The 70,815-nt window shown below is 40.8% G+C and overlaps 4 protein-coding genes across 6 annotated transcripts in view; 3 read left to right on the top strand and 1 right to left on the bottom strand.

Annotated features, from left to right (window-relative positions):
• Positions 1 to 978, bottom strand: part of foxq2 (forkhead box Q2) — a 2,821-nt gene extending 1,843 nt beyond the window's left edge. The window contains exon 1 of the mRNA XM_008407129.3: positions 153 to 978. Coding sequence (XP_008405351.1) covers positions 153 to 641 — 489 coding nt within the window. The 5' untranslated portion in view covers positions 642 to 978. The remainder of the gene's footprint in view (positions 1 to 152) is intronic.
• Positions 979 to 4,746: 3,768 nt separating this feature from the next.
• Positions 4,747 to 15,770, top strand: pias4a (protein inhibitor of activated STAT, 4a). The gene is made up of 11 exons (XM_008407131.3): positions 4,747 to 4,841; positions 7,334 to 7,715; positions 7,795 to 7,879; positions 7,975 to 8,016; positions 8,155 to 8,245; positions 9,238 to 9,366; positions 10,251 to 10,356; positions 10,480 to 10,553; positions 10,643 to 10,803; positions 12,340 to 12,497; positions 12,904 to 15,770. The coding sequence occupies exons 1-11, from the start codon at positions 4,815 to 4,817 to the stop codon at positions 13,176 to 13,178; spliced, it is 1,530 nt and encodes a 509-aa protein (XP_008405353.1). The 5' UTR covers positions 4,747 to 4,814; the 3' UTR covers positions 13,179 to 15,770.
• A 2,732-nt stretch (positions 15,771 to 18,502) lies between these two features.
• Positions 18,503 to 30,400, top strand: map2k2a (mitogen-activated protein kinase kinase 2a). The gene is made up of 11 exons (XM_008407132.3): positions 18,503 to 19,159; positions 19,497 to 19,707; positions 20,984 to 21,130; positions 21,613 to 21,690; positions 22,186 to 22,237; positions 26,449 to 26,573; positions 27,157 to 27,370; positions 27,471 to 27,535; positions 27,644 to 27,705; positions 28,452 to 28,497; positions 28,584 to 30,400. Exons 1-11 carry the CDS (start codon positions 19,071 to 19,073, stop codon positions 28,692 to 28,694), a joined length of 1,200 nt encoding a protein of 399 aa, XP_008405354.1. The 5' UTR covers positions 18,503 to 19,070; the 3' UTR covers positions 28,695 to 30,400.
• Positions 30,401 to 30,516: 116 nt separating this feature from the next.
• Positions 30,517 to 60,728, top strand: zbtb7a (zinc finger and BTB domain containing 7a). 3 transcript variants are annotated; one of them, XM_081606465.1, is made up of 5 exons: positions 30,517 to 31,292; positions 35,597 to 35,867; positions 46,806 to 47,369; positions 49,222 to 50,099; positions 53,360 to 60,728. In XM_081606465.1, exons 3-5 carry the CDS (start codon positions 46,884 to 46,886, stop codon positions 53,793 to 53,795), a joined length of 1,800 nt encoding a protein of 599 aa, XP_081462591.1. In that variant the 5' UTR covers positions 30,517 to 31,292; positions 35,597 to 35,867; positions 46,806 to 46,883; the 3' UTR covers positions 53,796 to 60,728. The 3 variants fall into 3 exon arrangements, with proteins under 3 accessions (XP_081462591.1, XP_008405355.1, XP_081462592.1); XM_008407133.3 differs by lacking the exon at positions 35,597 to 35,867; XM_081606466.1 differs by lacking the exons at positions 30,517 to 31,292; positions 35,597 to 35,867 and adding an exon at positions 35,894 to 37,093.
• The last annotated feature ends 10,087 nt before the right edge of the window (positions 60,729 to 70,815 follow it).

The raw sequence follows: 70,815 nt of genomic DNA on the forward strand, positions 1-70,815 counted from the left end.
AGAGAGACATTTTCAGAGTGCTCAGTTTACTTCAAGTTAACACCCAAGTTTGACTTCTTGAATTCACAACTACACTACCTTATTGGAGTTTTCATAAACACACAGTTTTTTCTTTAACATTTAAGCATAAAAACAGATTAACATGAATGTACCTTACTCTTGAAGTAAGGATAGTGGTCCATGATCCACTGGTAGATGTCACACAACAGCAGTTTCTTTTCCTCAGACGCCAGAATTGCCTTTGAGATGAGCGCAATGTACGACTGGTTTGGTTTGTCTGAAGATTTGTCAGAACTACAGCTTGTGGTGGTCATTTCCTCCTCTCCCTCCTCGTGTTTTTCTTTGTTCCACTCCTCTTCGGTTTTACTTTTTCCTGTGTCTAGGTCCGGATCCTGTGGGAGCGTCCCCTGTACATTGCGATGAATCTCCACCTCTTTTAGTTCAGGATTCTGGTCATTTAGCATATTGTTCTCCGTCTGCTCCGTCGCGCTACTTGCCGTCACTTCTCCTTTCGAACCTTTGACTCCGCTATTGAACAGAAGGTAGTCAATAGTGAAGCTCAGTCCAAGCCTGTCGCTGCTTCCGTTGTGGCTGTTCCTGCTCTCCATCGTCAGTTCCAAGTTGGGTTCTTCTACACTCATCGTAAATGTTTTAATGGTTTCACGCTAAACGTACAGTAGATTTTTAAGTCATGAATGAAAAGGGAATCTTTTAAAAGATCTTCTCAGAGTTGTTATTTGAGATTCAAAGCCACTTTTAAAATAGAGCCCCTCATAAAGCGATTGCCTCTGTGCCAACGGATTCTTTCGCCAAAGTCTTACGGTTGACAAGATCACGGATAAAGATGAGCCTTTCAACTGTTGTGAACCTCGATGCGTTAATACCTGACACAATCGCCACCCGTGGAAATGACGTCAGCAGCTTTGTTAGCCAAAGAAAACTATTAACTTTTGGGTTTCACACAATAAACTGCAGCTACAAACTTCTCTCCAGCTTCAAATTTTCCGAGTCAAAAAGGAGTTCTCCCATTTGTGAAGTGAAGTTGTGTCTCTGTTTATATAACTGTGATTTTATCCCTCACAGAAAGGAGCAAAGAAGGCACAAGGGAGGTCCAGGTAGGGGGTCTCAAATGAGGCGGATTATTATTATTAATCTAAGCAAATCTTTGTAATTACGAGAGATTAAACTCTCAAGATTTAGCCGGACATGGAGTGATAAAAAAAATGGCTATAAAAAGCTTTTAGCTTGTTTTTAACGAGATGTTGTCCAAAAAATTGCTTCAACAACCACAGGGCAACAGTTAATAGGCAAAGCTCAGTGCTTTTGAGTTTAGGCATTTCATTTTACTAGAGAGAGCACATAGTGTTGTATTGCAACATACCAGAGTGGTACAAGATGATGGACTATTTTCTGTTATTGATGTGAACTATGTTCTAATTTTAAGCAGAAAGCATTTTCATAAGCAGAACACTTTTGTTTATATTATTTTTTTAATTTGAACATAATTATGATGACTAATACTGTTAAATATAATTAAAACTACAGTTCTCTGGAAAATAAATTATTATATCTATTTTTATATAATACTTTGTGGTCATAAAATCTTAGCAACTTTTTATAAGCTTTAAGAAAAGCACTTTTTCATTACTGTCTTCCAATAATGCATCAACTTTTTCAACTCCAATTAACCTTTAAAATAATGCTTTCTTTATTGCTATCCATTGTTATCAAAGAAATTAATGCATAAAGAATTCCAGGTTGACTGTATAGAGATAAATACTTTGTATTTGTAAATACAAAGATGCAATCCATGTGCATCCTTACATGGATTGCTTTTCCCAGTGACTAAAGGGGAAAAAGGGCGTACTTGTTTGTTTAAACCTGTGGTTAGAAAACTGCTTTTCCTGAACTTGTTGCAGTTCTATTTGACTTATTTTATTAATATTATCCTTGAAATCTATTCTTAGGGCCAAATATTTGTTATAATGTTGAGTTGTGAATTACAGTTCTCAGGTAAAAGCTTATTTCAGACTATTTAAACTCCGAGAAAAGTGGAGATCATGCATTTGTTTTGCAAATTAATTAACATTTGTTGTTATTCATATTTGATATTCTAATTTTATTGATTCTAAAGTAGACAGATTTATTTAAACATATCTTTGCATAAACAGATAGTATTGATCAAATTAAGTGAAGATGTCTGCTTTGTTCTATGTCTCCAACAAACACAATAATTCAAATCAGACTCACTTTAAATCATGCACCATGTTGCCCTCTTCTGTTTATATAATGGAACAAGATGTACATTATGGATCACTAATTTAAATGTTTTTGTACTATCGCAAGCCAGATAAATTTGTTTTGATGTGAATGTTCCACCAATCGGAGAAATACAGATGTGGTGAGATGTTAGCACACATCTCACCACATTATTGACATTAATTGACTAATTAATGTCAATAATTAGTGGCTTTTAAATGTTTACGTGGAACTACTCTTTTTGCAGGGTTGAATTATCTTGTTTTATTTTGTTGTTATTTTAAGTCATAAGTACGCATACAGGCTCAAATAAATATACCCCAATATTGCTCATATTCAATTACACATATATACTGTTATTGCTGCCAATAGTATGCTTCGGGCATAAATCTGGCTGTATACTCTTCCTGAGAGAATTAGAATGGGTCATTATAATTGGTTGGTTTTCTTGCATAAAACTTTTTTTGACCCTGTGATATTGATCTGTCATGTATTAGAGAAAATTGAAAGCCTGCATCTCAGTTGAATCATTGACAGATCGAAGTTAATGTGAAATTAATGGCTATGGTATTTTGAATTAGTTGCAATTCAAAATTCAGCACTGCAACAATTTATAAGGCCATTTACAGGACGGTCTGCTGAGGTTCACATTAAATTATGACAAATTCAGTATAAATTATTACATCTGGTTTACTTCACTCCAGCAAAGGTTAGAAAGTTGCAGTCAAATGAGAAAAAAAACTCCTTTTAGATTCTCAGTTTTCTGAAAGTTTTGCTTTTCTAAACCTCTGATAAGAACTGCAGCTGTCTAATGCTGCCACATGTAAGCACAGAAGTAGGAAGTACTGCAAGTCAATATGTAATGTTGACTCGGCTTTGTTACATATGCAGCTGACAATTTGGCATTACTCATTGAATAAGTACTGTTTGACAAAAAATTACATTTTATTTAGTCAAGTTTTTACATTATAAAAATTAAATAATTTATTACGTTGATTTAACTTAAGATTTTATGTTTTATTAAGTTGATTTAGCTTAAGATTAATTACATTGATTCAATTTAAGATTTTATGTTTTTATAATGGTAGTTAAAAAGTCACAAACTCATTTTAAAATGTTTTAACAAATGTTGAGCAAGTTTTGTCAAAACAAAATTCTCAATTTGGAATTCACTTCTAAAATAATAAAATCGATTCTTAAGTGTTTATTCATGTATTACTATATATATATGCATTGTTTTACAACTGTAAATTTTTTATTCTATTACAAATTAAGTTACAATGGTCTTGCGAAGCAACTAACTTTTATGAACAAAATTTTTTGTTCAAGCGAAAATTACAAAAAACATTCGTATTTTCCTTTTTTTGACAAATGTTTAGTAAGCGCTTATTAGATGTTCAGACATTGAAGAAAAAAAGGCACTGAACAAGCTAGCTACTTAAAAGTTCCACCTAAATATAGCAGTAAGTATGAAATCAAAAGACATCTGACAAACTTTCAAAGCAAGAATATGGGTATATCAAACACTGTGACTAAAAAAACCAGAATAAGTACTTACTATGGGAAGATGAGAATTCACGTGAAAGAAAAGACACATGCGTGTTCTGTTAATCACAGCTGCAACTTGTTTTCTTAATTAGAGAGAATTGACTATTTCCAGTTTGTCTTTCTCTCTTTAAGTTGAAGTTCTAACACATTTTAATAGGTTAAGTGAGATAATGTGTACAGTTAACTGGATTACATCAGTCCAGCTGACTAGAACCCTAATTGTTTTTTGGGGGTTTTTTTATAATAAAGATAAAATATATTACAATATGGTCACTCACTTCATAACATCCTATGGTGCAGTTTCACAGATTGATTTTCTATGAGGCTGTTTTTTGGAAATATGAAGAGCTACTGGAAAATCAGGACTGGATTATCAGGATCATGTTGACTGATTTTTTTTATATAAGTATACATTTCCAAACATACACTTGTAAGAAAATGCTTGAACTATTTGCTGCAATAGTAGTATTCATGCTTTAAATTGAATTTAACTGTTTTGTACAGTAATGCCTGTTCATTTTGTTTAATTTAGTCGTTTTTGTGTAATTGTAACCATGCCTCACACAAAGCTTCACCTTCACATCTCATGACTGGTTACAAAACCCGAAACGGAGTTTTTTGCTCGGACGGGATTTCAAAGGACCATGCTACCCCATCCACTTTGACAGCCTGTGCTCTACTTTCAGCTTGAACTTCAACAGTACCAGAGACATGGGTTCGAAATTTCTCAACATTATAAAACTGAAACATATTATGTTGGCACCTATTTTGAAGCCCATTGAAATTCATTGATACTGAGGCCTAATGTAGAAAAAGAGACCTGCCTCAGAGTATTTCTTAAAAGGTGTACCATATCTTTAAAAGACGGTAATCCCGCCTATTTTAAGTGTCACTCTTTTGTTTCGCATTCTGATTGGTCAAAACGTCAACTCTGTCGAAAAGGTTTGGCCTTTCATTGGTCGAGGACTTGTCGTCATTTGTGACTCTCGCGGTACTGCAACGCGAAGATGGCGGCCGAACTGGTGGAAGCGATGGTAGGTAAAGCTTGGTGGCTTTAGCTTGATGGGGAAACGGACGCGGGAATATGACCTGAAAGTCACACCGGCTCTGGAGTAACATGGGCTCGTTTATCGATATTTTAAATATATAAATTTCTACGAATTTGGCATATTTAAATCACGACGAAAAGAACTAGCCTGTGGGGCTAACAAAGCTAGCCTGCTAGGTTATGTTAACCAGGCAAGTGCTTGGTTTAGTTAGCATCATGCTGGGTCTAAGGGAAGACACCGATAATGAATGAGACCACATATCAAAGATGTACACATTTCACCTAACTTCATTTGTAATACAAATAGTTTAGGTATTTATTTATTAGTTAGCTTCTTTATTTTAAGAGCCGGCCATCTGTCAAAATGATTGAATACTGACAAGCTAGTCTCTAGAGAGGCAAGCATCCTGATTGCTACCTTATTGATGCTGAGCATTTTGCTTTCTAAACAAAAAGAACAGAATTGTGTGGGTTTTTTTCAATCTAGACATAAAGCATCCGTCCACTTGTATCCAAGTGAACACCGGCAGACAAAGTAGCAACATGTCAGGTCGAAAACAATGTTTCAATCGCTCTAGTTGCTCATTTGAACAGACGTCCTCTCTTAGGCTGCTTGTTTTTGTCTAATATACCCTGTTCTCTGCTGAAATGTTCCTCTTATTATGAGATCAGCAAACGAGTTCTTTACATATGAGTAAACATGACCTCAGATGTTTATCAAGTCATGGGAATATATTTTGTAGCATTGAATGTCAAAACAAAACACTTATAAATTGAAAATCATACACACACTTATGCTACTGATCTTGAACCACCAACAGGCTTAATTTGAAACGTTTAACAAGTTATATTTAAATGTTTTGGCTTTTTAATAGTCAAAAATGACAGTTAATCAATTTGTAATACACCTTTTTATTCATTTTCCTTTATGCAGAATGTTATATATTGATAAGTAAAACATGTAGAGGGAATACTCTGTCGTGAAACACAAGGATTAGGCTTGAATTATGTTTCATTAAAATCATATGATTTTAATGAAACATATAAAATGTAATACTTACAGAAAAAAATACATGTCCATAATTCTATATGAAAATTGTACATTTATTCAGGCTAATATTATTCAGAATGTGCTAAAATATATTTTGCTATGTAAATAGTTAATAACAAATTAATTGGTTGAGCAGAAAAAAACTGTCTCTTCAGGTAAATCTGGCCATGTTGGTCCAAACTTAACTGGTAAGCCTTGGCTGTTTTGCTAATTGGAATAATAAAAATAAAAAAGATAACAAATTATATTTTGGGTAGTTTCATATTGTTAATGTTAAGAAGACAGCACAGCCAAAAGCATAACTGCCAATCGATTAATTGGAGTGAAAAGTAGCTGCATACTTGTTTATAGAAAACACACATGTGAACATCCACTCATTGATTGTACCAGCTTGTTCTGGGAGGGTCGCGTGGGGGCTGGTGCCTGTCCCCAGCAGTCGTTGGGGGAGTGGCAGAGTATGCCCTGGTCAGTTGGACAATCCATCATAGAACAACACAGAGGCACACACTCATATCTACTGGCCATTAAAGTAAACAATAAGCCTAACAGTCATGTTTTTGGGAATGCTGGAGTACCCGGAGAGAACCCGTGCTTACATGGGGAGAACATTCAAACTCCATTGAGAAAGACCCCAAGTTGTGGGTTTGGACCCGGATCTCACTGCAACACGAGGAAACAGTGCTACCAACTGTACTACCATGAAAACCCTGAACGATATGCTTAAAAAAACACTTTTGCCAGAGCTGAACTATACATTTGATCCTTTTTTTAATGAGAAATGTCATTTCTCAATATAAGTGGCATTTATCAGTCAGTATATATACAGATATACTCGATAAATAAATGTTTTTCTTTTTACCCTTATTGTTAGTGCTATATGCACCTTCTGTGAAATTTCATTCTGCTAGTTAAACAACAAAAAACTTGCAAATGCCCCCAGCTGCAAATTGTACAAGAATAGCTTTTTTAGTCCATCTCATAAACCAGAAATTGTGTGAAGTATTTTGACATTTCAACAAAGTAATGCTGTAATCCTACCTGGGATCAGGAAAAACTACTGCCACTCAACAATGCTGCGTCAAGCTGTAAAATGTACAATGTAAGGTCTACACAGAAACACTACGTTTCAAGCATACATTATGTTAAACCACTTTGGCTGTTGTTACAAAAGTCAGTACGTAGGATGCATTGATATGATATAGTGATGTAGGCTATATATTCACTTTTTAAATGAACATTTATGATTGTAGTGCTCTCTACAACAACGTGGCTACACAGGTCTAGTTTTGAGATGTTCCATCTGCTTGGTTAGAAACTTGGTGTTCAAAGTGTGAGATGTTTTATTCTGTTTACCAAGTTTTCAGTTTACAGGCTTAAAATTTTCTCCCTGAAGTCTTTCTTACGGTTTTGCTTTGTCCTCCCTTCAGAACATGGTGAAAAGTTTCCGGGTCTCAGACCTACAGACGCTGCTGGCCTCAATGGGTCGCAGCAAAAGTGGTCTGAAGCAGGACCTGGTGGGTCGTGCACTGAGGCTAGTGCAGACCGAGTACAGTCCAGAACTCTTGAAGAACGTCCGGCAGCTTTACGAGTCGCGTTTCCCCAAATCGGCCGCGTGGCTCCCGGCGCGACGTCCAGAGGGCGTCCCGGTGGCGTATTCATCACTCAGCTCCTCCCCGTCGTTGACCTCACAGGGCACAGACTACCTCAACGGGATCTCCAAACCGCTCCATACACCTGCGACCGAGGTCAGGCTGGTCCCTCTGCCCTTCTACCAAACCTTAGAGACGCTTCTGCCGCCAACAGAGCTGGGTAAGCGCAAACCAAGTTCATTTACTAAGGTTTTACTTTTTTTGTTTTTGCTGACTTGTGCCTACTTTTGTCTCTGTAGTTGCTCACAACAGTGAAAAATTACAGGACAGTCACTGCGTCTTCGAATTAACACCAAGCCAAGCAGACCAGGTCCGGAATGCAAGGTAATAACTCAGGAGCTTTGTTAGTTGTGTTTTTTTTCTAAACTGCTTGTTTTTATAACGCTAAAGTCTATGTTTAATTTAAACTGTCTATCCAGTGAGCTTCGTGCTGGGATCCGATCAGTCCAAGTGGTTCTTAGGTGAGTTTCGAAACGCTTATCCAGGTTGTCTAGAATAAATTTTTTTATTTGATAGATGCGTCATTTTTGTTCAGTCTTTTTAAAACCCTGATTATCACACATGATCGTTCATGCTGCTGTGCTTCCTCTGTCATGCAGAATCTGTTACTCAGACCCTATTGGTGTTCAGGAGGACCAGTATCCCCCCAACATTGCTGTCAAAGTCAACCAGTCCTATTGTCATGTTCCGGTAGGTTGATTCACTCTGATGTTTGCTGATGTTTCAGGAAAGCAGGTTAACCTTTTACTGTTATTTGCTGGCTAATTATTAGACTTTAATACTGTATTACGAAAGGACAGGTTTGACTCCAGCCTGGGTTAGCATCGTTTTGTGTCAGCATATTTTCTATTTGTTCTGATCATTTTTCTCTAAACTAGAGAGATGGTTGTGTGAGAGAAAACCAGCCTATCAATTGCAGAGCTGCACAATATGTTGAATTGAAATATTCATTGCATTTATAAGTTTTGGATCATATTTGGGAAGGATGTAATTTTTCAAGTGTCATGGATTTAAACGCCATTCAGAGTCTAAATCCATGCAGATTTAGACTCTGCCTGTTAACTCTCAGCTGCTGTTGATGCCAACATCAGATTTATATTTGAAAAGGCGGAGACTTTAGAGTTCAGAAATTGTGTTTAAATCATATTTGATTATTGTCATATTCATTCATTTCATTTAGTACAAAAAAAACAATCTAACACATGTTTTGATATACTAAAAAAATACATCTCAATCCATATGTATTTCAAATTTTAAAACATATGATTAATAGTATCTCAGAGTCATGTGCCTTGCTCAATACTTATTGAAATCCTCTGACCAGCCCGTCTGGCACCAACAACCGTGTGACATTCAAAATGTTTTGAATCCCATTTCTTCCCCGTTCTGATGCCATCTGATTGGCTGATTCACTAAGCATGAAGCAATTGAATAAGTGTCCATAATAAAGTGACCAGTTGGAGATCAAAATGCTTTCTTAAGAGGGATTTAAACCTCATTAGCACTTAAGAAATCTTCATTTTGTTTATAATCTGTTTAAGATTTGCTGTGTTTAATTAAGATCAAGTTTCTATTAAGATTCTTTGTTTTGTTTGAACTGAATTTAAACATGTTACTTTCCTCTGTGTGTGTGTGTGTGTGTGTGTGTGTGTGTGCGTGCGTGCGTGTGTGTGTGGTTGCAGGGATATTACCCCTCCAATAAGCCTGGAGTTGAGCCTCGGCGTCCTTGTCGTCCCATAAACATCACCCCCTGGTTGCATCTCTCCAGCGTCCCCAACAGAGTCACCATCACCTGGGGGAATTTTGGCAAGGTCAGGCTCAGATGCTACAACACTTAGCTGCATGTCAGAGCAGCAGGAGAGCAAATCTAAGAGAATCCACCAAGGCATGCTGGGACTCGTAGGTTTTTAAGTGTTTTGTAGGTTAAACTGAGCCTGGTTTCATAAAACTCTTCAGATGTGTGGATGAGAACTACTACAGAGGCAGAAAGGGAATAATATGGAAAAAGAATTTGTGTTTGGGAAAAAAAAGAAATGTGTTGATAATTGGTTAAAAACTTAAATAGAATTTTAGAGAGGGAAAAAAAATCCAAATCAGTCTTTGGGTTTTGCCCAAAGATTATGAAATCTTTTTGGTTTACTTTGTATTACTTTCTTAAATTTATGCTGGTATCAAAGTATCTTTTGAAGAACCTGGAAAATGCTGACTAACTTTAATGCTTTAGTTAAACGAAATGGCAACAACCTCATCACCTAATCTATAACTTTCAAATCCATTTCCCCTCTTAAGTGGAATAAATAGTGAAACTGCTCCATTAACTTCAGACTGCCTTGTTTTGTTTAAAAGCCGCCGTCCATTTTGTTTTTGTCCTAAACCTTCGATTGCACAACCCACTCAGTAAGCCTGAGTACAGAGTTTTGTTTTCCCAGAAGAGGAGTTTCTGAGCAGTTTCTACAGATTATACTGCAGGCTTTTTTTGTGTGCGTTTGTTTTTTCTGCACTAGTGGAATGTGCTAGTTGGATTCTTTTTACTTTTTTTTTTTTTTACAATGTCCCTAATGTTATTATTTAGAATCATATGCACAAAAATATGGAGAAGTAAATTCATGCATCCAAAAATAAAACTCCTCTTGTCTCAATCTGTGTAGCAGTTGATTACATCTTGACAGCTCAGGTTGTAAATCTCTCTTTGCAGCGTTACTCTGTGGCGGTGTACTTAGTGAGGGTCTTCACAGCAGCAGACCTCTTCAACCGGCTGAAGCTCTGCTCAGTGGAGAGTGCAGAACGCTGTCGTGAACGCAGTAAGTCAAGATTTCAGAAAAAAATAACTGCGATCATCATCGTCATCTTGTTTTTGGTTTTTAAATACCCTCTCACCTCCCCCTTTGCTGCATTTCAAATATATTTCTACTATTTACCACCAGTCCAAGATAAGCTTCGCTTTGATCCAGAGAGTGAAATTGCAACCACTGGCCTCAGAGTTTCTTTAATCTGTCCAGTAAGTACAACAACAAAATACAATTTTGAGAGTTGTAGATTTTAAAAGGTTGTTTAATTTGCAACACCTCCATCATCCTCTCGTCCCAGCTGGTGAAGATGCGGCTCGGTGTGCCATGCCGAGTTTTAACCTGCGCCCATCTTCAGTGTTTCGACGCGGTTTTCTTCCTGCAGATGAATGAGAAGAAGCCCACATGGACTTGCCCCGTGTGCGACAAACCTGCTCCATTTGAACTGCTTACAATTGATGGGTAGGAGACTTTCCTCTCCGGCCTAATCTCCTTTTTCTCTGTCAATGTACAAACATTTAGACCTCTCTGTGTTAAATTCACTCTGTTGTTGTTATTTTTAAAAATCTTCCGTTTCACTTATTTTCTGTTTATAAAAAACTGTTCAGTTTTCCTGAGCCAAAAAATTACAGTAGATTTAAAGATTTATTGAAATCTTGTTAGGATCCCTATATGTGATTTCCTATAAGTTTAGATCTCCTAAACCATGTTTCTGCAACCGCAAAATCTTATACCACTTAATTTAGGCTGTTAATTTCAAACAGAAATTAAATGCTTTGATCAAGAATGCAGTTCCTTTATGGTTCTATGCAACAAAATGACTTACTACAAGGGTTCTCTTTTCACTTCTTTTCTGCAAACTGTGATTTGCTTTGTAAGGAGGTCATTTTTCCCCAATTGCCATAAACATAAAAGGACATTATTAGTCTCCTTAATCTCTTGTAAAACCTTTTTTTCTTTGTTCTTTAAAAATGGAACAAAAGAAATGTAATTCATTAATTGCATAGTTTAACAAAGTTCTATATCACATATATTTCGTAAAGTAAAGATGTCACCAGATGTTTGTACCAGTGCACAGACTCACAGGGGTCTCTCTTTTCGAGAAACTCTCAGATGCCAAGCGTTTCAAAGAGCATCTCCTACCTGCTATTCTCACTAGTAGCTGCGTTGTTAAAATCTACTTTCCATGTCTCTTTGGATAAAATCGTCTGCAGAATCCATGAACAAACATTTTAGCTTGTGAATGATTCCTTTTAGGATTCTTGTTTCGCTGCCAATCCTGCTGGTGGGCTGTGTTGTTTTGCTCTTTTTCCTAATTCTTAACGACTTTATTTTTGGAGAGAAAAACATTTGTAGGTATGGTGGAAAAAGTAACACCCTGGTTGCGAGAATTAGCTAATATTGTGAGAAGAAATTGTTTGGCGTGTTGGGATGAATGCAGAGGAGATCAGTTGGCACTACAGTCATGTCAATCCGGCAGTAGTGTTTCCAAATTCTTCCAAAATTTTAAATGTCAAGGTATCAATTTAATGTACGATGATAGAAAAGAATAAGCACAGTTCGAGCTCGTCTGCAGTTTTTGGGCGTGTAATGTCCTGCAGGGTCTCTGCTCCAAACTCTGCGGCATTCATTTAATTTCTCAAAGACTGAAAGCATTGTGCTACATGTTGGCTGTGAGGTGTATTTGCATTCTTTAGAAGAAAGCTAGTGTGGAAAGTCCCCAACTTTTAACTTCTCTGTAAAACTTTTTTTTCCCCCCCAACAGTTTTCACTGTTGAAATTTCTCATCAGTGGATAAATTGGTTGGATTTATTCTAGCTTGTTTTTATGGTAGGATGGTTAGATTTTTAAATGCTTGCTGAATATAGAGAGGCAGAAGATTTGAACCTTGGTGCTTTGATGTGAGTTGGAGTTTTTTTTTCTTCTGTTTTGTATGTTTGTGTGTTTTCTTTTCTTTTTTCTTTATGAGGTCCCTCAAACCTGCGCCGTCTGTTTTAGGTTATTATCCGAGATTCTCAAAGAGACGAGTGAAGACATTGAGGAGATCGAGTACCTAACAGACGGTTCCTGGCGACCAATCAGAGATGAGAAGGAAAAGGACAGGGACAGGGAAAGGGAACGAAGCAACACACCAGAGTACCCCGTTGTTGATATATGTACGTAACTAACCCTGTGCCCTCTCGCTCTAAATGTTTACATACAGTGCCTTGTAACACTATGAACAACCACTTCAGTGTATTTTATTGGGATGTTATATGATAACGGCACAAAGTAGCCAAATATTTTAAAGGAAATACAATTGGTTTGTAATTTGTAATCATTTTTAGCTCCTTTTAATTTGAAAATCATTTCATGTCTCTGAAAATTAAAAAAAAAAAATTTCATTATATGTAAGCCATAATCAGTAACGTTACAAGAAATTCATTTGTCAAAAAGAAAAAGAAAAAGAAATCACCCATCGTCCCCTCAACTTTACAGTGGTGAACTTTTTTGTATTGGTTTATAATATAAAATCTCGACAAAATGAATTTGTTTTGTATAACATGGGGATTTTTTCTTCAGGCATTCCTGAAGCAAACGGACATTCGCCGGCCCACAGCAGCACCAGTCTGTCAGGTCGGTCCGGAAGCGGTTCTGTGGGGACGTCCGCCGCCGCAGGTCCTCCTGCGGCGGCACCGGGCGGAGGAGTGGTGGTAGATCTGACTCTGGACTCCTCCTCTGAGGAGGAAGGGGGCGGGGCTGGGGGGGACAGCGACGACACAGATGACAGCACCGACAGCCCCGCCCCCAAAAGGGGGCGGTACAACTATGACAAGGACCTGGTCACCGCATACTGACCCTGCAGCTCTGTCCCTCCTCACAGACTGACACGCGGAGACAGAGAGGCGGGCAGGGCGGCGGGCGGGGCTTAAAATGTGAGGACAGGAACACAGTAACCGTCAAGATGCACCGACACTCTCATCTCCTGAGCATCAGAGCCTTTTTAGCAGCTCTGGTTCGATTTCAGACGAAACAAACACACACGCTCAAACTTGTTCTGTCAGTGACTCTTCAGCTTGCAGTGAGCAGGAGTCCTGTTTGTTCTGCACATTTGTGGAAGCAAGTCCATTTGCCCCGGCGCCACCCTGCAGTGAGTATCCGTACCGTCCAGCCTCTACTGCAGACACCGACTGGACCGAGCACCCCACCTCCGTCTGTTTTCCCTCTCTCTTTTCAGACTCCTCCCTTCTCACCATCTCTTTGTATAGACTCCAAATTACTGGCTCTTTTAGCCATGGGCGTTCAATGTTTGCATCTGGTTTTTGTCACATTGCTTAGGAACTGGCAATTTGAAAACAGAGGCTGCTCAGTAGCTTTTTGGATGAAAAACAAACAAAATAAGGCATGAAAATGTTTGAAGGACAAGGCAACAATCTTTTGAGAACCCTGGGAATCTTTTGACAGATTGATTTAAAGCTTGAGCTCTCACTCTCAGCAATTCATCCATTTTGGATACGTCTTCAGCTTTCAATTTTTATTGTCCTAAAGAGAACCTACCTCAGTCATTTAACACTTAGCAGATTGGCCCGGAAGTTGGTTTGAAAGAAGTGGGTGAATGAGAATTTCTGAATCCAATTTTACACTGGAGTTTTTTTTTTCTTTTCTTGCCTCTTTTTTTTTTTCTTCCCCTTGTTCCGTGCAGCTGTGTTCCCTCTGCAGCAACAAAGAAACCCAGTTGAAAAGTAGTAGGTGTGTGGATTACCATCTTCTGAATGAAGCAAAGACTTAACACCTCTGTGCAAAAACAAACGGCTACTATTAGGCATTTGTTGAAATGAAATAAGTTATTACGCGGGCAGACTTTACATCAAAATTACTGTACTGGTACTGGCCCAAAGCAGAAATGGTCGCTGGCAGGAGCTGGTTATGGAGTTTTGGTGCCTTTTTTTTAAGTGATTGAAATTTGATTTCAGTATTTGAAGGTTATCTGAGGATGTCACAAAGTGAGGTTTCAGTTTCGTGTGTTTATTTTTTTTGGTTGATTCATACTGAAGGTTTTGAATCAAACAAATTACCAGAACAGGCTGTTGAAGTGCTGATGCCATTTTGGGGTTGGAATTATTTATTTGGTATATGTTTTTATTATTTTTTTTATTTTGCAGTTGATCCTGGTCAGTTGGCTTCATCTAGCTTCAGATGTTACTTGCAATGGCATCTCCACTTGCATGGGATTTTGCTGTTTGCAACTAAGTAGCTTCAATGTTGGTGGCTCTACTTCTTTAGGTATAGAAGACGAGCTGGATCAAAGATTCAAGGCTTTCAGTGCATTTTCTGCTGCATAAAATCCTCACCTACCTGACCGGGTCACAAAGGGTCCTGTTTGAAACTGACAGCGGCTTTCTGCTGCACCAACACTCTCTCTCTCTCTCTCTCTCTCTGTGTCTCTCACTCTCAGGCTCTTAGCATTCTAGATGATGTTTTATCTATTAGCTGGAGTAAAATCAGATCTTATTTGCTGCATTCTCAAGACTCTAATATATCCTCTGCACCTGCATTAGTGTAAATATTTGATGTCTGCCTCCCAGATAAAGATGCTCAGTCTACAAATGCAGGCTTCAGATATATTTCATGTATTAAGATGTTTCTAGAGATCTGCGTTCATGTAACGCTTTCAGATGTTTTTCTTAGTTTGAAAGACACTTTGGTGTGGCAAATATTAAACAGAGACTCTTGAACCAGTTCTCGCATGCTATCATTCTAGGAATCCAGTAAAGGAGCCTTCAGCAGCCGCAATCCTGCTTCACTGTGTGTCGGTTTGGTTCGGCTAGGTCCAGTTCTGCAGGGTGTGCTTTCCGAGTTGCAGTTTTAGCAGATAGGTTTTTATTTTCCCTCGCTCAGGTTCACAGATTTACACGACGATTCGGGGCGTGTCTGATGAAAGGAATTACTTTAGATGATCTCGTCTTCCATGTTTCCCTTTTTACCTTAACAGCATATATGACATGGATATGAAGGGGGGATAGTTTGGTGAGCCACCCAAAAACCAATGCCTGCAAAACTGAACAGGATAAATCCAGAAAGGACACTTTGAGGCAAAATGGAGAAATCTTAATACAGGTCTTTAACTTTAGAAGCTGTCAGTAATTTATGCACACATACTTTTTTTTTTTTTTTTTAATTTGTTGCTGTGAGGGGATCTCTGACTTCTCGTGGGCTTCTGGTCAAAGATGAGGTGGTGCGGGTTGCTACTGTGGAACTGAGCCACTGAGTGCATTTAGTTTGAAAGCTAGAGACAGCTGAGGCTCTTTTTCTTACTTTTCTTTGTAGTGGCATCTATTCTTTTAAAAATTCATATTGGTAGCACAGGCAGAGGCTTACAATCCATGATGTAAATGTTTTTTTTTTATATGTTCCTATTAAGACAATAAAATTAAATAATATTTTATTAAGCCTTGATTTGCCTTCAGTTCTTTTAGGCAAGTAGACAATAAGAAGCTGAGTGCAGCACCACTGGACTCTTAATGCCACTGAGAACTGAGAGGACTGATTAAGGTGGGTTTTGTTTTTCTCTGTACCAAATGCACAGATGTGGGGACACGTTTGTTGCCTGTCGAGGATGAAACTGTAAAATTGGAAACGATCGTATTCTAACAGCTGTTATTGATGTGTTGAATTAATTAAAATCAGTTCTTAAAAAAAGTGTCTGGTTTTCATTGTGAGATGCGCATAAGTGTATTTTTGATATCCATAACTAATGAGCGTTAGTTATGGTTCCTCTGTGCTCTTTGTGACCTCTCAGAACAGCTGCATTTATATTTTGCTTTGTATTTAATTTTTTACAAATTCTTACGGGCTTACACTTTCCAGATGTTTGTAAATGTCGGAAATCATTTTCCAACCCCATATAGTCAGCAGTAATGTACTAACTTGTCCTTTTTTCTATGTTAGGCTCCATTATAGGTACTAAGCAACATTGTGTACATACAGTAATATTGTATGCAATAGGCTTTTTAATAAGAAGAAAATTCTTTGCGAGACAGCCTGAATGTATTTATTATATTAGTCTGAAAGGAAAAGGTGTTCAACATTACATCTTTTAACATTTATACTTTCCAGAAGACCAATCTTAAAAAAAAGGGGGGGAAAAAAACACCTCAAATTTTAGTTTTACATTTTATTGTCTAGGAAGTTTCAATGTAAAAATTTTATTTCCTATTGTTGCCACGGGGTGGCAGTAATGTGCCTTAATTGTTCCAACTAAAGTGATGGGAATTCCGGCTCCTTTCCGCAATCCGGCTTCTTTGTGTCAGGCCATTAACGAGCCATCTTTTGGAGCTTCTTTTCAGACTACGCTACGTAATGTTGAAAATTACTGTTTGTGCCTCGGATTCAGTAAAACCTTTAGATTAGAACATTTGACCAAAATCGTGCTTGTCCAAAATAACAGCTTTGCATGTTAAAATAGCTATCAAAATATCTAGCTGGGACCTTTATTCCTCTGCCAATGGCTCATCCAGAAACACCACAATGAAACACAGAACGACATCTAAAGAGCTGCAGGCCTCACTTTCCTCCATTAAGGTGAGGTTCACAATTCGACAGTAAGAGACTCCGTGCCATCCATTGGAGAGATCCCAGACCAAAACCACTGCTAACCAACAAGAACACCAAGGCCCGTCTCTCGGTTCCTAAACACGCACACAAAAGTATTTGGTGATCCTTATTCAGTGGACAGACGAGACCGAAGCAGAACTTTTTGTCTGCATCTGTTTTATGACTAGTATTTAAGGAAAAGAACATTTTACCAATGTTGGTATGAGCCTCTGTGGCCTTGGGTGACTTGATGAAGCCTTGATTTCTGTTAACTGGCAGAAAATGCTAAAGGAAATGATTGCACAAACGTCAACGTCTGACCTTAAACTCAAGTCCATTTGTGTTTGGAGAGCCTGTGGGTGTACCTTAAACACCCCATAATGCTTGAAACCTCTCCTCTACAAAGAGGAGTGGGCCAACAATTCATCCATGGTGCTATAAAAACTCATATTCAGTCATAGTAAATGGTTGATGGAAGTTGTTGCCACAAAGAGCAACACAACCAGGTACTAGATTAGGCAAGCAGGTTTGTTTAAAAGCTTTTTTAAAAATTGGTCTAGATGCCCTTTAATCTCTATAGATATATTGTTAGTCTGAGAACTGTAACAAGCTGACAGCATATAGCTGAAACACATCCTATTTTTGCCCTTATTGTTTCAGTGCTGGTTATCCATATTTTTAGAATAACTTTGTTCCCTTAATAAGTCATTTTAAAACAGCCTTTTGTTTTTACTCAGCTTATGTAATATAAAATTTGTAAATACTGGAATACCACTCGTTATAGCTAAGCGCAGTGAGATATAACTGAGCATGTCTTGGTCTTTAGACGATTAGGAATAATTTTGTACAGTCCCTGTTTCTGGACTGACTTAAAGACACTAAGGTAATTGTTAAGATAAATATCATTGGAAGTCCTTCTGATTTGCCTCAAGGTAAACAATGTGTGCTGTTAACTGACTGTGCTACCAGACACATAAGGGCAAATTATAGTACAATGATTTGGTATAAAAGGACAGACTCTCATCCGTTTTGACTGCTACAAAAAACACAAGCCTCAACCATCAGCAGACTGAAGTACAGACAGCCAACAGTAAAAACAAAAAAAAAACATGAGTGTGGGTGTTTGACCTGAATTTAAACCAACAAAGAGCTCAAATGCTGACACAGTTAATGTACATTGCCATTTGTTTTCTTTTTCTGCACAGTCTACATGTCAGGTTTGTTCCAAATATCAAAAAGAGCAAGGAGAAGTCATGTCGCTCTTTAGAAAATGAACTCGCACTAAAGAACTGACTTTCCTCGTTCAAGCAAAGGAGCCGGCATTTCGAGTCGGCTCGTTCACGACCGACACACAACCACTACAATAAACGCTTTAGAAAGCACAGAAACGAGTGAACGTGGTTTGTTCATTGCTGAATCAATTAATCACGAGTGTCAAAAGCTGCACATGTCCGTCCAAATCAACCACGGGGGTTTTCTTGCGTGTCCTTTGAACTTGTCTGACAGGATGTTCGCGCTATTTATGCGTGACTCTCCCAGTGGGTGTCACAAACACACCGAGGTCTGATGCTGCAGGCAACTCACTGCTGCTGCTTCCTGTATTGAGGCACCAGCGGTCAGCGCGCTGAACAACTGTACGTTTCAGAGCCCCGCACCCCCCGAGTTTAAACACCGAGGGAGTACTGCCGAAGACCCCGGGGTGTCCGTATCCTGCTGTGGCTGGACGGAAGCTCAGAGAGGAGGACTGCTGTTCATTTCGGCTCACAGACGCAGAGCACGATTTTGACTGGAACTGGTGCTAGCTAGTAGCGGCTAAGTGGCTAATGGCTAATAGCGGCAGGTAGATTATAGACAAGTAGCCGAAGAAAACAAACCTGTCACATTTTCAACCTATAGATGAGACCGAAAACCAGCCGACTTTTGAAGGGCATATCGGTATGACACGGTTTACCTATTTAGCGAACTGACATGCTCCGAAAAGTGCATTAACTCTGCTAACGTTAACTAGCCAAGTCACTAGCCACTTAGAGCGAATCCTGTTGCTTTTTTTTCCCCAGGTAGATCTCTGATTAGGGGCAAGGTTAGATCAGCCGCTGCCCGCCTCGTTGCACTATAGTATTTTACTGAGAACGTCGTTTAGTTTAGTTAAAATAGAAATGGCTCCTAAAAGAAGACCCGTTCCCCTGAACATTACGCCCATTGGGGAGGGACAGGCCACCTCAAACACCATCGATGCTGCATCTGAGTAAGTACATTTCTGTCAAGTTTAAATCAACTCTGACGGGGAACAAGTGCTACTTATTCCTCTATTATGTGACGCTTTTCTACATATCTGTTAATGCTTGATGCATTTGTATTGGGGTAGCAATGTAAAATCACTAAAATATATGTTACTATATCATAAAAAATAGATAAATTGTGGAATTATGTTGTTTCTTTTGAGTTTTCTCAGTTTTTAATTGCAGAGTTGCTGTAAAACAATCCAGTTTCTATGCAATTCCCTTTAAAATAAATGTGTTTTCTCTGTAATAGTACTTCACGTATGAACTGTTATCCTTCCTGCTTGCATGTTCTCCGCACAGAGCCAACCTTGAGGCCTTACAGAAGAAACTGGGTGAGCTGGACCTCGACGAACAACAGAGGAAACGCCTGGAGGCCTTCCTCACCCAGAAGGCTCAGGTTGGTGAGCTGAAGGATGAGGATTTTGACCCAATATGCGAGTTGGGGGCCGGAAACGGAGGAGTGGTCAACAAGGTCCAACACAAACCTTCTCGTTTGGTCATGGCTCGAAAGGTGAATGCTGAAGATTTTATTTACTTTTTTTTTTTTTGCGTCAGGTGAAGCAGAGATGTTTTTTTTCTGTTTATTTTTTTTATTTTTCTTCCCCATTCTTTCATGGTTTGACAGGTTCTGAGTTAAATAAGAATCAGATAAAGCTTAGAGACGCATGCTTTGACGCGTACATAGTGATAATTATGTTAAAAAAAATTCTTTTTTTTAATGTTGGGCTCAAATTTACTACCACAATCCAAAGAATGTTCAATCCTTAGGAAAAACAGGTCTGAGGTCAAACGTCAATGAGAACCTGGAAATGTTATCTGATGAACTTTGTGCAGCAGCATTTCTCATAACTTTGAGAATTTAACTGTTTATCTGAATAGCCTACCACGTAAATCTCAAATGGTATTGTTCTCAGTAAATGGTTTGGGAATTGTTCGAAAGTTGGGTTACTTTCCAACAGTGCCTCATTTTCAGAAAATATTGGAAACTGTTTTTATTTCAATAATCTTAAGTGTTGATATTTAAAAAGTCTGAAAAACTCAGATTTTCCATGCAAGATCTATGACCACATTTAGTTATGCTACAAATGTGTAGGTCTGTTTGTTCATCACTTCTTCCATCTGATTTATTTCAGACATTCAAACTACCCAACCAATGTTTGAAAGAGTTTTGCTGCTAAAATTAACCTTTTGCATTTAAGTCGATAAAAATCAAAACAAGATGTGATTTTATTAATCAAAATAAGCTAACTACTTGCTGGTAGTTATCCACCACCAGCTCCTTCATTATTAAAATGTTTCGTATAAGACACTGGCTTTAGTTGCTAGAGTTGAATTTGGCTCACTTATGTTGAATAGAATCTATTTTGGCAAGTAAACTAATAAGTGGAATTAAGCATGTTAGATTTTTTTATTTATTTAAATCATGTATGCCATAAATTTAAATTGTAATGATCTTTTAGTAAGTGTTGAATTTGAACCTGCAGATCCCCTCGTTCAGGTTCTGAAGCTGCAGCTCTGGCATGCTCAAGCTTGTGGGCTGTTTTAACTTGTCGGTATAGTTTCCAAGAAAAAGTTCAGAACCACTTGGTAGCAAGTGGTTCTGAACCACTTGCTACTTCTCATACAACTGGAGAGATCACTTCTCTCCAGTTGTATGAGAAGTGATCCGTGTCTTTCCGGGTCATTAAATCCGGACCGTGTTGTAGTTGTATGTCGACATGTCCCCTCGGTGTGTTAAAGGCCGTTACTTCAACATCAGCAGAAGCTCTCAACTTCTCTTTTCCCAGCTAATTCACCTGGAAATCAAGCCCGCCATCAGAAACCAGATCATCCGAGAGCTGCAGGTGCTCCACGAGTGCAACTCTCCCTACATCGTGGGCTTCTACGGAGCTTTTTACAGCGATGGAGAGATCAGCATCTGCATGGAGCACATGGTGAGAGACTCTTACTGGTGGTTGTCTCCTGAGCCTGTTGAATGAGTGAACATCTTTAATCTCATCAACATGTCAAAGTGAAGCCATGTTGAGTTTGGTCTCTTTGTGTAATGATCATCCTTTGCCACAAATGATCAAATGCTATTGTTGCGTTTTGGGATATAATTGTTTTTCTCATTTAAAAAAGGAATTAAATAATGTATTTGCATGTTGTAATGCATTTCTAATATTATACTAAAAAGGGTTAAGTGAAAAATCAGCAGACTGCGCCTTTTTTTTTATATCCAGTTAATTAGCAGAACAATCGATTATTAAAATAATCATTAGTTGCAACCAGACTGGTCATTTAGACATGTTCCTTGTTAAATCAGTTCATTCTTTTGATTAATGGGAAACAGAGGTGTGTTTACATGCTTGTCTGTAGAAGTGATTTATTTATTTTTTTACTTTAATTTGTCTTAATATAAATATTTTCTCAACAGGACGGTGGATCATTGGACCAGGTTCTTAAGGAAGCCAGAAGAATCCCTGAAGAAATTCTGGGAAAAGTTAGCATAGCTGTATGTATCATATTTGGATTCCTTTTTTTTTTTTTTTTTTTTTCCTTTTACAATTTTTTTTTTATGCATGATCATTAATTATACTTTTAAGTTTTTAACTTGCCAGTACTGAACATCTAACATTCAACTTTGGCAGTGATTTAAAACGGGATGTTTATTAACATGTTCAGTATAAACAGCAGAACTCCACCCATATTTTACTGTGGAATGTGACACGAAATCACTCATGTAGAACCCACCTGTTCACAGATTTTTAAAAATGTATTTTTTGTGCTTTTTTTTTTTTTTGATCATTTGGAGCTAAATTTGAAATTGAATGATGGGTTCTTTACATTCATTACTAATACTGTCACAAATCGTTTCGAACAGCCTTGAATTTGATCCTGAGCGGATATCTGGGAAGAAATCGGGACATCTTAATTCTCTCTGCAAAAAAAAAAGAAAAAAAAATGTTGCAAATATATGCTTTAATAGTGCTTAATCTCTTACTTACAGGTCTTAAGGGGATTAGCTTATCTGCGAGAGAAGCATCAGATCATGCACAGAGGTAAAGACACACCCTGCAGTCTAACAGCAGAATGACATTTGATTATGAAGGCTGATTAGACGCTGCCACAATCGGACTGTTTTCACAATAACAAATGTTGCTTTATTTAGAAAACTATCAGCAATTACTAAGCATGCATTAGTCTCAAACCAACCTTCATTTACTTATGCTTCAGATTTGGTTAACTTTTAAAATCTTGGCATTCCAGACTGTCAGAGTATCTTTCAAGGCTTCTTTCTTTTTCTGAGAAGTGAAGTTGTTGCACCACAGCACACTTGTCATTGCAAAAGCCAGAGGAAGCTCAGCGAGCGACGACTAAAACAAGAAATAGGATGTGCAGTTGTAAGGAGATGGGTAATTGATGAAGGCATAAAATGCATAATTATTTAGCTGTGCTATTTGTATAGAGAGCAGGGTTTTTGCCGATTCTTGGTGTTAAGTTTTAATTGTTGAATTTTAGGCTTTTAAGAAAAATTATTCCGCGATTTTCTATATTAGGTTTTAATTACATTTAGCAACTTGCTAAACTTGTGCAATATGCTGTTTTTATTGCTTCTTTCATTCCATTTTATTCATCTGTTTTAAGAAATTGCTTCATTCCCAGTTTTGTCTGAACAGTTCAAGTCATGCTGCCATTTGACATGACTACAAACATAAATGGTCAAAGTCAAAGCGTTTTTGTGACTTTATCTACTTCTTTTTTTTTTCTTTTTTTTTCCTCCTCCTTCATGGGAAAGTATCTTTACTACACACTGTTTCGAGGGGAATTGGTGTGTAGTTGCTGGAATTCACTTGAGTCTCGTTCTGGAGCCAAAACACTCCAGGTTCAGTTAACAAAATTACCTTTACTTGGATAACTTGCAAAGTAAGTTGATTTAATTTTAAAATGCAATTGTACTAAAAAGATTAATCTACTGAAAATTGCAGTAACCCTGCAAGTAGTATTTTTATAGCTGTTTGTTAATACGAAGAGTATAAAGTATAATATAATCAAATGTCCAGTCTAGACTTGATACCTGATAACTAGATGATGTCAAAGAACCAACACAAAACTTTAAGTGCTTCTGATACAAACTTCTGCAAAGATTACTAAGTAGGGTTGGGCAATTATTGTATCCTTATTTACTGTGATAAGAATTTTGATTTATTTTTAAATCGGACGTGACAATACTCAAAAAATCACTGTCTTCTAAACACAACTTTCAGGTTGGACGACTGAAGCTTCTGAACTTTCACCAGTTGTGTAGTAAACATTTGTTGATCATATCGTTAAAGATATGATCTGACAGGTATGGTCTTGTTTTCATGGAAGAGCCTCAGTATGAGACCCGAGCAGTTGGAACATTGTAACTGTATACACCAGCTTGTCTGGGTCCACTCTTCCTCCAGCTTGTTTAGATTTGTGGGAAACTTGCATTCCTTACATGTTCACTGGTGATGCACGGTTCAGTATCTGTGTCGATTCAGCCAACTGCATAGCTTTTAAAAACCTCTTCATATCCATCCGTCGTCTCAAGTTGCCTTCATTACATGAGATTTAAATTGATAAGGCCTTTTCTTTTTTGCGGATGTTGGATTTTTTTTCTAAGAACAACAGATCCTTAAGTCGGGATTCTGACTAAGGTTGAAGCTTACCGAACAATCCTGAGTTTTGTCTTATTTATTTATATATATATTATTTTTACATGCATAAAATAGAGGACTATAATTTGCATGTATTGGTAATAATTATCTACAAAGCAAATCCCACTATTTTAACAGCTTGCCGTTTGAATGCTCAAGTTTAGTTACAAAAACGCAAAATCTTACCAAGTATTTTCGGTCTAGTTTCTAGTGCAAATATCTTGGTACACTTGCAACAAGACAAAACTAACTTATAGGTAACTTTTCAGCAAGACACATGAGCTTGTTTTAAGTCTATAATTCCGTAATATTGATAAAAAAGTTCCAGTTATGAGCGAAATAATCTGCCAGAGAAACGAGACATTTTTCCCGTACAAGTTAAAATGTCTTGTTTCTCTGGCAAATTATTTCGTATATAATTAGTACTTTTTCATCAATATTAAGGAATTATTGACTCAGAATAAGCCCCTGCATCATGCTGAAAAGTGTTGTCATGGTTTTGCCTTATTTCAAGTGGACCAAGCCATTTTGCACTAGAAACTAGACTAAAAATACTTGGTAAGATTTTGTTTTTACGGTGGTGACGCCCTTACCCGCTCTAAGCTGTGACTGAGACAACTCAAATGTAGGAAGACTTCACAAAAATTTGAGTTTCTTTTTTGCTGTCGTTTCTGCTCATTTTAGGTCTTCACCAAAACCACTTCTTTTTGATCATTTGCTGTGATTCGTGAACGTATTTTCTTTTGTCACCCATTTTTTTTCCCCCCGTTCCTGTGGTCGGTGTCATTCCCTCATGACACTCGGCCCTGCTTAAATCTTTTGTCAAAAGTTATCACAACTAGCGCTCTCTTAATGATTTAAGACAGATTTTGTTCAAAAATCTATCCAGACGATTAACTCTTATTGCTGGTGATACAGACCCAGATTCAGATGAGGAAAAGTGATTACACGCCGCTTAAATGTTTCCAAGACATTTATTACTCCCGCCGCATCATAAAGTCTTATCTGGGAATGTGAGCAGTTTGTGATCGATTTAGATTTATGGTGTAAAATGAGGGCTGCTTCCACATCGCACCAGTGAGAAATCGCGGCTGTCCTGTTATGAGTTTACGGCTAGAGGACTGCAGCGAAGTTTTCCCTCTGTCTTCAGGGTCGGTGGTACTCCAGGATGGAGTTGTCTGTGAGCTCAGGCGGTAATTACAGCCTCTCGGATGTGATTAGAGAGCAGACGCGCCCTGTTGACCCTCCCTGCCTGTCTCCCTCCATCGTTCTCCTGCTCTTTCATGCCACCTCTTCCTCAGTCATTGCTCACATGTCCCATGGCCTCTGCTAAAAGGCACCATTATTTTTGCAGGCTGTATTTCTGCGCAGACTTTTAACTGGGCTTGTGTGACGTTTGTTGTGAAAGTTGAGCCGTCTGCCGCTCAACTGGCCAACCTGCTCATTTTTTTTGTGTGCGTGTCAAGAGGATTTTCACTTGTTTTGTTTTCTCTCCATCAGAAACCACTGCTTATGCTCAATGCCACTACGCTCATGTACAGCTACTCCTTTCCATGAACCTTTCCACTTCTTGCATAAGAAAACCAAAAAAACTTTAATGTGTTTTATTTGGCGTCATGTGATAGACCAACACAAAGTAGTGTATAATTGTGAAGTGGAAGGAAATGTGTGTAAATGGTCCTTAAATTTCATCCACGACCCGAGTCAAAACATCGTAGGCTGCAGATGTTACATCTAGCGACTGAGGCTTTTGCCCCGTTTCTTTCGTCTGTGTTCCTTACATGGCTTGTGGCAAACTTTAAACACTTCTCATTCATTTCATTCGATGATGCCACGCTCAGATTTATGGAGTGCAAGACTAATAGTGTTCCTGTTAACAATTTCCTTTAACTGAGTTGTTGATCTCCGTAGTGCTTGTAGAGTTACCATAGGCCTTTGGCTGTATCCTTGATTTCTGCTCTCCTTGCCACATTTGTTCATTTAAGAGTCCAGTCACGGTTTGGTATATCTGCGATAAGTCCGTGGCGATAAATCAATTAATCACGTAGTTTAAAACGAGTGATAATTTCAATTTCCACGATTTGTTTTTTCTTTCTCTTTCTACCAAAGACTGAGTGACAAAAGGCTCCAGTGTGGTGCATTGGTCTCAACCAGCCTCTTTCTTTTTTCTTTTTCTTTTTTAAAGGGTAATATTGTTTGGAGAAACTTTACTTCTGGGTAACGGAGCAGATGAGTAGATTTTGTTGTTAGAAAACGTTGAAAGCAGAATGCAATTTTCCTTCTACTTGACAAGTATGTTATACTTTGTGCTTCTCCATCACCCAAAACCTCAGTAAAGTAGGGGGGAGGAGTCGAGGGGTATAAAAACTTTTGCGAGGCACTCGATGTACTTTAGAAAAAAAGAAACAAAAACAAAAAAAACTGTCTAAAAGCTTTAAGGTGTTCTATAATATGACAGCAAAGCAGTAATCCGTGTTTGCATAGCATTTTTTTTGTTTTGTTTTGGTGTATTGTGCGCAGCACTCGTCGTAACCCTGAATATGTAACGTACATTTGTTTGTTTTGTTTGTCCGTCCCTTCTGCCACAGACGTGAAGCCCTCCAACATCCTGGTCAACTCCCGCGGGGAGATCAAGCTGTGTGACTTTGGTGTGAGCGGCCAGCTCATAGATTCCATGGCCAACTCCTTTGTTGGAACGCGCTCCTACATGTCGGTGAGTCAGCTCTGCACGCCTGCGCCCCCACCCCTTTTTTCCTCTGGCCCTATCCCCACTTTCCCTCTCCATTCCTCTCGCATGGCTCTTGCTCAGCCAGACCCGCCCTCTGCCTTCCCCTCACTCCCCCCCTTGCCAAGAGGCGAGGGCTGTGCCCAGGAAAGAGCTCGAACGAGCGCCTGCTCTTTCTTGTCCTCCTACCCCCTCAGTCTGAGACGCCTGGGGTCAAGCGTCCCAGTGTACTTGGAGTTTCCAAGCACAAAGTTGTTCCTAAGCAGCATTACGGACGGTACAGGTCGTTGGCCTTTGGCTCTCATTTTCGTCACACACCTGAGCTTGGACACGCATCCAACTCAAACATTGTAAAGCTGTTTTTCCCCTTCCTGCCAAACCCTCTCTCTCTTTGTCTTCTTTTCCAAATCACACCCCACCCGTTCTTGCCTCTCTATCCCCTCTTCCCTCCCCTCCCCTCTCTTCTCCGTCGCTTCCTGCCTCTCCCCAGCCCCTTGCCCAACCCTCTTGCATTTCCCTGGCATCTTGGCTGTACCTGGTCCCTCTGACGTAGTTGTGCGTTTCTCAACAGCCGGAGAGACTGCAGGGCACCCACTACTCGGTTCAGTCTGACGTGTGGAGCATGGGCCTGTCCCTGGTGGAGCTGGCGATCGGCCGCTACCCTATACCCCCACCAGACGCCAGGGAACTGGAAGCCATCTTTGGACGCTCCATCATGGACGGGGCAGAGGGAGAGCCTCGCTCCAACATGGCTAGACCGAGGCCACCGGGCAGGCCTGTGAGCGGTACGAAATCAAACGTTTTTGTTTTCTTAAACTAAAGTTCTCATTGTGATCTTATACAAATCCCAAGAGGTCATGATCATTATTTTGGTTTCCTCCACAGGACATGGGATGGACAGTAGACCTGCCATGGCTATCTTTGAGCTTTTGGACTACATTGTGAATGAGGTCTGAAAAATAACTGATCGATTTAGTCGCTATATTGTTTTTTTTTTTTTTGTTTTTTTTTACAGCTGTTCTCCTGATGTTCTCCTGATGATGACTTTTTTTCCACAGCCACCGCCTAAGCTACCACAGGGTGTCTTCAGCAGTGACTTCCAGGACTTTGTGACAAAATGGTGAGCGCCACAGAATGAGGAGTGCTATTTATTTGGACACTTGTGTATGGTTGGAAAACTGTCATTTGTTTCAAATTAAATTTTTCCACTTGGTGACTGAAAATGTTGCATTACGTAGATAGTCTGGCGATGTGGTGCCTTGTAAAAGTTGCTGTACACCTTAAAATCATTCATATTTTGTCACATCACAGCCAGAAACTTCATTTTTGAGGTCTTGCCCCAGATTGTCGAGTGGATTTATGTCTGGAATTTGACTTGTTTGTTTTAACACACAAGCACAGTTGACCTAAACCTTTCCACATTACACACTCAAGTTGACCCAAGTCGTTCCATTCTGGCTCTGGCTGTATGTCTGGACTAATCCTGTTTGAAAGTGAACAGTCTTATCAGTCTAGAGTAATTTACAGCTACTAACAGGGTTGTTTTTTCAGGATGATTGTGATGATTTAGCTCCATCCGAGGGTAGACATGTAATATGAATGACTATTGTTCTGCCAGCAGATTCGTCCACCTGCAGGTTTCTGCAGTTCTCATAGTTACCATCGTTTCCTGACCTGCTTCTTATCATTTAGTGTCAGTTTCACAATTATGTACAACTTTGTTGGTCTGTTTCTTAAAATCGCAATAAAATACAACAACGTTTGTGGTTGTCATGGGAGGAAAATGTGAAAGGGTTCGATGGTTATGGGGAATTTTGATGCGAAACATGAACATTTATAAATGTCAACTTTCTTTTGTATCTGCAGCTTGATTAAAAACCCAGCCGAGAGGGCGGACCTGAAGATGTTGATGGTGCGTATGCAGTCTTTGTTGACCTTTATTCTTTTTGATCTCTGGGTAAGAGTAAATGTTGCAAACCAAAGTTTCTTTGTTTTCAGAATCACACATTTATCAAGCGATCGGAAGTGGAGGAAGTGGACTTTGCCGGATGGTTGTGCAAAACCATGAACCTCCACCAGCCCAGTACTCCCACTCGCACCACCGAGTGATCAAGCAGCCTCCACACAAAAGAAAAAAAATAAAATAAATCCTTGTCTGTCCCTGGTCTGACACATTTCTGAGGTGTCTCTGCATTCATGTACACAATCCACCACACATGCTGGCACTTTTTTTTTTGTCCATCTTGCTTTTGGGTAAAATATTTGTAGCTTCCCTTTGTTTATTTCGTCACCAGCAGCGGAGCCTGTTGAGTCACTATTGTACTGTAAGACCACAGCTTCACCATGGTGGTGCCGAAAGCAGCCGCCGTTCACGTTTTCACACCGCTGCAGAGGATGTAAAGCACTGAAGGGCTGCCGTAGTGTCATCAGAATTCCCAGTGGCAAACTTCTTTTGTATTGTTGAATATTCTGTATTAATCTTTTCTATGGTGGCTTGTGGGGTTGTATTTTATTAACCTGCTGTAAAAGAAGGAAACATGGTGTACTGAAAGTTTAAAGGAAATGTAACCTGCAATCATCTTGCAGACTTTATATTTGCTAATTGATGGGGAAAATGCCTCAATTACGGTTGAACTTTTTTTTTTTTTTTTCCCCACATTTAGTTACTAGCGGTTTCTGGCAGATCCCCCAGTTTAATAATCAAAAAGAGTGCATTGCAAGCAAAACGGGCACCCACAGGAGTCATTTTCACTTTTTGGCATGCAAGCAATCTTTTAAAGGATAATTTTGTGAACACTTTCCCAAACCAAAGAGGGTACTCATGACTACTTCTTTTGCTTCAGTGGCTGGTTGTCTTTAAATTCTTGAGCAGTAAATCTGTGTAATTAGGTAATCTCATTTACTTTCAATAATTTACACTCCAACAGTGTGGAGTTTAGTTTTTTGTTGTTTTTTTTCCCTCCATATTTCTTTTACATCTCTTGTACGTCTCACAAGGGATGAGGTAAATTCCTCCTGAAGCTCGGAATTTCCAGGATGTCTATCTAGACATTACGAAAATTAGGACAAAGGCATTTTCATGAGTTGATATAGCATGGTTTATCTTTCTAATGGCTATATGTGTACTTAAGATCATGAAAGGGATGAGCTGGCGTTTTTAATCAAGCCTCAGTTTCTGCTATGATGGTGCAAGTTTTCAATCGCAATGAATGATCTTTTTTGTTTTTTTCCTCTTTATTGAATACCTTCTACCCAAAGTGTGTTTGGTTAATTTTCCACTGTACTGCTACATGTGACGCTCCAAGTTTCAACTTGGGACAAGACTTATTTAAAGCCTTGCTTGTGGAATAGACTTGGGTTAAAATGTTACTTAAACACACTTTTTTTCTTTTCTTGCAACTTTGGTTTAAAAACGACACAAACACAGCCTTGCAGTGTATTGTGAGACCTGACAAAGGGCACAAGGGGTCTGACTCGAGATTTTTAACCCAGGTCAGTTTTGGTCACTTGGTGGTGTTACCTGCTAGCCCGCTGTCTTGCTAGAGCTCTTGTATTCTCTCTCTGCTTATGGCTGCCCTTTCTACTCCCCTTCCCCTCTGAAATGTGCATTCTTCAAAAATAAATGGATGCATATTCACCTGTATGTGTACAAAGCTATAAACAAAAATTACATGAGTACTATTTTGCAGTCTTAATATACAAATTTTTGATTTTATGTAAATGACAAGAAGAGTCATTTTATTATAATATAAAAATGTGTTGGAAATGGTTATAATGTATAAAAAATTGAAATAAAATTTATTTGTGAATGTAAATGCATATGCTTGTCTTTAGAAGAATTGAGCATTATAAAATGTGTTTGTTGCGGTGACTTCAGGGTCGAGATGGTGGTGTTTTTGTTAACCCGTAATGTAAATATTACTAATCGGTTAGAATAAAATGTAAAACTAAGTACGCGTTCAAAAATAAGACACCAGAAAAGGAGATAATTTAAAAACAAAAGTTGTAAAATACAAATCAGCTGTATTATCTTTTAAGAATGTAAAGATAAAACTAACTTTAAAACAAATTGTGAATTATGATTATTTTAAGATCAAAATAAAAATGGAATAAAAGAACCTACTAAAACATTTGAAAAAAGATCAAAAGATGAAAATTTTATATTAAAATACAGATTTAATGAAGTTTAAGTTGAAGCCCTACTAATGTTTTGAAAACAAATTATTTTAGGTGCAGTAGAGATAAATGGCTATTTGTGTTAGTTAGATCATGTCTATAGTGTGAAATTTGTTGTATAGTGAGTATGATTGCTAAGACTAATAAATGTGAATTAGGGCTCATTATGAAGCCCTAATATTAATTATTTGGTCAATTTATTGTTGTTTTGGTGTCTAGTCACAGTCTTGCCCGGGTCTTTGTAAATCTGTTCTACGGCCCTGGCAACAGGAGAGTCAAGCTGAGTTACTCTGAGCGTTTGCGTTTTAAAGACTCTACTGAAAATATAACTTTTAATTTCTACCAAACCAAAAAATATATAGTATGTCTGGATAGCCAGTAGGTATGTGAGCGTGCTTAATCTCCGACCATTAGCGCGTAACCACAGCGACAGAATGTTCCCAAGAACTAGCTAACTTTGAAAAAAGCTTTTGGTTAATTTTGGAGACATAACAAGCGTGCAGGGTGATAATGGTGCTGGTTTTTGAAACGGTAAGTGTTCCCTTTTTATTTCCCAGTATTTCTTTTTTTTTATTTATTTGGTATAAACACAACTGCATTTCCACCTTCAATGAGCTTTTATTTATATGACCGTGCCAGGCTTAATATTTGCGTTTGAAAAGCCTGGACTTGCAAAGAGCGCTATAGTTTTCAGTGAAAACTACGAACAAGACTGGCTACGAACACTGTCTCTCTGGTTTGGGTGGTTGTATTTAACGATGATAAACTACATAAAGAAGCTATAGAGAAACCTAGAACCTTACCAAGGAACTCTTAACGAAACCTGGAAATTACTGATAACACATTTTCTCAAGTGGAATCCAGTAAAGTTAGCATTAATTATGGCGTTAATAGCTACGAAAATCTTTCACTTGATTTATCTTGTGTGTTCTCTGATTTGGGCAAAGAAATGTCTTCCAGACCCAGTGCCGAAATTCTGAGCTGTAAAAATGAGCGTTGTTAGAAAATAAGTGTTTCCTAAGGGTTCACAATCTCAGTCACACAGTCTCAGGCGTAACATTATGACCACTGTGTCAGCAGAACTGCACAACACTCATCTTTCCATTACATCACCTTTGACTTTAGTAAAAGATGAAAATAAGGCAAAAAATATATTTTTTTATTCCAGAAATGTCGATCTACTGAAAAGCATGTCAAAGTGCTACTATACAGTATAGTCAATACTTGGTTAAGGCTCAATTGTGTCCAGTGGCATGTAAGTGATCAGCCCTGTGGACCTGCTGAGGTATTTTAGAGCCCCAGGTTGCATTATTAGTATACTTCAGCTTGTCTGCATTATTAGCTCGGCTTTTTAGCTTCCCTCATGCTCATCTTGACAAACCCCAGTTCAGGTCAGGACAATTTCCTGGACAACCATGCACAGTTCCGGTATGATGGTCAGTAAACCAGTTTTGGTACTTTTGGCAGTGTGAGCAGGCACTAGGTCCAGCTGCGACATTTTTTCAGCATCTTCACAAAGGGAGTGAAGGGTGACGTGCTCTAAAATATCCTGGTAGACAGCTGGGCTGATTTTGGGATTTGATAAAACACACCAACACCAGCAGGTGTTATGGTTCCACACATCATCACTGACTGTAGAAACCTCACTGTAGACCCCGAGCAATTTGGATCCTGTGCCTCTTCTCTTATCCAGCAGACAAGCTACTGGAAGTCAAGTTATTGAAGAGGTGGAAGCCGTTTTTGATACACAGAGCATCACATTTTGTTTCGCATATGGGTGCATGTCTGCAGGTCATCCCTGACAGCTGTAGTCTCTTTCACTGTAGGATAAAACACCCTGCAACTGAAAAGGTTCAGGAATAGTTGGAGTGAGTTTGAGGTGTTGATTTGGCCTTCAAAATTCCAAGATCTCAACCCAGTTGGCCATCTGTGGGATGAGTTGGGCAAACAAGTCCTAATAAATCCGTTAAAAAGTCTTGCCTCGTAACCTAAAGGCCTTAAGGATTTGCTGCCACAGCATTGAGATGCCAGATTTCACAGCCCACCTTCAGGGCTCTGGTAGAGTCCATTTCACAACGGGTCGGGGCTGTTTTGGCAGCAAGAGGGGGATCAAAATATTCACCAGGGGGGCCATAATGTTACACTTAATTATTGCATTGTTTTACTTAACTTTATTAACTTCTTTGTTGTGAGTTCTTATGGCAATCTGCTTTCTCAGAAATAACAAATGGCGTCATTCACACAGTAATGAGAAAGGCAGATCAGACGTGTGGTGTCTGGGAGTGAAGTGGACCACCCTATGCTGGTCTGAACGACAAAATTGCCGTAAAACTGTCTGCCCCCACTCCTCCTGCTTCCCCTCCCTTTTCCTCTCGCTCACACATGCTCAATCATTGCAGGGACAGTGCTCTACAGTGCCCTCTAGGCAGACAACGTGTCACTGCAGCTGTGCAAAGGCACGCAAACGTAAGAAATGTTGACACCATAAAGCCGCTGGAGTTCCTAGAGTGCAGCATCATATAGTCTGCCAACTATCTTGCTAAGTCATTTTATAGCACATGTAGATGTTTGTTTTGATTATTTGTAATGTGCAGAAGTTGGGATTGATGTCAGATGTACACAAGACAACACTGAAATTACTGAGGGGTTTAGAATGTCCGACAAAAACAAAAATATAGAAACTATGTTTTTAGTGATGCTGCATCAACATTATATATCAAATATATCGCTGCCTTTTCAAACACACAGGACAAACATTTTACATTCATCATATATAGGGCCTCGAATCAGAAAATACTCTTGCACAGTTCTTCTTTGCTGCTTGTGAGTGTTGGTTTCTTTTGTTGCTGCTGTTTATAAATCCATGACCTGCCGCATTAAATGAGTTTTGCTCATTAATGCCAGAAAGTGTTTGCTTTATTAGGTTTTTACTTGTGCTGTCTCGACTTGTCAATGTAATTGATGACATCGACTTTGAGCATCTGTGGACATCGATATGAAGTGGACACATCTTTTTAATGAGTTCATCTTTTAGAATTTAGCTTTGTTTCTCCTGTGTGTTTGGCACCAGTCATTAGCCGACCGAGTCTGACCTCCAGTTTCAAAACAAGTATGGCAGATAAACCCGCCAGCTTCGCTGTCAAATGAGCCAGGCTACAATTGTTTTTTTGTTTTTTTTTAAGTGTTGAAAGGCTGAAGTAACAAAATCATGAAAGTATTTATAGTTTAGTGATGACAATCAGAGGTTTGAATGTGCTGTAGGATTTCATTGGCAACATAAGCATTGACGATTAGGCATGATGATGAGGTAGGTGAGGAGACAACGCAGATGAGCCACTGTGATTATTTGACTAAACACTAAATGATCCGTATGACGTTAGATTCTTAATTAAGTCTTTATCAAAAACATTTTACACAAGAGTCAGTCCAAACAAACAGTATTATCAACATTAACCCTGTGTTTGTGTTAATGTGCAGACATTATGCAGTCAAAAAAATCAAATTTCTGCTTTAGTCAGAGTTAACTGAATAGACGACGTGGATTTTTAAACGACTAAAATTGAAGCCAGACAAGCTCAGACATGATAAATACAATTAATAAGTGCAATAATTTATGAGTGAGATGAAACTATTATAGATTTCATTAGAATTAAAGAATAAGGTGTATTAAAATGTAAAAAAATATCAAAAAGTCTTTTTGTTTTTTTTCAGCTCAATTTCATTGTATATTATACTAAAACATAAGTGCTTCATTTGATTTAATTTTGATGTGTTGCACTTAAGATTTATGATTTTTACTTTAATTACTGGAAAACATGTATTAACATTTTACTTTGCAGTATGCAATAAATATTTTGTGGTGAAAGGAAATTAACTGTTCAGATGAGTCAATGAAATAATGAAAAAAAAAAGAATGGCAATAATTGTTAGAGGCAACCTAACAACAACAAAAAGTCTTCCTGATCGCACATAAAAGTAAACAAAGAAACCGATCTCTACCTAAGTGAAGAAAACTCATTTGATAACTTATTGCTGACCTAAGCACTTGCTATAATTTAAACTGACCTTCCCCTGTAATGCCAGGTATGCATAATTGTGCTCAGGTGAGTTGTAAAATGGTATTTATAGCAAATCTAATAAGTTTGTTCAGGACGATATTAGCCTAATTACATATTTTTTCATATGTAATCTAGTTAAATCGTAATTACTTTTGTAATCTGATCACATAGAACAGATTATACATAATCAGTTACCTCCCAGCAGTGGCTCTGATGCAACTCAACATCTTCCTCTCCAACCCACTGCATGGCACAATGGCTGGCTCGCGCCCATCGAGTGGGTGTGCTGGTGGGCATTTTGGAAGTGGCGCAATGTGAAGTGCGTGCACACATGGGAATTCAGATCTCACAGCAGCGAGTGGGGAAGATCTCAGCTTAGGAGCAGTCCTCACCTGCTGGAGCTTTGCAGGTAACGTGAACAGAGGGTGTGTATCGAGGGGGCTGCTGGCAGCCCCTGCCGTGTGTGCTGGAATGTGCCAAGACTTGCTTTTGGGGTGGGACAGCATGACCTCAGGCAATAGGATGGGTGGGTGCGACTTGCATAGAAAAGGAAAGGAGTAGCGAGGGATGAGGCGGGTGAGAATAGACAAGAGTTAACAACTCAGCTTTAACCCTGGAGACAATCCACAAACGCCGGTGTGTAGCCAATGACAGCCATAAAGAATGCAGTGGGCAGGCAGGGGTTAATAATTTGCGTTGTCTCCGGTTCAGTTTATGATTTGACAACTGTCTGCTTTTCAGTACTAAGAGATTTCCACCTTACTTTCATCTTGACAGGAGGAGGAGGGGGCTGAGGACGCCGAGGGATGCTGTGTCTTTAAGAGAGAGAGTGTGTGTGTGAATGTGTGTGAGAGAAAGAGAGAGAAAAGGGAGGGACCTCTTTGCCCTCCAGAAACCAGGAAGGGAATTGAGTTGATCTGCCGCTGCTTGGTTAGCGCATACGGGGGCTTTAAGCTGCGCGACAGTGAGAGGGAGATAGAGAGCTCCGAAGAGGAGGAGAGGAGAGGGCCGAGCTAACCCACAACAAGCACCACCACGGCCATCACAGGTGAGCTGAAGGCGACCTGTCATCCCTTCCTCTGCCTGCCCTGGGCCTGTCGAACTCAGGGGGTTGGTAGCAGGGAGAGGAGAGAGGAAGGACTGAGGGAGGGGGGCCAGAAAGGAGAGCAGGGTGGGGGGGGTTGGCCGGAGAGAGGAGGTGGGTCGCAGCAGCGGTCTCTAGTCAAGGTTCCTCTTTTTTTTATTTATTTATTTATTTATTTTTTTTATTTCTCTTAAATATGTCCTATATAGAGCTACTTGCCTCTGGGGGAATTTTGTGATAAAGTTTATAGGATGTGATCAAAACATTAACTTTTCAGGCAGGTGGAAGCACTTAGAGGAGGAGGAGGCAGCAGAGGAGGAGGAGGAGGAGGAGGGAGGGAGGCGACTGAGCCGAGAGAAGGAGGAAGCAAAAAAAATAATAATGATACTGGAAAGGCTACAAGCAGTGACAGCAACTTTTCGGGACATTACAGGGCGAGACACTCATTGCAGGGTGTGCTGTGTGTGCAGAGCATGTCTGGGTGGCATTAGGTTGTTTAGAGGAGGGGTAAGTCAATTTAGGTCAGGAGTTTCAAGTGAGTCTGAACCGTCCCAAGAGCGCAGAGCTGATGAAAGAGCGCACGGCCGATGTTTCAGTGCTGCCCCTGACAGTCTGAGCTGAAATCTGTTTTGTTTTTTTTCCTCCCACAGCGCCCTATCCTTGTTTGATGGTGCTCTGTACTTTAATACCTGGCAGGCTGCTAGCAGCATACTGTAGTGTATAATTCAGCCCTGGGTTGCTTACGTTAGAGAAGGCTTGGAGATAGTGGGGGTGGTGAGGGCAGAGAGGGAAGCTGGGACTCGTAGTCCGCAGCGGGGGCTGTGGAAACCAGGTGACATTGGGTTTTGGCCTCTATATCCCAGAGTGCCTTGCCCTCGGCCATGAAGGAAAGGGAACAGCCGTCAGCCTATCCCTGCGAGGAGGTGTGGCGAGTTAGCCGCTGCAAAGCCAATGAGGCGAGGGGATGCAGGAGCGGAGTTGTGGGCTGAAAATAGAGGGTGGTGGTGGATGGGATGGGGGCGGGTAGGTGTCTGTGTGGGATCAGGCAAGGGCTTGCCTGTATGACTAGGGCCACTCACAAGTTTCCTGCCTGGTAATGCTCTAGCCCTGCCCAGAGACACAGGCAGCAGAACTGGCCGGCAAAGCAGGGGAAGGCAGAGAGGTCCCAAGAAACATTTTCTGCCTATTCGGTAAGCACTGCGAAGACATCCTCACACACACACACATGGTGTCTTTGGGCTGGGAATTAGAGGAGAGGGGAAGCAAGTAAGGGAAAGTAAATACCAGAGTGTCTTGATAGAGTTCAGAGTTCTTGACCCACTTGAAGGCAGAGTAGGGGTTGGCAAACGGGTCAGGTGCCGCATTGACTATCTGCTGAAGTTTGCTTTATTGCCTTCGGATGTTTTATCCTACATGTGTTGTTTTGAATCTCTCAAGTTGTGGTTAATTAGGTAGAGTAGCTGCTAATATTAGCAGAGTGAGAAGATGAAGATATTTGCACATCCTGTACTGCTGCTGCTGCTGCTGCTTCTTCTTCTTCGGGGGCTTTCAGAGTAATTCTACAGAAACCGCCCCATCAGATACTTTGCTGAGCTGTGGCCGACAGCTTCTGTGGCACAGGTGTTGAGTAATAGTTTTAGAAACTTAACTAAGTGACATCTCGTCTTAATGAGGCGGAGAATAGGTGACACAGTTTGTGACGGCTGAATCCCCTCTCCCTGACGCGGAAGGCTGCCGTGGCTGAGTCTGTGCAATATTAAAACAAAACGTAAGCTCCGGCAACTTTGTGTAACCGTCCCCAAAGAGCTTAAGCGTCCGTCGATTGATTTCAGCCGTTCACAGCTACTCAATCTTATGACGTCCCTTCTCTCTTTACCGCTCAACTACCCCATCCTCACCAGCATCTTGTTAAGACCAGATTGTAATCTGTCCTGCCGCCATGTAAGGCTTTCTTTTTTAAACCAGTGGTTTAAAAACTTCACAGCAGCCCCGACTGTCTTCCTCGATAACCAGATGCTTTTTTTTTTTTCTTTTTGGCTTTGCATACTTGTTAAACCCGTTTTTACAAATGTGCGGGCATGGAGAGGGTAAATGACGAGCACAGTACACCCATTTTATGGGAAAGTCTTTCATAATGCTGCTGTAAATTAAGCTGATCACTTCTTCTTGTTCAGCCTAAGGTAAAATAAAAAAATTAAAAAACTTGATTAGTTATTGTAAATGCTGCCTTTTGAATGTTCTCTGCCCTATGGATGAAGAGCATGGTTATTTCTAGTGAATTCCAGCAAGAGGTTAAACTAGGACGCCATATGTGTTTGTATGTGTGAGCGCGCGTGCACGTGTGTGTGCATGCGCGTCTGTGTTACCAACAATAGACTCCAGAGGAATTGCAGGGGACTTCAGTGACTGTGGGCAGGTCCAAGACACCACCCATCAATTTGGCGGTGAGGCTGAATACAGTTTGATATTCCTGTATGTTTGTGCCTGCACCACGATGGCCCAAAACTAGCAGGTTCAGGCAGACCGAGAGGACAGGTTGTGTGATGTCTCCGTGGCAGTTTGAGGCTTTATTTCAGAGTAAAAAGTTGGCAGTATACAGTGGGATACATGTAGCTGTCATATTGTTTGTGTAAAGGTTTATCTATGTGTCAAAATGGCTCATACAGAAGATAGAGTTTTATAAGGACTGTTTCCTGTGCCGCTTCTTTTTTTTCTTTTTTTAACATAAATACATTTACAAAGGCTTACATATTTACAGTTGGAGTTGTTTCATTTGCCTCTTCCTTAGTGAATGCAGCTTCACTTCCCCCCCTCCATGATGTTTGGTTCCCCTGGTCAGCTGCTTAATATACCACAGCTTCCAGCCTGGCTAGACAGACAGACCACTCTCTGTTGTTTTTCTGTTGTTATGCTGAAGACCAGGGGCAGTAAAGGGGCTTCTTCTGTTCTCTTCTGGGACATTTATTGTGCAGAGTTTAACACACAACCTGATCAAATTAAGAGCAAGAGAGTGTGGCTCGGGATGTTTTTCAAGAAGAAGGGGAAGGCTTCACTTACATTATCGCAGTGTTCAAGTTAAGCCTTTGTATTGATGAATTATAAAATACATCGAGTCAGAGGAGATGGACCTGTTTACAAAACTGACAGGAAAATCCCAAACATTTATTGATAATAGATACAGGCCAAGCGACTAGAGGGATGTGTGACCGGTCCGACACCGTCTGCTTGCCGATGTAGTTACTTGGTTTACAGTGAAACAAGAGAAAGACGATGTGTGGGTTGCATTAAAGTATGGCGAGACACAGGGAGGCGGGTGGGTCCGCACAGCTTTGCCTCCTCAGCAGTGGAAAGGGGAAGTGGGTGATGTGGTGGATACTATGCAGTGCACAGTCTGAGACAGAGATGGAGCAATGATGAGATGAGAGCAACAGATGAGAGGAGAAGAAGGAGGCGGGGCCAGGGTGGTTGTGGGGGGGCAAAGGGGTCAGACAGTACGGACAGGGAGACAGAGCAAGAGGAGAGCTGGTCATCTGATAACAGAGCGGGTTCTGTTACACGCCTGCCACAGACTCACAGGAAGTCCTCCTTCCCTGTCAGGCTGAGCATGCGCAGCGCGGTGCAGCCACTGTTCGCTGCTTGACCGGTTAACCTGCTGGACATGAGCTTTCTGTGACACCACCAAGTTGTCAACTTGTTAACTTATTAAACAAGATGGTAAGAAAATGGGGGAAAACTGTAATATCTGATGACTTGTGTAATTGTAAAGCAATTGCAATTGCATATTACATATGCATAATAGGTGCGAATGCCATTTCATGACGTCTTAGCGTGTAAAGCTGCATGGAAAGCATGACATACTGCTTAATAATAATATTAATTCTGAGTTTCTCAGATGAGGTAGCTTTCAAGGTTTATGGATGGATGTAGGTTACAACCCATTTTGCATCTTCATTTGATATAAATCCAGTTTAGTTGTTGATTAGGTGGAATCTGAGTGCTTGCCAAGAGGGGCCAAGACCAAAGCGGACTTTGCGTTCCTACAACTTCAGTCTCAAAAAGCCCGAGTGGTTTGTTTAAATGCAGTTTTATGAACCTTTAAGATGTTGTAACGTTTGTGTTGAGTGGTTTTATACACAGAAGCTGATGATTATTTACATGGAGAATGGAGGTCGGAGGCAGAACACCACCCATAATCTTCCTGTGTAAAACATTTACTGAACACGTTAGATGTAAAGTGTTTCCAGTCAGAGTAGTTGTCTGATATAAAAGTGGTGTAAAATGCAAAAAAGTTATAACAGTTTAACCCAATGCTTTGTACACCAGTGATTTGTACACTGCTTTACTTGTGTGCTCAACGTTTCACAAGAAACATCATCAGTGCTGCACCACCACCTCCAGCTTCCATGTCCTCCATAAATAATCATGTGCTTCTTTGTGAAAAACTGTTGAATTCAAACAAGTTGCTTTGGTTCCTCTTGGGCTACAATACTTATTTATACTAAACAAAGATGCCACTTAAATGATCTCCTGCTGGTAATATTTTAACTGCTTATTATCCCTCACCAGACCCTTGTATGAAAAAAACGAAAGTATATGTTAAAGTACCTTAAACTGAATTACTACGGCTTTGTCTTCTTTAAATGCAAAGGAAAATTGAGAGAAAAAAACCCCAATCTTTTAGTTTTCTATGTTAAAAAGTTTGTTGCTTTAATAAGAGGGTTTGAAAGTAATTTTCAACTACCCTGCGTGACACCTGTGCAGTTGCCCAACCGCCCCCACTCCCCTGTCCTCAGGGTGGTTACCTTTTCTTTTACTGTAGCAGGTTATACCAGGTCCAACAGTAATTCATCCCAAGTTTATCATTGACATCTGAGCTAGATTCCTGGGCCTCCATTTGCTCTCAAGTTATGAGCGAGCTTGTGAGTTTAACGCCCTGTCTCGCCCACCAGCTTCTCACTGGCTCCGTGTTTTGGCAGCGCTTCCTGGTTAGCTTCTAGTGAAAGCTGCCAGACCTCGACCAGCCCATGCAACTTTAGGTTTTATCAGTCACTAGCCTACTTCCTGCTTTGCTCCCAGCACGGCCAGTGAGGTTTCCTTCCACTTTGGCCAACAATGAGTCACTGAGCAGTGGCAGTTACTCAAAATCCACTTTCCCTAACCCCCCGAAGCCCTATCATGTTCGTTTGTCCACTTGGTTCAGAGTGGAGCCTTCTAGATCTGAGTGAGAAGATCCTGTTGTACAAATGTGCAGAACTTGTGAATTATTTTCATTATCTGAAACTCAACGTATGTCAAGGCTTGAAAGGGTTACGCTTTGAAATCTGCAATTTTTTAAATCATAAATTTCTCACATTTTAATCAGATGCAAATGTGCCAGAGTGGTGAGTTTTGTCAGCGTGAAGCACAGAGCATTACAACTCATGTGTCTCCCCTCCCCCACATGTTGCTGCAGCTTGTCGAAAGAAAGTTATTATTGTAAATTTATCCTGTTGCTTACAATACAGACATATTCAGCAGCTCACAAATATTTCTGGTTTCGGACTGTCATAGTGGTGAAACTAAATGCTGAGAATCACACTCTTTACGTTTGAAAACGATAGCTGGCAAGCTTTCAGAAGCATGTATTGTAAGTGACCCAAATAACTCACAAGCTCGACTTGTTACACTTTGAGTATTACTCTTTTAAGAGCAGAGCAACAAAGAGGTAGAATATGTTTGTCCAAAGGGTAAAACTTTTGCAAATCAGTCATAGTTTAGTCTAAATTGTTGCCTAAGTTTATGTATCAAACTGAAATGAACAAGAAATAAGTATTATAGATAACATCATGATGAGGGAAGCATGTTATTTTAGTGTCAGTAGCAAAAGTTTTTGCTTTTCTGTTTTAAATTAGGTCAGTCATATCCTGCTATTCATTTTTGTTATGAATTTGTAATGACTCTATTAGTGTTGTGTTTTTACCCAATCGTTTCATGCCATGAGAATATCCTACCGGAACGTGCCTATTTCACTAGTTCTCTTGTATGTTTCTGTATTTTTGAAGCGTGCAAATTTGTATTAGCCAACAGCCAAATTTTAAACTCTCAAATTTAAGGAAATAGAAAGTTTAACGGAGACAGGAGAGAGATCATTTGCATTTCAGACAAGGCAGTGTTTTTAAGGGGGCTACCGATTTGGTTGTTGTGCATTTTTAAAATGACTCTGTAGTCTATGTCTTCCCTTATCTGAGAAACATCTGGGGTTGCGCACGGTTAACAGTTTGTTCGCTAGTATCTAGGAATGACTGGTATGTGTCTGCCAAAGTCAGAGAAACTTTCAGGGTGGAAATTTTTGAGACGCTCTACAACACGATCCATGTCAGCCTAAATAAGAACCATTCCTGCTAACTCCCGTCACACCTTGATATCAGGCAGGCGTCTGTCTAAGACAGTGACAAGCAAATTGACTCCCAACTGTCTCTGTGCAGATGTTGACACATGCCATGTTCGGTCAACTGGAGAAAGAACCCCCCCCCCGCCCCCCAGTAAAAACAGAAACTCCTCTTACAAAACACCGTTGTACAGATACATGGGAGGGGGCGAAGGGATGTTGCGGATGAGTTGAATGAGGTGAGGGTGGAGATGGGATGGGTCGACTCTGCGCGTTGAGACGGTGGTTTGACTTGCAAAGCAGGCCTGGGAGCTCATGGCCTGAGCGCCAAAGAAAGGGGCCCTTCCCTGAGGGTGGAACACGGCGTACACGGACAGCTGCGGTGCCGCTTTGTGCTAGATTGCCGGCCTTGTCACCCACAGGCATGAATTAGTGATAAGGAATGTTTCAAGCCATGAGGAGGTGTCAGGATCAGGTTTGTGGCTCCATGTTTCCTCTTTCTCGGTGTTCTGTGCAGGTTTATTCAGGGACAGGTTGCTTCTGCATGCAGAGCAGTCCCTCTGCGCTTCGTTGGCGCTGAATCAAGTTTTGTGTTGGTGCGCATGTTCGTGCAAGTGTGTGTGTTTTATCTCCTCCTCGAGCTCAACGTCTTTACCTCACAAAGCCATGACCCAGGGTCAACTGTGGATGTATGGGGGATACAGTAGCCTCATTCGCAGGCTTGCAGCAAAGCCCGGTTCAGTGCAGGTGCTTTAGAGAAAAGCAGGTTGACTCGGCTGTGGACGGGGCTCACAGAGATCCGTTTCTACCTGCGAAGGACACGACCGGTAGCCATGTGGATGCCCTTTCTCTCGCTTTTCCTTCCCTTCTCTCTCTGCTCTCTTTGCCTCCCGTGTCATTTCTCTGTGTCTCTCTTCTCTCCCTTAACATATTCAGATGACGGATGGGGTAATAAAATTTGCTTTTGCCATGGCTGACAGATTGTTTTCAGTGGAGCTCTGTTAAAGTCTCTGGCAGTGTTCTCAGACCCTATGTGGTCAGACGCCCTCAAAAAAACAGGATTTAAGAGATCCATAGAGAAAGCGTGTTGCCAATAGGCCAGAGCCATTATGACATTCTCATGGTACGATAACCTTGATTTAAAACACCCCAGTTTCACCCCAGTTTCACTGTATCAAGGAGTTAATGCAGAATGTTTAAATAAAAATGTTCTGAAAACCAAAAGGCAATAACTATTCCTACTGCTGTCAAAATAATAGTTTATATAACAGGTTTAATAATTTAATGTTTGATACTTTGATTTAGCTACTTTTTAAGTAAATATGTGTTTTCTGAAGAAAATGAACCTTTTTTAGTTATTTGCTTAGGGGTGGTTGATGTGGGTATAAAATATTATATTTCATGGTGTTTCTTAAGTAGCGTATTGTATTCGTTTTAGCTTTAAATCCATATTACTCCATTTGCTCATAGCCCAACAAAAGTAAAACTACTAATACTACACATTGTCAAATACATTGAGTAGTGCAGATAAACTGTATATACTGTAACTATTGCATTCAGCCATACTTTAACGAGGAACGTGTGTTTAATGACGCTCTCTTGAAACCAATAGTAGAAAAGAAACTTGTACAGGAATGGTAGCAATCACAATTATGACAATTAACACCATTAATTAGAGTTAATTGTTGACCCAGCATTACAACTACATCTGTTTCTTGATTTTTTTCATATCGTATTGATAAACATTTTGATAATTTCCCATTCCTTGTTCTGGTCTTTGGTTTCTGGAGTAACACCGGAATATCAAATTGTTTTTAGGGCCACTTATAGCTAAACTCCGTTCAACCAGAGAAAACTCCACCTACTCCGACTATCTTTGGCATATCATTAAAAGGGCTTTAAACTGTAGGAACTATATGACATAATAGTTCAGTGGATTGGAAACCAAATGTTGGTTTACCTGGATGCTGGAATTCAACCCACTCCTTGGAGCCAGTTGGCGTCTTACTGGGTAATCACGCTTCACAAACCAGTGCAAGCATCATTATCTTGATCATTTGGACTTGATGCTTTTTATCTAAATGTGCATTATAACATTTGGCTGAATCGACCACTCTTTTACCCATTTAGCCTTTGATGAGAGGGTGAAAGAAACCTCTTAATCTCTTACGGGTTCCTCGGCACAGAGGGATGGATAAATTTATCCACGACCTATCTGCGCATCACAGGTGTGGACACAGATAGGTATTTCTTAAGAAAGGATAAAACAAAAGCGTAGCAGAGGAGAGGAAAGGACAGAGCCAAAGAAAGAAGGTGAACTCTATTAAAAGAGGAGGGGCAGCCAGGTTAGGCAGGTTTGGGAGTGGGGTGTAGCAAACAAACATACCAGCAGGATTGATCGGAAGGAATCTTGTAATTTGAAGCCTGTAGAGAGCAACGCATTTAATGCAACCACCGCCCAGCCTTGCCCCCCTACTGGGTCTGCCTGGCAGATGGTGAAGAGGAGGTGAAGGGGGGTGGTGGGAGGGGAGGTGGATGTCCTGTGTGTGCTTGTATAATGTGTGTGATTTCCGTGTGTTATTGATGTTACTGTATTCACTCGTGTGACTGAGAAATCGAGGATGGCCCGCTCTGCCGAAACCCCTCCAACACCCACCCCGCCCCTCCGCCTAAGCTTCAGTCGATCATTTTAATTCCCACCCCACACACGCACACAAACACACGTGAGCGAGGGGACAGGCCTTTTCCGAAACTTGGCACGCAGCGCAGGGTGGGGTAACTAGCTCAGACCGGATTGACAACCTCCCTTTAATGCCGTTCCTTTGCAACTTGTCGTACGTTCTCTTCTTCCTCCTGTGGAGTTTTTTTTTTCCACAGGGTCTGCCCTCGCAGCCTACTCCACATCCCTCTCCTCTCCCTTCTTGTTCCTCCGCTTCCCTCGCTTTCCTTCCTCGCTCTCAACTGTCACAGAGTTTGCCTAGGCTGCACAGCCCAGCTCCCAGCATGCACTCTGATCCCCTCAGCCCTCTGCTTATCTGTCCTCCACGACCTCTTGCTTGATTTCTTGCACGGGTGCGTGCACATACCCGTGGATGTATTCATATATACAAGGAAACAGGCACCCTGGCCACCTGCACGCTTGAAATACATAAATATCTTTTTTGATTCTCCCACTCATTGTATTTATGCAGAGAAAACTGCTGACCAACATAATTCAGCTCTGGTGACGGCAATTTATTCACTACAGGAAACCAATGTCTTGCACATAGCTGTTTGTTTTGCCATCAGTCTGTAACTACACCTGTTTTTTAGTTATTTTTATTTTTATTTTTTTCTTACCGGTCTCAAAATACATTGGGAGCTGTTATGAGGAACAAGACACCGTCTCAACGCTGCATGGGACGAAATGTGAAATTTTCACACTGAAGTCCAAATTCGAATCAGATGGAGACGAGAGTTTAACTTCAGCAGACTTCAAGAGTTAGATAGACTTCACAGGTTAAAAATACCCCAAACAAATAAACAAATTTAAAAGTATGACTTTTAATGCTTGTAAACTTTGGGGAGGGGTGGATGTGTTGTTATAAGAAAATAACATTTTGAATAACTTGTAGCGATGCACACAAAATTAAAAATCTCAATAAAAATATTTTGGGAAAAACTTGTAGCGATGCACCAGTCAATCGCTTGATCGTAATTAGCAGATACAATTTTTAAAAAATTATTTGTTTTTTTCTATTAAAAAGTATCAAGGCTAAAAACATCTTTGGTCTAAAAAACATTAACAGCAGTGACTTTGCTGCATTTTGTCTGAGTTAAAGAAATCAAATCTTGTAAAGTTTATGTTGAAATCAAACCAATGGCCTGCAGCACTGTTATCCTGTTTTGGTTGTTGTAGCCACAGGCAGCCTGATTGCTACATCTCTAATTAATACATTTGCTTATTTTTTATTTCAGTTACACCATATTCAAGGTTCTAAGAAAATAATAGGCAAAAAACATATAAAAAGAACAGATTTTTTGACTGAAAGGATAAACATGTAGGTATTTGGTTCAACCACAGACCCGCAAAAGAAGTATCTGTTTAAATTTGCTTTTGTTGAAATTTGTGAAACAAACCTTTACTTTGAAAAGGTGCTATCTAAATAAAGTTACTTACTTACTTCCAAACCACTTCAGTCTAAGTTTTCTCACGGTCAGTGTATGGTGAGAAATCATACAGGTAAGATTTTACCTGTATGTTAAATTACATAGAGATGAGAGAGGAGAATCCCAAGTAGTGTGCGATCAGATATAAGAATCGTTTTCACTTTTTAAATACTTGGAAGCTTTTTGTGCAGTGGTGTACAGTTGGCATGTGCAAATTGTGCATCGATTTGATTCACTTTCCTTGATCCTAAATTTTATAGCATGTTAAAAATGTGTTGCTGCGGCTAGTGCTTATGTTGCAGATTTCTGTCTCAGTCAATCAATATTCCTCTCACTTTTCTGTCCACGAAAGAAACTAATCAGTGATCTGTGTCTTCTGCTTTCAGATAGGCAGACAGACAGACGGCAGGACGGATACACGGGTGGGGGCTGTGCTCGGCGGCTCGGCGGCAGGCTGGTGGAAGATGTCGTCAGGGGCCGGTGGGAGAGGAGGAAGGCGGCTCCGGGGTATAACAAGCACTGCGGGCGGGGGGAGACGAGGAGGAGCGGGGGAGGCGGAGGAGGGTCCCGTGGGGATCCCTTTCCCCGAACACAGCGCGGACGTCCTGGGCAGCCTGAACAAGCAGCGGCTCAGTGGGCTCCTTTGCGACGTGCTCTTAGTCACCCAGGACCGGGAGTTTCCGGCCCACCGCTCCGTCCTCGCGTCCTGCAGCTCTTACTTCCACAAGCTCTTCACTTCAGGGGCCGCCGCCGACCAGCAGAACATCTACAACATCGACTTTGTGGCAGCAGAGGCTCTGGGAGCTTTGCTGGACTTTGCCTACACGGCGACGTTGACGGTCAGTCACAGCAGCGTGGCTGACATCCTTGCTGCTGCTCGCCTCCTGGAAATCTCTCCCGTCCAGGACGTCTGTACTCACCTGCTGGACACCAAAGTGCTCTCCCCGCCGGTGAGGCATCGCCATAACACAGAAACAAAGCTTGTGCATTCACCGTCAGAAGCTGACATGTTTCAGTGCCTTCAAAAACCAGTCAATGTTTTCCTCATTTCTGCAATTTTATGTGATTGATTAAGACAAAGGCGAGCTACTAATACTACACATTACAGATACTCTGTGACAGAGCATCTGTAAACAGGAATTTCCAATTCTTGGTGTAGAATCAATTGGACTTAAATCTGGGCTTTGACTGGACCATTTTAACGTGAATTTGCTATTGTAGCTATAGCTTCATATTTTGGGTTTTTGTCCTGCTGGCAGAATGTCTGAAGATAATTTGTTTCACTGGAGGGCATCAGACTTAAGAAGACTGAATACAAGTGCATAATTAGACTATTTTAAAGTAACGTAAGTGTTTCCTCCCACTTCACAATGCACTACTACTTTCTGTTGATCACTCAGATAAAATCAAAGACATTTTATGAAAGTTCTTGGTCATAGCATGACAGAATGTAAAAGTAAAGAGGCGTGAATAGTTTTGGAAGCCATTGCGCGTTTATTTTCTCTAGTTCATTCATATCAGAAATGGTGCATACAGTCATCATGCCATCCACCTCAGTAAACAGCATAACTAGACTTACATCATGGCCTGTATCAGTGCCTCTCACTATGCCTAACACACTCCCACAGCTTGGAGTTAGTTTAACACTTACTCATGCTGAGCCAACAGTATTTGTGGTAGAACAGCATGCTCCTTCACAGACTACAGACACAGCACCTCACAGCCGGGCAACATCTTCAGCTGCAGCAGTGATGTGCTCTGTCGTAATGTGTAATACCATAATAATAAGTTCAGATTATTGTGGGCCGCAACATCATGCAGGACATGCTGAAGTTGGTTGTTGGTCAGATATTTGCTTTATAAAGTCTCGATTTATGCAGATTTCAGTCAGTTCAGATTGTTCTCGGAGATATGTAGTTTTCAACCGTCAAAGTATTTCTTTCTAGCTTCTTGCTTATTTTACCAATAATTTTAAAAAGGAGCAAAGGTGGTGTAGAGCAGTGTGGGAAAGATCAGTTTCTATCAAACCAGGTTTTGCTTTTTTAAAATAAAGACAAAAATAAATGAGGAGGTTGATGTCTCAGTAGTTTAGCTTCTTTCTTTTTTTATCAGCAATTAGTGAGGTTTGAGAGGTTAACAATAGCAAATGTAAACAGCAGACTGTTTGTGTATTACTTAGAAAACCTAGATCATTATTTTAACTTCTGGATTTGAACCTCCAGCCATCAAAGCACCTGCTTTCTGATTTTCCAGTCAGTCAACATTCCTCAGTTGAAAGTTGAAGTTCTTTTAAAGAACTTTCTTCGAACACCTGTCTGATAAGAAAAAGAGCCAACTTTGAGTCCTCCTCTCTCAGCGACAACTTTCACACTAAAGAGTTTTTAGCGTTACCTGGTAGTCCTTTGGTATGGTGCATTCACTGGTTAAAAAAGGATGAGATTTTTGAGTATCTGAGCAGTATGTCTCTGGTCAGCCAGTCAAGTTGAAAATTGCCTAATTTCTCTGGGCATCTCAAGATTTTTGTCCTGGTAGCAGCTTTTAGCATCACTGTTGTTCCCTCACTGACTTTGTTTTTCTGTCTATTATTTCTTGCATTTCATAAAAAGCTGAAATATTGTGCAAGATGTAAAAGTTTTCATTTTGGCCTGTCTACCTTAGCCAACCCTACTAAGCTAAGTTGCTATAATTTTTAGGAGACAAAAGTGTCTTCTGAGCTCTCCAGCTGTGTTTACAGTTAGCTCTCACCGGTGCTCTTGCAAATTTTCCCTTCACTGGCTTTTGTTTCCTTCCCTGTTTCCACAGGCGGGCAGTGAGCGAAGAGATGAAGACGAAGAGGGGAAATGCAGAGGAGTCAAGGAGCAGGGGAACCGAATTCGGGCCAGGGAGTACCTGGAGTACTTCCAGAGAGGGGCGCACTGGAGCAGCAGCTGCAGCACGCCAGAGCTCAGGGAACTGCCCACACACCTGCACTTTAACCATGGTAACGGGAGCATCCCCAGCAACGGGGCTCCTGCGGGCCCCGGTGAGTACTACTCCCCGCTGGCCCTAGCCTTGTCACAGCCCCAAGCGCAAGAACCTGAGGAGGAAGACGAGGATGAAGAGGAAGATGAAGACAGGGAAGCAGTTCAGGGCAACGGAGTGAACCCGGGGTCGTCCTACTACCCTCCCTCGCAGAACGGCCACTTCTACCTCCCCCCTGAGTCTCGGCAGGAGGCGGAGGTGGAGGACAGCTGCCGGGAGGCAATGGCGAGGGATAGAGGCTCGGCCAGCGCCCTCCTGCAACAAATGATGGACTCCATCGAGAGGCAGAAGAAGCGTGCGGACGGGGAGGAGCAGGGAGATGGGGACGATCCTGACATGGAATTTTACTTGAATTATTTCAGCAGCACGCAGCACGAAGACGCAGCTTCCGCATCGCTCGTGCACGGCGTGCCGCCGTCGCTGTGGATGTCACGAGGCAGCGCGGGCCAACACATGGCGGGAGGAGAGAGGGCGGTGGAGGAGAGAGGGAACGGCACCGGAGGAGGTGGAGGAGAAAGAAAGATGCGCTCTAAGGCCTTCCAGAAGTGCCCCATATGCTCGAAGGTCATTCAAGGTGCAGGCAAGCTACCCCGCCATATCAGAACGCACACGGGAGAGAAACCCTATGAATGCGCCATCTGCAAAGTGCGCTTTACCAGGTAAGCCCATTTAATGAAGGGACTACCTCATGTCACATGTGCTAATAGTCTTGGACAAACGGCCCAGCGGAGGGAAACACCACAAAGCCAAGAGCTGGAGAATTAGCGCTAACCACCTTAGCTTTGCATTAGGCAGTGCAGTCTGTGTCCAAATGTTTACCGTGATCGTGGATTGGCAGGATACTAAACAGATTTCCTCCCAATGTCCCCATGCTGTGAGGGAGGGGAGTTATAAAGGTCAGCTTTATGGTGGCAGCCTTCATGGCAAAGTCCTGGAATTTTAGCATAGGGGTCCTATAAAAGAAGGCTGTGCCATCAATGTGTTATCTTGTGAAAAGGGGCCATAAAGGACTGTATTCTGATACAGGGGTGGGGGGTTGCAGGCACCGGATAGTGCTCTGGCTCCAGTACAGTAATGTGAACTTTTGATCTGCTGTTATGCTTCTTATTGCCCGCTGCAGAGTATTTACACAACCCCCTCCCCTCGCTCTCTATCACTCCTTCACCTCTCAAATAAAACCTGCTACGTGTCCCTTAGAAAACAGATAGTCGTGGCTTATCTACAGGAGGGGACATATGTGCGAAGGGTTTTCATGTCAGGAAGGCTTGCCTTTTCCATGAAATGATTACTTTAATGAATCAATTAGCTGGCCTTTAGTGAAAATAGACGCTGCTGTCTGAAAATATCCAAAACCCCTCTGAGCACGAGGAAGACCATTCTTAATTTATCCTCCAGCTAAATTTGACCACCAGTGGAAAGGGGCGGCATTGTAATCTTAATCCTGTTTGATCAGGGTTAAGGGTTTGCCTTGCTCTGTAATAAATCACTCCTATCCTTTAAATAATTTACCTCTGTCAGTGGCTACTTTGCTCCAATGCTGTGGCCTGCATGTGTGTGCTCTGATATGTGTGTCTTTTCCTCGTCACCCTCGTTTGTTAAAGTTTTGATGTTTGGCTCACAGATCTGCAAAGGTTGCAGTGGGCTTACTCGTTTGGTTGTATGACAGCTGATATACTAACTTAAATGACATTTGCACTGTGTATGTAGGCATGCTCATTTGGAGCTTTTGCTAGCAGCTCTTATTTGAGTAGAAGCTCTAAGTGTAGGAAGGTTAGACGATTTAAGTGCTTGGGAGCTAGAGGGAGACAGCAACGGCTAAAGGGGGGAATGAAGGACAAGAGTCAGATGAAGGCCAAGGCAGCCTGATAAGTCAAAGGAGCAGCAAAGTAAAATATGTTTCGAAATGTTATTAGATTACGTTGAATCTGCAGAAGTAGAGATGCACTGATAAAAATACTGCGACTGATTTTAAATCCGAGGTTTGACAAGCCAAAAACAGTTTTTGTTCATTTTAGCTTCTGTTTATTATAAAAAGACATCACACTTTACACCTGTTGACATTACATGTTTACATGAGAAGAAACGTGCAACTTTATGTGCGAGGCAGCAGTTTCTGTAAAACAAGGTTTTGCTAACATTTTAAGACAAAACCATTAATAATGGGGCTGACGTTCAAAACTATGTTTAACATCTTCCATTAGCGTTTAGCGCAGAACTATAAACAGCTTTCTGCGTGTGTGTGAACCGTATAGAAAATATTAATCACGTTGAATCTGAAATTTGTGAAATGTCGCTAACATTTGCAAATCCAGCATGTTCCCCGACTGGTGGGTTTCAAACACAAAAGGATAAAACAGAGCAGCTTCACTTCTATTCAGCCTTCCTGTTATCTGCTAAATGTTTCACTCTCTTGCAGCCTGAAGGAAATGCAGATGTCTGGTTTAGAGTTGCACAATATGCCACTTAGAAATAGTTATTGTAATATCTTAAAAACAAAGGACTGGTTGGATACAGTCTTTGGTAGGATTGTTCTTCATGTGCCATGCATGGATACACTTCATGCCAGAAATAGATTTAGCCTGTTGGATAAACTTTTAGTGCTCTTAATGCCCACGCTTGTTTGTTTTAGGTGGCTGAAATGCTGAAGCTGACAGATTGATGGAAGAACAGGGTCAGGAGAACGTGGTTCATTTATATTGTCATTGCAATATTAAGCAATTTTTGTTAGCATCGTGTAGCTCAGAGAAAATGCAGTTTACGTTTTAAAGTTTTTTTTCTTTATTCAGTTTTCAGTCAGGAAAGCAGTAGAGAAAGACAGAAGGAAGATAAAAAGCTAATAAATCTGACTTTGAATGTTCCTTGCTTGTTCACATCTTCCACAGTTTAAAGGGAGATTGTTGTCAGCATCATCTGGTACCTCTTAGGTAAGGTGCTACGGTGGCTTCACTGATGGGGAAAAAAAGAGAGGATTTTTGCTTACCTGACTGTGCTGTTAAGTTATAAAATGTCATATTACAGGTTGGTTGGAATCAAAAATATAGCTTTTTTTAATATATATATATATATATATATATATATATATATATATATATATATATATATATATATATATATATATATATATATATATTGTGAACGCACAAAAAAAAGGTAACTTTGTGTTCTTTCTCAAATTTTTCAGTTTGTCACCTGTGAGGCTGAAAATCAGCTAATTCTGATCAATACCTTGGAGCACCTCTGTGAAAAATGAAGTTTTGTTTTGATATGTTTTAGTATAGAAGTCCTCAGTTATGATATAAGTAGCTGGACTTCGGTTATTTAGTTAGGATGACTCCTCACTTGCACAAAATTTAATTAAAAAAAGCCTCATGGGGATTCACTAAGCTTCTTTTTCCCAGCCCCAGTCCTGTAGTGTGTTGTATTCAAATCTGCAACATCGTAAACAATACAATTTCCGCTGGAACAGATTCGCAGAGGACGCTAAATTCTTCACGCAGATCTTCCTGTTGGTGTGACCTCAAATTAGGGTTAACAGGAGTAATAAAAAAAATGCTAGCTGACACAGTGAACACTGAGCCTTCGTGTCAGTGTGCAATCGCGCTCTTGTGTGCCGTCACACAGATAAAAATGTGAAGTTTATGACCTCCCCTCAGCTGGACTTACAACCCTCATAGACCGGGAGGAAAGCCAAGACGTGACAATTAAAACAGAATGAAATCATCTAAAGCGCATTAAGCTGATTCCTGCAAGTGTGAAACTCTGTAATAAATTTAAAGATAATTACATATTTGCGCGCAGCCTAATTAGTGAAGCTGGCACCGGCGACGGAGCGCATCTAGACAAAGTGAGCTGTTTGTTTTGAGAGTTAGACGTTTTCTTTGTGTGTTCTTAAGCTGTGTTTGTCTTTCTCCTCTCTCAGGCAGGACAAGCTCAAGGTTCACATGCGAAAGCATACAGGAGAGAAGCCTTACCTGTGTACACAATGTGGAGCCGCCTTCGCTCACAACTACGACCTGAAGAACCACATGCGTGTCCACACCGGTCTCCGCCCCTACCAGTGCTCAAGCTGCTTTAAGACTTTTGTGCGCTCGGACCACCTGCACCGCCACCTTAAGAAGGACGGCTGCAACGGCATCCCCTCCCGCCGGGGCAGAAAACCTCGGGTGAGAGAGCCGGGGCTCCTGGAGGCCCCGCCGAGCCTCCTGAGCCCCAGCCCCGAAACTGGGCCCCAGCCTCGCACCGCCAGGGGCCGGCGGCGCTCCGAGGCGTCCTCTGCAGCGGAGGTGGAGGGTGCTGTCGAGGTGCACACACATAGTCCTCGGCTGCAGGAGCTAGCAGTGGAGGCGGGACCCTGAGACTGCAGGGGGGGGACGCGGGGAGGGGACCACAAGGACACTGCTGGACGCCACAAGTCGCTCTGCACAGCCTGTGAGACAGGCCAGTGGACAGAGGAGAATATAAACATGCAACGGCAATTTAAAAAGACAAAACAACTAACTATTCCTCTATAAACCAAATCAGGGTGTCACAGAAATTGAATCTTTATATTTCTTTCTCCTTTTACTTTAGGACATGGAATAGACTTGCAAGCACTTCAGTTGGTTTATTTGTTAAAGAGAAAAGAACGCTTCAAATCATCCACCCAAGATGTCCACTTTCTGGGCCATTTCTTTCTCTGTCATATTAGACAGTTTTTTGTTTTTTCCTTTTTTTTTTACACATATGCAGTTAGGCAAGTATAGGATCGAGACAAAGAAACTCCAAGCAACTATGCAGTTGATTTAAATTTTTATTGGTTTTGTCCTCACAGCCTTCAAGCTCTAAGAAAGGTGACTGTCACGCACCTTCTGGCTGCTGTACGAGTGAAGCGAGGACAAATCCTCCCAGCAACAACTCCTTTATTTTTTTCTTCCTATTCTTTTACAGTTCTGAGATGTACAGTTACCATAGAAACAAAATTTCCACAATATGGTATATGCAAGGAAAACTCACCAACGTTTTGATGCAAGATTCTTTATATTTTTCAGTCTAAATGTTCCAGAAAGAATCAGGCGAGGGGTTGATTGAAGTGTTACTTACTCTAAAAAAAAAGAGATGTTTTTTTGGGTTTTTTTGTAATCGGTGGTTTGTCTTATTGAAAAGTTCAACTTGAGTCGAATCCTCCTTAATGGGGGGGCTCGCCGCTTGCAGGACGAGGGAAGTGCGAGGGGTGGAGGGTCTGTGTTTTCCAAGCACTACCGTTCTCAACGTATCTGTTGGCTTTACTACATTGCCTCTTGTCCCTCACAGCCCTGCAACATCAGCGTTTCCTTTGCCCTTTTGATGTTTGATTGTCTTAATTCTGTTTTTTTGTTGTTGTTCTTTTGGGTACTCGACACTTTATAATTGTATACGTGTGTATATAGCAGGCAGAGATATGACGTTGGCCCCCTCTTGCTGAGGTGTACTTACCGATTTTTTTTTTTTTCCTTTTTAGACTCGATGTTATATTTCTCAGACACAGTTGGGTGAAAGAAACAAAGCCGTGTGAATGTTCAATGGCAGACACACACACACACAAAAAAAAAGAAAACAAACAAACAAAAAAAACAAACAAAACAACAACATTCAGTCACCTATTTGTCCTAAACGTAAAACTTGACATGTACAGTTCCTGCCCAGAGGATTAGAGCGATGAATGAATGAATGAACGAATGAATGAATGTGCTTAACTATGTGCAGTTTTTTCGGAATCTGTCCTTGTAAGACAAGGCGCGGGTAGCACTTAACCGACCGCAGGTTAAAGGAATGGCAGGGAGCAAGAGAGACAAAGAGTACGAAGAAGAAATATGCGAGCACCTTTCGATATATATATATAATTTTTTTTTTTTCCCTACGTTTGCACAGCTTTACTAAAGATATCCAACAGAGTGGGAGATATTTAAAGGAATCTGGGTTGTTGTTGTTGGGGGGAGGGAGCGAGAGTGAGATTAGATGTATGTATCATGCTTATTCCAATCCTTTTTGCCCCAGGGACCACACAACCGTAAGGCAACCTGTGTGATGAAGAGAGCAATAAATACCTGTCCGAGTTGGGAGGCCAAATAGGAGCGCAGCTGCAGCTGGGCGGTGGGGGAGGGGAGCAAGGGAAGAGGAGTGGAGTGGAGGGGGATCTCACAATGTCTGTTGCATTCCAAAAAAATAATCTCCCCTAGCTCAGCCACGTTTCCAGCCCGGGAGGGGATCAGACCGGGCCCTTTCTCTCCCTCTCTCTGCCTCTCCTCTAATGCCCCTAAACCAGCCTGGAGGAGATATTATTATTGTTATACTTGTTATATTAGAGCCTGGACGCCTGGTGCTGGTAGTTTACTGTACGAGTGTGTTTACATGTGCATGTGTTTTAAATGTGTGCGTATGCGTGTGTGTGTGCGCGTGTGTGTGTGTGTGTGTGTGCGTGTGGCAGCCAACCAGGGTCCCTCTGGCCACATCATCAGAGTGTGAGTCAGCCGCAGCCTGTTCAAACATGCACCCTGAGCTGCCAGCACCGCTGCACTTTCCCTGTGTCGTTCGCGCACCGGGTCCAGGTGTCCCGCAGAGAGGAGGGGAACGCCGCGGCTCTCGCTGTCCGCTCTAATGTTGTCAGTAACTGCGAGGCTTTGGTGATTTCGCTTGGGTAAAAAGAGGCACGTTCAGATTCCATGTGATCCCTCGCCCACTTTACACAGTCTGAGCAAAAAATAAAAGGAAAAAAGAAACAAAGTAAACACATCCTCTTTCACTTCTACTGTTCTCGAAATTATTTGGTCCTTGCCAGATCTTACAGCCTGAGATGAACAATACCATGGGAGATGTTACGCTGTTTGAACTGTTTGAAACATCGAACACTTTTAGCAGAACGGTGTGTCCATTTGATTTTGTGCACCTTTAAAAATTGTTTGTAGTTTAGCACCTTGAGTCTTTCATCATTCCTGGTGTGTTGGGAGTCAGTTTATGCAAAAATGAGCCAAAATCATGAGCCACCCACCGCCGTGCTTAACCGTTGTGTTTAGTTTGTGCTGTCCAAAAACCGTCGGATTGGTCTCGTCTCTCAGAACGAGATTTGGTCCAGAAGTCTTGTGGTTCGTTCAGATGCAACTTGGGAAAGCTAAGCCATAGTGCCGTGTTGCTTTTAAAGAGGATTTATGCCGACAACCCTTAAAAACAAGCCACGGTTAGTCAGCCTTTTTCTAATTGGCCTGATGTTTTAGTGGTTTTTTGCCATTTCTTTCCGTTTTTATTAAACCTGTCGTCCACGTCAACTCACTGGAATTTCCACTTCTGAGAAAACGGTCAATTGTTTTGAGTATTTTTGATTATTCCAGTTGTAAGATACCCTTGTAACACGTTCCCAATTAAAGGGCAGCCACAGTGGTATCTTTTATTCATGTTAAAACCGTAGTAATGGTCCAGACCAAGTGAACTTTTTAGATCATGTCGCTAGGGACCACTTGATCAAATGTCACACCTCTAATTGCTTTCACACACTTTTTGATACACTGTAAAATCTCATGACCTGTTGTTCATCTAAGATTGTTTTTAACTTATTTAAAGACACAGAAAGTCTAAAACACGAAGCCGGAAGAGGGTGTTCTTACTGTTTGGAAATGCTGTTTAGCTTACTGTTTGGAAATGCTGTACAAGTGCTTCATGTTGCACCTTTCTTGGATTGAGGTTGGTCGCGGGGCGAGTGGGCACTTTTGTCAACAAAAACGGGTACTTATAAACAAATGAGACGAGTCCGTCTTTTCTGTCCGTCGTGGTGAACTTGAACTCTAGTGTTTTGGCGAGATATGAGAGTTTAGTTCCCACAGGAGACGCTGAGCTGGGGTCAGATGAGGTTTTGTGATCCAAAAGACTATTCCATATAACTGAATGCACTTGAAGTTCGCTGTCATTGTCTTTTTATGTCTTAATATGAAATATGGAGGCAGAAGAAAGGGCACTGTGTGTGTGTGTACGTGTGTGTCTGCGTGTGCGTCCTTTATTGCGAGTGTGTGTGCACACGCACAAGCTGGCAGGCGAGCTGGAGGGTCTCAGGATAACTGTTATAAACAAGCCTTTTCATCGACCCCCATCTGTTCTCAAACCTACACGTGCTTCTGTTTGGATCAGCGCGGCGGGGACGAGTCCACGGTAGCACAGAAGCAGGAACGTTACACTGCTAAGCGACACGTCGGACAGCAGCTTGTTTATCCCACGGCTCTCTGTGCGCAGGTTTTCATAGCACTTGTTTACTCTTGTTGGTCGCCGGAGTTGTGAAAGTCTTAAGTTCCTTTTTTCCCTTCTTCTTCTTCTTCTTCTTTGATGCATTTAACAGGGGTGTTAGTGATTGTACAGCAGCGCTCTCGATTTTAAACCATTGTAAGCTGGGTGTCGTTATTCGTTGTGGTACTTGGAATGGCCTGCTTAAGCCCTCTGTGTCTTAACGTGGCAGTTTTTTTGTTTTTTTTTGTGAGCCATCTTAATTGGACCTCTATGGTAGATTTTGTTGATTGACCAAAGCTCTTTTTTTTTTCCTTTTTTTTTGCCGTCCATCTTAGTCAAATGCAGACTCGAGATAATAAGTGTGATTTTATTCAGTCTGGACCTCCCTGACTAAGCCATGGATGCTCATCATCTTTCAGATCATTTTACTTGAGTTCACTTCCTCTCATTCTTTGTATGTTTGTGTAAAGAAAAAAAATTTGAATCAAAAGTTTAAGGATGTATAGCTTGTTCTGTCTGTTTATCTTTCTTAAAATTATGTGTTGTGCTACAGCTGTTTTTTTTTCTAAATATTTTTACATGGTGGTATGTATGTGTGTGTTTTGGGGTAAGGGTCATGGTTTCGGGATGCTGTGCCAGGAGGGTAGGGTAACTAAAAAAAAAAAAAAAAGAGTGCTTGTGGGTGGGGGTTATGGATAAAAAGCCTAAAATAGCACTGGAAACGGTGCTTTAGCTGAGAGAGCAAAAGTTTGCACTAATGTAAAACGTCCTCGTCCTGCTTATAGGGAGAAGGACCCGAGACCTCAAAGGCCTGCGAGTGTCAAAGAGCACAGAGCAGAGTGGTCGATACTCAATGGTCTCTCAAAGAGTCCATTCAAATCCTCCTTAAAAATATAATCATGTACAGTATGTTGAGAAATATACGGACTTCCAGGAGCAATGCATACCAAAGCAGAAAAACAAAACAAAATGGGTTTCATTCTCGTCACTGGACATTTTAAGCTACCGATTTTAGATTTTTATTCCTTGATTTGAAGGCTTTTGATGAGAGGTTCTCAGATGGAAGCAGAATTTTTCTTTTTAAGATTACAAAATCATAAAGTACAACTTTAAGAAGAGCAGTAAAGCTTTTTTGAAGAACAAAAACAAAAAACAAAAAAAAAACTTAAAATGTTTAACTTGTTCCAAACCTGTTTAAGGCGACACAGACAGCCACATTTCTATGTTTATTCTGCTGATTATTAATTAATGCCTACCAATACTCCCTTTTCCTTAAAGACTGTTTTTGGCCTGTTGAGCTGAGTGACTTCAGTGTGTTATCTGAGAAGGTTAAAGTGACTGTAAATGATCTGTGGCCTTGTCTGAGGAGCGTCAAGCTTGTTTTGTTGGTTTCCAGTCTATTGTGGAGTGTGGGGCTGAGGCTGACTCTCACTGGGTGGGCTGGTCAGCACCGAGGGCCAAAGTGTGCCTTAAGGATTGACAAAAAAAAACGTTCAATTATTTTGACTAAAAAATATTTTTACTACATGGTAAATTGGCTTCCTTCAGTAAGAATTGACTTAATCTTTACTTGAGCAATTTTATGCAAACGTGTGTCAATTTTTTGTTGTTGCTTCTGTGTCCTGCACACCATCCATGAGCTCGCAGCCTCAGTCCCAGACCAAGGTTACTTCGATGCAGGCTCCAGCCTCCAAATTTCCATGCATTTTCTTTCTTTTTTTTCTTTTCTTTTTTTCTTTCCCTCAGACTTGACCTCGACATGTAATCTGTCTCGTGTTATTATTAAAGATTCTTGCTAAATCTATCCGAGAAGGCCACTAAACAAAGACTAAGAGATAACAATAACTGTAAATATTCCAACAAAGCAGGACGTGCTGACTGTTATTATGGCCTGTAATGACTGTGGAAAGGGTAGCTTTGCTTTGTCATTTTGCTGCACCTATTTTTTTGTACTTTTTATTGTTTTTTTCTTTCTTCATCAGGCTGTTGGTGCTCAGCAAGCCTGAGCGCAGCATATGCAGTACGGCTCCGTGCTCAGCGTGGCTCTGGCGCTCGCACAGACAGCCCTCGGTCCTTCAGAGGCACAGTTCTGTGTGATGGCCAGCCTCTCAGCCTAGCGGACGCAGTTTGCACTTGGAGTCTTTGTCAGTCTCTGGGGGATACAAAGGTTAGCACACGGGGAGGATTAAACATGGCCGGTTGGGCAAGGCTGAGTGTTTATTTCCAGTTTCGGAAGCCCGAGTGATGGAGCATTAGAGTCGGATCGCCAAACTAGCACGGCCGCATCGATACTGAGGAGGTTGTGTTGTAGATTTGGGATAACGCATCCAAGAGACTGTTGCTGATCTCTTTTGTCTTTATGTACGTACTACTCAGGTGGAAAATTCACTGCTATGCATTGGGTTTCATTATCTGCTCAGTTTATGGTGTGTCTGGTTCGTCATTGTGATCATTCCCAGACTTTTCCTGTAGAACTCCTTTCAAAAATTTTACATCACAGCTTCCCCAAAAAGGATTTCCTCACTGGAGTGAACTGTGTGTCCCTCCTACTAATACTGATTCTGTCTTTTTTTTTTTTTTTTTTAACAACTAAAAGAAGCTCATCATTAAGACCTCTAACATTTGTTTTATTTTTTTATTTTCAGTGGGTAGGGGAGGGGATTCACTTCCCATCTGATCAGAGATCTCACACACACACAGAGGGTAAAAGGCGAGCTATGGACAATTCATGACCCGTTTGTCTCCTCAGACCAAATTCAGGATGCATTCCATGATTTCATACTGTGAGAATCAAGCGAGTCCGAGACGACAAGAGGAAATGTTTGACATTTGACTGCGTCTTGTCTGGCCTCGCCGTCCTGGGATGGACATTTAGTTGTAAACTTTCCCCTCAACTCCCCTTTGCAGTGTAGCACTAACTTTCTGACTGCCTTTTTTTCAGCTTCTGCGATTGTAACAAAAGCACTTTGCGAGAGTTCACCTTGAATTTTATGTTTGTTTGGGTTTTTTTCCGGTCATCACAATTTTTTCTTCCGTCTCTGTCTTAATGCAGATGATTATTTAAATGCAAAAAAAAAAAAAATATATATATATATATATATATATATATATATATATATATATATATATATATATATATATATATGTATATTGAAAATGGATAAAAAGAAAAAGACTTGAATATTTGGTATCTAGATTGATTTGCTAATGCATCTCTGTCATACTACCACCATTATGCAGCTTATTGCATAATCTCAATCATTGTGGTGTGAAGAGGGGGTACAGAAGAGACTTTCTCCCACCTGCTTTCTGCGAGATCTTGTTGCAAAAAAAGGTAATCAGATCTCTATTTTTAATTTTTTTCAAGAAATGTGTATAACACTTTGTAAAAAGCTTTCTGAGAAGGCTGCATATTAATCGACTTTACATTAATAGCCTGTCTGCGTTGGGAAAGACTGGATCTGGTATCCGTACAAGGATTAAATTATTGAGAATTTGTCTTCTTACATTTGCAGATCAGCACAGAAATGTATTTTGGCCTTAAACAAATCACGGTTACTGCACTAAAATGGAAGTACAATGTCATAATACGCATTCAGACGCTCGGAAAAAAAATCATTCAGCTCGGGAGAGAAGAAAAGGCTGCTGTGATCATTAACAATCTTTGAAGAGATTTTTTTGTTTTTTTTCTGTCTGTTTGTTTTCTTTTTTTTTTTTTTTTGCATTTCAAAGTGACAGAAAAATATCCGGACATTTAAATCTACACTGAGTCTCATATGGCAGAACATGTTCGCATGAAGTGGACATTGTGTACTGACCACACCCGACTGTGTGTTTCACTAGTGTGTCGTAAAGGCGGACTACCTGCCAAGTGAAGTGAATGGATCAAGCCACATGTAACACACTGATCACTGAATGTTTCCTACCCACAGGGGGCAGCAGAACCTTCCCATCTGATGGGACTCAGTGTGGATTTCTTTAAGCCATCCTTTTATTTTCACGTTTTAATTTCTTGTCCATTGTGTTTGTTCTGTTAGTCCATATCTGCTGGAAAGTACAAGGAGACGGGGGAGGAACATGGGGAGGGGGGCTGTTGGTGATTTATGTTTTTTGGAGAATTTGCACTTTTTGGCAACGAAAAGAGAGTATTGTACATGAGACCACTAAATCCACACACAGTCTAAACCATATAATTCCATTTTGTGTCCTTTTTTTTGTTCTGTTCTTTTTTTTTTTAATATATCCAAAAATGTCTGGCATCTGGTTGTCTGGTTTAAAGAATATAAAATCTTTCTATTAAAAAAAAAAAACAATGGTTGAAATGTTTTGTGTGGATTACTGCGTGTGAAATGTAAACATATAAAACAACAAAACACTTTAGATTAAAGTGAAATCAGGTCGCTCACACACAACTCAACCTGAAAACCAAACCTGGTTAAGATTGTACACAGCTAGGGAACATTTTTAAAATTATTGTTAATGTACAGCGTCAGACTATATAATTGGAAATACGCAATGCTGGTTTAAGTTTGCATCCATTCACAACAGCTATGAATGTTGTATTAATTTAAAGCCTCTTAGTAGATATTTTTAGTTTTCCTTTAGCGGTTTAAAAAATAGATTTGACTGAGCAAGTTTGAATTTATTTAAGATCTTGTCTAATCCACACTGGCTAAGATCTACACACTTCCTTTAATATTTACTTTAAAAAGATGCTTGGTGCTTTTTTAGGTATAGAAAAAAATCACACATTCTGTGGGCCTCAGTAAATTTCTGATATTTAAACATTCTTCATAAATGGTTGAGTTAATTTTCTAGCACAGATCTGCCTTTTAGTTCACAAATTTGCTTTATGTTGGGATCGTCGTGCAGCAGGAATGCACAATTGTGTCCGAGTTTCGACCGTCTAACCCGACCCTGACGCCTTCAAGTGCCACTAAATTGACAAAATTTCTTGTGGAGAAAAAGTTTTGGAGGAAAATATTATCAAGCTTGGGCGTTTGATGAAAATGGAGGACTGATCCTCCAAATGGTGTCCAACTGCTTGGACACCATTGCTATTCCAAAGGATTGGCCCCTAAAATTTGTGGATCGTGCTTGAAAGCCAGGTTTCTTGTGATCAACCATTTGAAATTAAATCTTCTTATTTGGATCAGAAGAGTGTCCAAACGGTCAGCCAGAGACATTTAAAGCTTGTGTATAAAATATAGTAATATTTTAACAAAACACTATAGTATGATACATATAATCTGAAAAAAAAGAAGAAAAAGACTGCCTTCTCCTGGTCCTAACTCTGGAAATATAGAACTCTGTCAGAAACAACCAATCAGAGCCAGGAGGAAGGACTTAGTGCTGTCAATCATGCTGTGTAAGCGCTGTTCACAACTTCCCCCATCAGCAGAGCTTGTCATGAATGCTAATGCTAGTGAGCAAGGCCACTGATGATGGCTGGTGAACAGTTTTCTTGAAAGAGTAAGTTGTTTTCCCGCCATTTAGCAGCTCAAACCAAGGTTGATTGACCGCACTATGACCTTCCTCCTGGTTTTCATAGGTTGTTTTTGATTAGGAGTGATGCATTTCTTCAGATGGCTTTAGTACCACCACGTGGAGGTACAACTTAATCTTTTCACAGATTATCTGTCTCATATAGAATATAGTCAGAATATAGTGACAGCTTTTACAGATATGTAAAAAAAAAAAAAACATGTTTGTTTGTTTTTATGTTGAAATGGTTACATACCTCAGCTTTCACCAAATATTATTAGAGTTGCTTGTGTGATTTCGACTTAAATATAAACTTGTGAATCCAGTTCAGATTATTATAAATTGCTGAAGTCGTTTTATGTTCAACTTTTTAAAAAAAGAAAAAAGAAAAGAAATCATCTTAAATGAAATGTTTTAAGTAAGTGACATTCAATGTCAGAGATTTTGGTGGTCAACCTTTGACAAAGAACTCTCCGAACCAACCAGAAGGTGGCAGTGCAGCTCCTGATATTAACACTTGTGGCTCCAATGATCCTCTTGCATTCATTCATTAACATCAACACTTAGCCAAACCACACAGTCTACAATGCATACACACAAGTAAAAACATTTAAATTATGTCTCTCAAAGACCAAAAAAAAAAAAAAAGGAAATTATTTGAGTTTAAGTCAATAAGAACACACAAATCATGTTTTGGCCTTTCGGCATTCTCAACTTGTTTCAACTTATTTTGCTTTCAGCAGATGTTTGTTTTGACGTGAGGCTACCTATCTACATTTTTAAGTTTTTTTTTTTTTTTAGGAAAAAGTCCAGAACAGCAGACTACAACTGCAGTCTTGTTGTCACCCTGTCTTCCTGTTTGTCTCAGCGTGTTCCCCTGAGGCGGTCCAACGGGGTGACAGAGGTCATGGAATAGCTCATTAACCCCACCCCAACAGCCCACACATTGCTGCAGTCCTCGGGCTCCTGCTGCACACACACACACACACACACACACACACACACACACACACACACACACACACACACACACACACACACACACCACATTTTATAATGCTCCACTAATAGCAGTTAACTCGACTTAAGCCAACTCTATTTCAGGAATGCAGCATGAGAAGAATATATCTTGCTTCGAGTAACGTAAGCCCTTGTGAATGGGAAGTCGGTGGATGTTTTATGCAGCCATGCTTGAACCTGTCGTCCAGATGTCTCGGGGTTTCAGGTCATTTTATTGTTTTGTTTCAAGGCAACCAAAAAAGCGCAGTGGTGTTATTTTCCGCGCTCAAGACACCATTGTTCCAGTCAAAACATATTTGATAAGAGGAGCAGCAGCACTTCAGGGGCCAGGAGATGCCTGCGAGCTGTTGTCTGGCGTCTCTTGTGATATTATTCCCTCGGTCTGCGCACGCAAACTTGCACGGAGCGCGTACGTGTGTGTCCACGCTCTGTAACGCTTTCTGTCCAAAGCCTCTCCGCCCGTGTGCAAAAGATGTCGTTTTGTAACGACGCCTGCTCTGTGCCCATGCGTGCAGATCGCTGGTGCACTCACGTACCGAGGAGCGAGACTTTTGCTGCCCTGCAAGAGAGTGCTTGGGAAGGAGGTGGAAGAAAGCAACAGCAACAACAACACTCCCTCTACTTTAGCCTCGTTTTTCCTCCACTTCTTCTGGGACATAAAATGCCCCCTCCGTCTGCACACTGTGGGACACGAGCTTGGTCCAAAGCAGTCGCCGTGAGCAATCTCTGCAGCCCAAGCTTCCCAGTTTCTCTCAGGGTGTATTTTGTCCTGATCATGTGCTTAAATTGCTCAATATGACAATAATTAGCGAGTGCGAAAGACATGTGTTCTTTCTTATGTTGATAAGGCGTGTTGAACTTTAACCTGTGCTGTGCACCCCTGTAGCCACCTTCACCACCACACCCCATCCGAGCCATATGCCCCCCCCACCCCCCCAACTAACACTAGATTTCCCCCACCCCACCCCTACCAAACACACACACATATACACATACTACATACACACACCCCGTTCACACTCTGTCCAGCTCCCACCCCGAAATATCGGGGGGGTTGGACAGGCTTGGAGCCTTGCCTCTGGCCGTCTCTCCTCCTCCCCAGAGAACAGAGGACTGAGGTGCCTTTAAACCACTGCGGCAAAAACCCGACCAAAACCCTGCAGTCATTAATATGCAAAAATGCAAATGAGTAGGTAATTAAGAGCTGGAGCTCTCTGGAGGCTCTTTGATTGCTAATGAATTCTAATCTGCAAAGAAAGGGGGGGAGGGGAGCAGAAAAACAGATGAAAGAAAAAGAGAAAACAACTAAAAAGATGAGCTCAAACACAGTTTTTTTTTCGCAATCGTAAATTCTCCTGTTAAGTTTATTGCTGATTTATCTAAAAAAAAAAAAAAAAAGAAATACAAATAAAAATTGCTGCTTAGTTAATAGAACTAGCTACTTAGAGATATGTGTATGACTCATGAATATTTCGAGAAACATAAATGTATTATGAACAACAGTCAAAGCGTTCTGTTTGGAGATGGATGTCTTTGGGATTTTTTCTTTTTCTTTTTTTTTCTTTCTTTTTTTTCTCAGTAAACATCCATGAAAACCGGATTACACAGAAGATGCAGGCGTCAGTGGAGAAAGTGAAGGGACTGTGTGGATGTGGCTAATTAGAGGATAACATGACAGGCAGGCAGACACTTCTGACCAGCGGCTATCAAAGAAAACACAAGGTCAGATAACCCAACAGTGTGTTCTTTGCTGCAACGGCAGCTGCGAGCTGGAGTAAAGGAGATGTCATTTCATCACTTTTGTGAGCAATAACACATCCCCACTTCCACTCTAACTCGTTCACCCTCTCTCTCTCTCGCACACACACACTCACACACACACTTTAGCAGATACACAAACAGCACACAAACACACACACACACTGCTGTTATTGTTGTTGCAGTGCTCCCACGACACCAACAATCTCCTCTTCCCTCCCCCACTCGGGCTAGCATCTATCTCCCGTTCACTCCCTCTCCTCTCCCTCCTGTCCTGGGCAGCCCTGACATGCCTACTTGAATTGATTTAAAGTCAATTCAGCTTCTGATCTGATTGTTATCATGTGACTTTACGCACACCTCCCTTTCAATGCGCGGCTACTGTATTGCTTTCAGACCTTTCATAATGCCGCGCTGCTTTCTTATAAAGCACTTTAAAAAAGAAAAAAAAAAACCCAACAACACCAGAGCCAGGCTGGCTGAAGTGCCGCACAATAAAATGAAACAGAAGAGACAAATTTTGTGGAAGGTAAACAAATACACAGCGGCCAAAAAGTTGATAAAAAATGGAGGGATAAAAGTAATAAAACGCATGCAGCAAAGTAAATAGAATTAGGTCCCGGTTTACAACTCACTAAAGGCCAGAGAGGGGAGAAAAAAAAAGTGTTTTCAAGGGAGATTTAAAACCAGTTTTTGACACTGAATGCTCGATGTGTTAAAGTAAACCTTTCCATAGTTTGGCTTCAACGACTACAGCTCCATCGCTTCTGAGTTAGAGTAAAGAGATTTAAGAAGTGCTTAAAGAATCTAGAAATGAATTCTTAAATGAACTGGAGGTTTTTCGATTTTTCTGGCCCATCTACGCTCTGATCCTCACCTGTGGGGATGAAACACGGGTCATGACTGAACAAATGAGATCCTGGATGAGAGGGAATGAAATGTGGTGGGGTCCGGGGATACTTCTTGGCATCGAAAGGAACCAGTTGAGGTGGTTTGAGCGTCAGGAAGCCACCATGGGTGGCTCTTTTTGGATATTTTTTTTTTTTTTGGAGGGTGGGGGCTCACTTGGAGAAGGCCCTGGGAAACGATGTGGACCTCAATGCAGGAACTGTGTTTTCCATCTGGCCTGGGATTGGTTTGGGATCCCCCAGAATAAGAAGAGGGATGTCTGGGCTCCCATATGGACCTGTTGCACCCATCTCAGATAAACAGGAGATGATGGATGGATGAAAAATATTCAAACAGCAGCATTTGTACCAGTTGTGCGCTAGTGAAGGATGGCACAAATGCTACTTTCAAAAGAACAAGCATGCTTAAGTAATCCAAGCTAGACTTTATGGTAGCCTAGATGACTGTTTTAAAGGAGAATATTATAAAATTGGCTTTATTGAGCTTTATATTAGGTTATAATTGTATTTGGTTCTTTCATTCATGTTTCAGAAATCCTTGAATCTCTCGCAGGGTGTGCCTCCAACGCTTGCGGTCACAATGTACCGCCTATTTCTACAAAGCTCCTCCTTGGAGCTTCAGTCTCCAGCACAACCTTTGACCTCCCCCCCGCCTCCCCTGCACAAACCCCCAGATTACAGCGAAAATACATAGTCTCTCTTCTACAGACGCCATAGTATGAGAAGCAATGTTGTGATTACATAAAGTGGATTGTTGAAAAGAGCAGGAGCTTCCTATTGAGTCTAATACCCAATTTCAGGGTGTAAAATTACAATGCCACATTTCTTTAAAATCATATTGATTTATACAGCATTTTTATAAAAACTGAAAGTAACATAGTTACTAGATTGTATTAAAACATGGCCCTGTGTGCCTGGAAAATACAAAATACAGCTCTTTTGGCCAACAACAATCTAACACAATGTAGCAGAAAATAATTAAAATAATTTCCTTTCTACCTTCTATTACCTATACGTTTTTTTGTTGTTGTTTTTTTGTATTAAAGCTGCAGTATGTTACATTTACAAACAATACGTTTATAAATATCATCTGTAAAAATAAAAAAAAGGAAATGTTGTGTTGCTGGAAAAAATAAAAAAGAAGACGACCAAGACTACAGCCTTGTGGTACCCCTAATATAGAAATTCAGCAGAGGTGGATACAAAATCCCTCACACTGAGATAAATATTACTATTCAAAGTGTAGGTTCAAATATACAGAAGAGCTATGTGACACACTCACTGCTTCAGTGTAGATTAGGATCTCACAGCCTGCGGTGTCAAAGAGAGTTGTCATCCAGACGTTTACTGTCGCCAGAGTTTAGGGGTATCATGAGAAACGTTATTTATTTAAAGTCTTATTTTTAAGATTTTGTTTTAGTTTTGCCTGCTGCTCCCTCTAAATCACCTTTTCTCAACCCTAAAAACGTCGGCCTCCTCCATTCTTTACTACACTGTTCAGCATTGACTCCCTCCATTTTCCAGCTTTGTAAACAGGAAACCGGTGTTCTGTTCATCGTACCTGAAGCGTGGGTGGCAGAACAGGGGTGTCCATACAACTACACAATTATGGGAATCCAAGATGATAGGGAGTGGGGGGTGGGAGTGGATTGGGGGTCCCATAAAAGCACTAGAAAGAGAACTGAGGAAAGGCTGGAAAGCCCTTGTCAAATGAGAGCGGACAGAAGCCAAAAACACTGTTGATTCAGTTTTTCCCTTTAGTAAATAGATTGTTGATTTGCTTTTGTGTTTGGCTGTCTGTATTGGATCCTGACTTAGAGCTTGTGGTGTATGGGAGGATTAATGTCAGGGACAATCCCTCAAACTCATTTTCTTTCTAACTGTGGAGCTCGGTGGGAATTAAAGTTTGAGGATAAGGGAGAAGGACACTGTGTTTCCTGCTGACAGCGCTCCTGTTTGTGATGAAGCGAAATCCGGGTTCATTGTGTTCCTTTGTTTGAATTCAGGAAGATTTGCTGTTCTAACTTGTTCCAAAATAATTGGTCTGAACAGGGAGGGGTGAGGGAGTTGGGGGAGTGTGCGTATGGTTGGGGGGGGGGCACCATAACCTTGTGGATTATTGCCCTCTTTAAATCACCCTCCCCACACCTGCTGGTTGTTTAACATGCTGGAAGTCCGTGTGAGTTTGGGGTGTTTTTCTGCCAGCCGATCTGTAATACCGGGAAGAAGCTTGACGGGAGTCAGTTTATCATGAGCACAGAGAGCACAACAGATAGATTCCCCCTGTCTCCTCCCCTTCAGCACAGATAGACTCAGAGCATGGGCACTCAGCCAACACAATCAATCTATCCGCTCCTACCCCCAGCCTCTAACTCTTATTGGAGGACGGCTTCCAAAGGGGCAAGAAAGCATGAATCATAGCCCGGCTATGAGAAGCTGCTACGCCTCCAAATACATGTGTTGTGGCTCGAAATCACTCGCCATTAAAGACGGTCTGGCGAGGGATTGTTGCAGCCCTGCAACAAAGTTGTAGCATTTAGGAAGGGGCCGAGGCGGTGCAAGGGGAGAGGGATTGCTGGTCTTGGCCTAGTTTTCTTGTCTGATCAGAAACCTGTGCACCTCTGCCCTTCCCCCACCCAAACTGAAGCCTCTACTATTACAAGCTAAGAGGGGCTCAGTGTGGAGTGAGGTGAGCAGCTCAACCACCTCCACATTTCGGCGTTATACGTTGCGGTTTGCATGCAACCACTGCCGTAGGAACAAATAAAGGTTCTCAAAATTGAACGGCGCATTATTGTTTTTTGTTTTGTTTGCTCTCTGCAAAGCGTTGCTTATCTGTGAAAGAGATCCAAAGAGGATTAAGTCATTAGCACACATTATTGCAGATTATTACAGGCTGTTGTTTCTTGTGAGAATTTATGCAATTGAAAAAAATACATGTACATAGGCAGAATGCTTCATTAATATGCACAAATATATGACCGATTAGCACCAATGTGCCAAACATATGCTAATTTTCCGTGTGCATCTGTCGTTAATTAAAGATATGAAGCTGGGAAGGGCTCGAAGGAACTACAGAGGGGTTGTGGGACACCACCCTCCACAGTCGGCCTTCAATGTCCATCGAACTCCAAATGTAGTTTAGCAAATGCAAAAACTGTAGGTTTTGTTTTTGTTTGTTGCAATTGACATATGAGACTTTGTTGTATAAATTTGAGCTTTTATGGATTACCACGTACTATTTTATGCCAAAAACAACTACATAGTCAACTCAAGAGTGACTGCCGTTGCCATATGCTGATTCTTTACTAAGACATTTATATCAAATGAATTTTAATTTGGACAAAATGTTTTAGATGCCGTATTGATGCTCCGAAATCGTATTACTGGGGCTTCCAACATAATTTTATCTTTTTAAAAATGTTCCCATGAACAATCACAAGCATCAGTGTATTCTCTTAGCATTTTATGAAACAGTCCAACACTAAGTCATACATAATTGTGACATGGAAGCAAACTAGTACATGGTTTCGAAAAACGTTTACACATAAAAATCTTCAAAGTGTAAACTGCGTTTATTTGCAGCCCCTTTCAAATAGTGATTTACTGAATTATGTTTCTGCACGCTTTTTTCCGTATGTGTCTTTGCACCGGTTAGAGTCTGAAAGTTTTCCCCATCCTTCCACGCAGCAGAGCTGAAACTCAGGCTTTAAATCTTGATTGGATTTGTTTAGTGCACAACTCATATTTATTTAGTCAAAAGATTCTCACAGTTGAACTGTGAATCACTTGCAGCTCCTTCAGCGTCATAGTGGGTCTCATTATCTGTCCAGTACTCTACTGCCAGTTTAGATTCATATACTCACGTCTCAGTAGTTTGCAGTTGTGTAAACTTCTCGTTCTATTTTTCAGATGATGAAATGCTCCATAAGGTGTTCAAAGTTTGGGATGTTGTTTCACAACCTAATTCTACTTTTGCATT

The sequence above is a fragment of the Poecilia reticulata genome, chromosome 4, assembly GCF_904066995.2.
Source record: "Poecilia reticulata chromosome 4, P_reticulata-male-v2, whole genome shotgun sequence".
Taxonomy (NCBI): Eukaryota; Metazoa; Chordata; class Actinopteri; order Cyprinodontiformes; family Poeciliidae; genus Poecilia; species Poecilia reticulata.

What these genes read in the sequence shown, in the direction of transcription:
- pias4a (XM_008407131.3), top strand. Translation starts at nt 4,815, where the DNA reads ATGGCGGCCGAACTGGTGGAAGCGATG. An exon ending in TCAGTCCAAGTGGTTCTTAG is followed by an intron (nt 8,017 to 8,154) that starts GTGAGTTTCGAA and finishes TCTGTCATGCAG; the next exon opens with AATCTGTTACTCAGACCCTA. An exon ending in GAACTGCTTACAATTGATGG is followed by an intron (nt 10,804 to 12,339) that starts GTAGGAGACTTT and finishes CGTCTGTTTTAG; the next exon opens with GTTATTATCCGAGATTCTCA.
- map2k2a (XM_008407132.3), top strand. Translation starts at nt 19,071, where the DNA reads ATGGCTCCTAAAAGAAGACCCGTTCCCCTGAACATTACGCCCATTGGG. An exon ending in GAACGCGCTCCTACATGTCG is followed by an intron (nt 26,574 to 27,156) that starts GTGAGTCAGCTC and finishes GTTTCTCAACAG; the next exon opens with CCGGAGAGACTGCAGGGCAC. An exon ending in CAGGACTTTGTGACAAAATG is followed by an intron (nt 27,706 to 28,451) that starts GTGAGCGCCACA and finishes TTGTATCTGCAG; the next exon opens with CTTGATTAAAAACCCAGCCG.
- zbtb7a (XM_008407133.3), top strand. Translation starts at nt 31,272, where the DNA reads ATGGTGCTGGTTTTTGAAACG. An exon ending in TGGTGCTGGTTTTTGAAACG is followed by an intron (nt 31,293 to 46,805) that starts GTAAGTGTTCCC and finishes TTCTGCTTTCAG; the next exon opens with ATAGGCAGACAGACAGACGG. An exon ending in TGCAAAGTGCGCTTTACCAG is followed by an intron (nt 50,100 to 53,359) that starts GTAAGCCCATTT and finishes CTCCTCTCTCAG; the next exon opens with GCAGGACAAGCTCAAGGTTC.